Source organism: Glycine soja, chromosome 14 (genome assembly GCF_004193775.1).
Source record: "Glycine soja cultivar W05 chromosome 14, ASM419377v2, whole genome shotgun sequence".
NCBI lineage: Eukaryota > Viridiplantae > Streptophyta > Magnoliopsida > Fabales > Fabaceae > Glycine > Glycine soja.
In genome coordinates, this window is record NC_041015.1 from 8,272,192 (window position 1) to 8,340,120 (window position 67,929).

Genomic DNA, 67,929 nt, shown 5'->3' on the forward strand with positions numbered 1-67,929 from the left:
TAGGTTACGAGATCAAATCTCTCCTATTAGCATTCTAAAAAATACTAAATTAATATTTATTGATAAAAAAAATGAATCATTATACGTAAATATTATTTTCTTTTCCTTTAATCAAATAAAATGTAAAAATAGTGTTTTTTCTTTTATCATCACTTTTGCAAGCAATATATTGAGACAATTATTACGGGGTCCTTCATGTGACTTGCAGACCCTCCTATTATTTTAATATTAGTATAATAAAAGCAAACAATAGTGCTAATAACATTGACTCTCCACAAAAAAATTCCTTTCAGGAAGCCACAAGTATATGTTGAAAGGTAATCCTGATTGAGAAAGATTAGGTTATTATGTTTGGAAAAAAAATTCTTTAAATATTTAACGTAATTACATGTTTAAAACTCAAACTTTAAATCATTTATTGACTAAGAACAACTCTTGTCTCCTACTCAATTTTGATAGAACTATCATCAACTACAAAACTTTCTCTTTGAATATTTAATGTAATTGTAAATTCAAAACTCAAATTCAAGGTCATTAGTTAAATTAAAACAATTTTGTGTAAGTTGATTGATGTGTTTGGGGTAAAAAAAACACCAATCCAATCCTAACCTTTTATGGGCCCAAGCCCAATAATAAAGACTCCCAAATATACAAGTATTTTAAAATAAAGTATATATACATATAAAATATTTTTCCTACTCATTAGTATATACAAATACAAAATATTACATATTAATAGGAGTTTAATTTTTGTGGAAATTAAATTTTGTTACTTTTAATACTTGAATAAATTAAAATTTAGGAATTAAAAGAGTTTTGAAAGAGCTAGTCACCACTAAACAAGATAATTTAAAATAATCTCACATTAAAATTATTTGACTTTTTAAAGCTCTCTTTAACTATGGAATCGTGTGTCATTGCACCTAAATACAATCCTTAAGGTTGACGCTGAAAAACACATTTTAGTATCATTAGTTTTATTCAATTATTTAGTTTAATTCGATATAATGTTTGACATTTAACATAAATATTAATGTATCATTGAAATTACATCGAACATGATAGTATGATAGAATATCATATAGCTGTTTTGTAATATTATATGTTAATTTAACAAATAAATCAAAATTACATAATAGAAACAGTAAGGAACCAAATTTTTGGAAAAATAAAATAGAAGAAGCAGACCAAAATTGTAATTAAGATTGTTTATTTTGGTCTATGTCCATATAATCAAATTGTATCATTATAACTAAACCTAGCTAGACTTTATTAGCTCTGAAACCTTCGCCTTCTTATTTTGGCTGTGTGCCGTGGCTGGCCATTTCATTTGAAAGTACCATGCAGCCACTCCTACTTCTTCAACCTGCAGCAATGGCTTCTTCAGAGTCTGGTTGCGGAAAACCTGATGGTGTGGCTATGTGGTTCATCAATGGTGTCACAACACCTTTCTTTGTTTCCTTGGAACTTTGCTGCATACGAAAGTTGTCTTATTCAGTTGCATCTTCTTAATTTTAAATCTACGGTTCCAAATTTTCTTCTTTTTTATTTTTTTTTTCTCTCCTGTCCCAATTTTGTTCCTTGGAAACCCTTCTCTCTATCGATCTAAACTTCCTTGGAGACCCACCCACATCAACAACACTGCGTCACCGCCGGCGGCGAAACCACCACCGTCACCGCAGGTTGCCACTATTACTAATCACACTCTTTCACCGCAATCACCCACAATCTCCATGAACAACAACAAACCAAACAAATAATAACCATTGTTTACTGTGGTATTCAAATTGGAATTTCTTAAACATAGTGAAAAAGAATCTTCAGTTTTTGAAGTTGAATATCACGCATTTCTCAAGCCCCAATTAGGGACAAAAATTAAAACCCTAAGATGTCTGCACACCAAAATGGTTCACACATTTTTATCCGATTTGTGGCTTTTTGTTTGATGGGTTTTTTGTTCTACTCCAAACTTTTGCAAATTTTAATTTTTTTTCTTTGGTGATCAACTGATGATTATGATAACTAAGTGCGTTTGGAGTTGCGACCCTAAATCACTGGTACGACAACACGTGAAAGGAGGCTCCGGCAGCAAGGTGGGTAGCACTTGACAGAGAAAGCAAAGCTACTGCGTCGCCGTGTGTGTGTGTGTGTGGAGGGGGGGGGCATTGGGTTTCTTTGCGGTAAAAGGCTAGGAGGGAGGTAGATAGAGAAGGTGGAAGCACGACGGATAAGTAGAGGGAAAGAAGAAAAGAGGAGAAAAAAAAAGGAAAAAATTGGAAAAGTAGAATAAAAATGAAAAAAGAAAAAAAGAATAGAAAATGATAGCCATTAATTTTAAAATAAATTAATCTAATGCATTAAAATGAATTTTTTAATTTTGCACATAGGATGTCTTAAAAGAATTATAAAATGACTTTGTCACATTGCTAATAAAGGCCTTTGAAGTTTCACTATTAGCAATGTGATAAATGCATTTTATAATTCATGTAACAATGTGGCAAAGGTTATGAGATATGTTACATTTGTCATATTGTTTTACATTTTATGGTTTAATGTCACTTTTGATTATTATGTTTCCTAATTATTTTGTTTTGGTCTATTAGATTATAAAAGTTTTATTTTAATCCTTTATGTTTTTAAAATGTATTATTTTGATTCCTTTTCTAATTTTCTGTTAAAAATGTTAGTGTTTTATTAACTTTTAAATTTTAAAATGGTTTAACGTCACATTTAATCTATTATATTTCATAATTATTTTGTTTTGATACATTATGTTTTAAAAGTTTCATTTCAATCTTATATGTTTTCAAAATATATCTTCATTTTTGTCTTTTTTTCAATTTTTTTGCTAGAAACTTAATGTTAGTCAATGCTTTGGTACTATCTTTTTATTTAAAAATTATTAAGTAAATGAAAAAAATGGATTTGAAATCATGAGCAACAATCTTCACTCATATTATTATTAGTGTTACTCTCTTCATTCAAAAAAGACTGTTGGAGGAGATGATAATGTTTTCAGTTGTTGTCTTGCCCCCACTTTCATATTTGCCACAACCTACCTATGTTAGTGGAATTTTCGATGGTTTCAACAAAATTATGTATTAATGTTTCATATGTATAGTGTTATATTTTTACCTTTTTAGATCTAGAAGAGATTGGAAGAGATGGTAATAATTTTAGTTGTTTATTTTCTTAAAAAATAAAATAAAAATAGTGACGATTTTTAACTAGTATTACAAAAATTTAATTATTTTAAAAGCTTTAATATCACTTTTGGTCCATTATGTTTGATAATTATTTCAATTTAGTATATTAAGTTTTAAAAGTTTCAATCTAATTTTGTATGTTTTCAAAATATATCATTTTGATCATTTTATAAAATTCAAAAATTAACATAACATTAGCATTTTTTAACAAAATATTAAAAAAATCAAAATAATACATTTTTTAAGAAAAAAAAAGTTTCTGAACTTTGAAATACATGGTTTAGTATTGAATATTATATGGACAAATTCTAGGATGAATTAGCAAATGAATGGTTGACCCGTAAACCAGCAAATAAAGACTGTTTTGAAGTGTGAAGAATGGGCTTTGTCAGATATATGTTTATTAAAAGTTTACGGTGATAGATTTGCTACCGTAAAATGCTCTGTTTTGTCTTACATGATATTGTAAAAAAATAAAATGAAGTTGTCCTTTTTGACCCTTGGGAATAGACATTGTTGTCCCTATTGAGCTTTAGGAATAGTTCGATCACTTTATGACCCTTTTTGAATCAGTTGATTTTTCGTTAATTTTGTTACAGTTGAGGATTTTATATTTAGTAGTCAGTGATACTGAAAATATTAAAATTAAATATGTTTAGTTGAGAATCTGCATCAATCATTCCCTTTCTCTCTGCGTCGTCGTCGAGAAAGTCCACAGCGGAGAAGGTGTTCGGAATTTACTATAATGGATATAACAGCCACAATACATTTTTTTAACAAGTGACACCAACCTCATTTTTATTAACTTTAGTAGGTGGCATAGTTGTCTTTTGATATTAATACAATAAATAAATAATACACCGAAAATATTATTTTAATGAACATCATTCACTTCTTTCAATTTTCCTAACTTCACCATTTGCTAAATTCCTCACGCTAGAAGTCGCCATTGTATGACTATTGTTTAGGTTCACACAATTATCTAATGACCAAAATCAATAACTCTTTATAACGAAATGTTTTTTTTTTAAGGCAAAAAGGGACACTAATAAAAGCAGGAGAAAACATCCCTATCCCTACGAGGTTAACACCCCAAAAACCAAACAACACTTCAAATTGATTCATCTTAGATAAACTATTTGACAATCTCGAGAGTAATTTTATTTATCCATTTAAAGAAAAATAATTATTTTAAACTAAGGGGGAGAAAAAGAAACTTCCTTTTCCGATCCTTTATTAATTTCATGACTTTCATCAACAAATAAGTTAATATAAAAATAAATGTAGATGTAGGGTACACAAAAATAACATTTTACATGCTTTCCTCCGTTGGACAGGGAAATATGCAGACTTGTGAAGACCCACGAACCCCTGGAAAAATTACCTATCGTTAAATTAATCAAATAAGAGATATGTTTAATCTTTATCACCTTTTGGCTCTTAAAATGCATGATTGCATATAGGGATGATAAAATAGGTCGGTGGAGGTGAACTAACCAGTTAATCCACTATTAATTTGATGGGATGGGATGAAAAAACCCAACCTTAGCTGTGGTCCATCCTACCTAATCCGTCAGCCCAGCAAGCCATCGGCGTGGCAGAACGAGGCAAGTTGGTCCACTGATTCACACTACACATGTTTTTTTGAAAAAAAAATACAAATATTAATAGGTGTTTAAAGTTTGGGTTGTCACTTTATATATATTTTTAATTAAATTTATAGTGTTTTAATTAAATTTATAGTGTTGTTCAAAAATAAAAAATACATATTTATTATTGTTTTTATATTATTTTATAAATTCAATTTATCTAATACTTGTAGGAGAATATATATTAAAATTTAATTTAGAATAAACAATTGATATATTTTATGTTTTTTAACTAAATTTGTTTCTCTTAAAAAATTCAAATTTATTTATTTGAATTAATTTTAAATAAAATATTATTTTAAAATTTTGGCGGGTCGATCCGCCAACCCACTCCTAAGCGGGACGGACTAGGAATTTTAACCCACCATTAGAAGGTAGGTCAGCCTACCCAAATCCATTTTTGATGAACTAGTGATGGGACGAGATAAAATAGGCCGATCTTTTCCCACCCCTAATTACATGTTAAATAAAGGATACAAGAGAGAATTAAGAGAGAATTAAATATGTAATTCATAAAAAATTTAAAAATCTTTTTATTATTGTTTAATAAATACAAAACATTGTTTAATTTACTCTATTATAATAAAAACTACCAAATGAAATATAAATAACTAAAATTTATTTCACTTTTATTCATTTAAAATTTTTATTTTAAAACGTATTAAATACATATTATTTTGTCTGTGTGTATAATGACAACAATTTGATCTTAAAATCTCATGCAAATTATTCAAATTCTCTATTACTAGGTCGACACTAAATACATGCTATGAAAAAAAGGTCATATTAAATACATTTTTTTTATCCATGTGTGTGTTTTTATTATGTATGTTTTGCACCTATAATTTAATATACAAAATCTAAGTAAACTTCATAAATGTAATATGATCATGATCTGATATTAAATATGTGAAACAATTGGGATGAAGTCTTTTCAACTTAACTAGTCGATTTGACTTTAAATTCTAATTATATAACTGTATTAAATATTTAAATATTTTTTTTATATTTAGTAATCCTAGTAGCTCGCACAAAAGTATCTTATGTAAAGGATATTTATAATCTCTTACCAAAAAAGAATATCTAAATTGTGATTTCAATCCCTTAATTAAGTGTGTGCTGAAATAAGAAGTGAAAAATAGATTATTTTGATGGTTAATTATAGACATAATGAAATAAGATTATAAATTCGTCTTAAGGTGAACAGTGGTTTTTAAGATAATTTATTTCGTTTGAATTTTCTAAAAAAATATAATAAATTACAAAAAAGAAAGGCGTGGAGCTATTTGTAAATACCTGTTTTATAATTAAGTTTATCAATTGTTTATCCTCAAAAAAGTAATTTTCTTTGTTAAGGTTAATTTTGAATTATAATCTAAATTACCAAATATGTTTAATTTATTTTAGCTTAGATTAATTGTGTGTGATTTTAGTTTCTCATTTTTTTAGTCAATTAAATTCTTTCAGCTTTAAAATTAAGAATTTTAGTCTGTATCAATTTTCCTATCTAAAACAACAAATTCTTATTTTCAATTCAAAATGGTTCAAAAGGCAAATTAAGGATCTGCTTGTGGTGGTTGTGGCACCTTTTTGTCTGTTTTCCTGTCCAATGGGAGCTTGTTCTGTCGTCCAAGCTGAGTTATGGGATCTATATTATGATTTCAAAATTATCATGGATAAAGGGATAACTAGAGAGGTGTTGGTTGTGTCTGATTCAGCTATATACAGTTTCTGAAGGATGGGTGCAATAGGAATCATGCTTGTTATTCCTTGTGCAACAAGGTGGTGGACATGGTGAAAGAAGTTTTTTTATAATAAAAAAATCAATAATAATTAGTATGTTATGTTAGTGAGAAAATTGGAATCAAATAATAAAAGAAGTTTAGCCGTGCAATCATATCCTTAAAGAGACAAACTAGGTGGACAGATGTGGTTTGAATTCTACGAAAGGTGTCCAAGTTTTTTATGATCCTCTTGCATGGACACAAATATCTTTCCTTGTGGATGTTTTCGGTGTTGGTTTCTTTCATGGTTTCTAGTTCGGACTTTTAGTCCCTTGTAGTATATATATATATAAAAAAACTAGCACATAATTAACTAAAAATACTTATAAAAAAATATAAAATCACACATACACCAAACTAAAGAAATAAGCCTAGTTAAACCTTTTTTATTCATTAAATTATAATCCTTAAAATAATCATATCTCTAAAAGTAAGGAGCATTGTCCCCACTACTTTTCAATTATCTTGCTTGGTTATCTCCCTTTCTTCCTTTATCCTGATCCCAAGCTCTGTCTGGAGGCCACTAATTAAGGACCCAATTGAGATTAGGGTCTAGGGGCTCCTCCATAAAATCCTGCTGTATTTGTCTTCTTGACCAAAAGAAAAAGAAAAAAAAAAACACAATTCCATAGAACATTGAAGTTCCCCACGCTTTGTTGATTGACCAATCATTTACCTTGATAGGAAAAGAGAGGTATGGTAATAGGTTCGTCTACGATCCAATATAAGTGCAATTAGTGTAACGTGACCTAACCAATTGCTTAAATGTTTCAAAAACTAAACCATGGAAGAAAAAACAAAAAACCCCAAAAAGTATTTAATATTTGTTTCTATGTAATTAAATGAAATAATAAATATTTTTTTATTTGTGAACTCATTCGCTAGGGCACATTAACAAAACCCATTTTATATTTATAAATTTTATTACGTTTAATAACCTCCAGAATTGAGGACACTTTTTAAGTTTTAGCACTAAACATTAATTTGGGTTGATTCTGTGCCGTTGACAACAGATCATAATGGGCCCATATTTCGTTTATTGAAAAGGCTATGTCCAGCTGCTTTTGTGTTGGGCTATATTTGCTTTATAATCTTAACCCAAAGAAAAATGTATAACGCTCTGATAATAAAATAAAGTAAACAAATCACTGAAAAACGGAAGAAAAAAAAATGAAAGCGCCGTTGCCGGGGATCGAACCCGGGTCACCCGCGTGACAGGCGGGAATACTTACCACTATACTACAACGACTTATTTAGTTGGTGTTATCCTATTTTAATATAAAAAATCTTATATTAATAGTCCAACAAAACCATTTTAATTAGAATAAACACTTCGTAAATTTGCCAATGATTGAATTATTCTAACTATTTCATAGTAGGTTTTGATGGATAAAATCAAGTGTTCATGTCCAATAGAAAATGAAGAGCTAGAATTTTGCACATAAACTGGCAAATGGATGATGAGTTATATATATATGTGCACTGCTAATTGTAAAGTGTTATATAGTACTGCCATGGACATATGATTGTATGTACTTTGATGAACCAATATAATTTCGCATACTTAAGCAAATCATATATGCAATTAATTCTTCCCCTGAGTTGTTATTGGCTTGTAAGTTTTAACGATTCGGGAAAAAAGGACAAAAAAAAAAAGAAAAAAAGAATTGAGGGGACTATGCATATGATACCTTACATGATAGGCACACTCTTCTCATCACTTCCATACCCGTGTGTTCAAGATTTGCTTATTATACATCACTAGCTTTTTTATCGAAAGATATTGTTTGGATTGAGGATTTTCCTCCTCAGCTTTTTGACATTGTTCAAGATGGTCATGTATTGCCTTTGGGCTCTTCTGCTGATTAATATTATACATCTCTACTACTTAAAAAAAATAAAAAAATTTGGTTATTATAATGATGACTGCGGCCACTGATTACACTCAAGTCCATGAACTATAACTCAACTGTATGAGAGAATAAGATGATGCATGTGATGTGGGCATCCCCAAATCAAGAGGGTGGGAAGGTAAAATCAAAGAAAGGGAAATGTTAATAGCATATTCTCTAATACACTTTTTTAAACATAATTTATAGTTTTTAGTATTGGTTGGAATTTATAAAAAAATCATAAATTTATGTAAATTGTACTCTTTATTTAACAAGATTCATTCATGATTTTATAGTATTCAATAATTTTTTTTATTGATAATATTAAAGAATGTGCTAGAATTTGTTAAAATTAATGTGTTGTTAATTTATTTAATTACCACTCCTCATCAAAGGAAACATAAAAGGGACATGCCCTCTAATGCATGTACAAGACAACGTGCAAACAGTTGATAAATGATATAAATTAAAGGAGAGGGCATCCCAATGATACTACTCCTCTTTCCATTAAAATTTACTTGAAGCACATGCAAACTACTTTGGCTTGCTAAAAGACGAAGTTGCTGAATTCTCTTCTTTTCGGCTTGTTAAATTAATCTTAGTACACTGAAACGGCATAGAAGGGGTCGCATGTTATCCTCCACTCACAACCACTTTAGTATTTTGCTAATTGTTCAGGGGAACCAACTTCCAACCAAAGCAAAACACTGTCCCATGATACCTATAGAATGTGCTCGACTATAAAAACTACTCAAGAATATTCCTTTTGTTTTTTTTTTTTATATATTTATTTAGCCTCTACAAGCATTAGTATTAGGACTTCATATTAAACATCGACTAAGGCAAATGTATATTCACTATTACTCGTAACCTTTAACAATTTTTTTTTATCTAACACTTAAAAATATTGTTAAATTTTTTTGACAACATTTAAAAAATATTATTAAAATAAATAAATGTTATTAATATATTTTCACCATATTTTATCAAATATTATATATTGCTCATGTTGCTGAAAAGTTGTTAAAAATCAAATGTGTAATAGCAATTATTTGGATTCTCATTCTTTCTCATGTCTTTACGTAAAAAACTATTGAAGATGAGTGTACACTATATAGTGATATAACGACATCAATCTTTGCAATATATATCTTTACACTAGATCACATCATGCTAGGTATAGTGAAATAGTAGAAAAAGTAATCATATTCTTCAAGAATGTCATAACTACTTGGTATCTATAAGTAAAATCAACAAAAAGAATGAGAGGGATAAAAAAAGCAATCAATGAGTTTTGGTTGCTTGTTATAACAGGAAATTTCGTTGTCCTTTATATTTTCCATCTCCCAATATGCAATTTGACCATTACTATGGTCGCTTGACGTACAGTATTTTATTATGACAACACTAATTGGGCTGAAATTTTATAGATAAATAAATTTAAATTGCATGCTTATTAATAGCTAGAGAGATTGTTATATATATTTGCTAGTGATATTAGTTCAAAAGATACATGTAAAGTTAACTTTGGTCATAGTAATAAGCACTCGATTCAACAAATAACCTAGCAAGTAACTTTCTTTGTATTTATCTATATACAATTTCCCTTTATTTATGTTCATGAAGGGCTTGGATAAGTCATATCTATGGAAGCTGATCTATGACTCACAAACCTTTTTTATTTAATTATGACAAATTCATTGTGAAATGCGACAACGATGAGACTTCTGGATTTTTAATTATGTTAACTGTTAAGTGTCTACGTTCAAAGAGATTTGCAGTCTTTGATTAACAACGTGGGTGCATTAGGGTGGGAGTGAAAAAGAACAAATTTATAGCCACAACCATAGAGTTATGTGGACTTATGTGGCCATGATTTTCCATGTACTAAACACTAATTAGTCCACCTTGACGACACTAATTAAATTTTTGTCTTTTCTTTTCTTTTCTACAATATTCATGGAGGAACAACCTTTTTCACCTTCCATGCATGTGCGTGTCCAAAATGACTTCGGCGCAGTAGTGGCAGTGGTGACCGGTAACTTTCTAATCCAATTCGTTGCATATGCGTTTTTGGTTGATCCTTCGTCATTAAGCTAAAGCCAATCTTCATGAGGACCCCATTATTTTACCATAACCAAATATAAAAAATATATATAAAAAAAGAGCTCTTACATCCTCCAATGAATCCCCACCACTAAAGTTTGCATGGAATTGAACAGTTGATGATTTTACTAAAAGAAAGACACCCATCCATACGAACATCTGAAAGTCTGAAAAACCCACTTTATTTTTTTTTCCAACAAATGTGTTTCGAATCTCTTAAAATTTGGCATACAATTAGTTTTAATTCTTATATTTTAAAATTTGTTATTTTAGTTTTCATTTATCTAAAATACAGTGGATCGGAATTAGTTTCTAAATACTATATAATCATCGCATCATACATGTTGTCAACTGACTAGTCATTAGTCATGTAAACAAATTAATAACACTAACAAAATTATAACAGGGGACAAATTTCACTTATTTTTAAAATATAAATAATAATTTTTTAAGTGAAGTTGACGTATTAGGTCCAGTTTTATCAATTTTTTTTTGTTATTAGGCGATATATAAATTTGTCCATAAATTTTTACTGACCTTAACGATTTTCTCTGACCTTATAAGAGAGAGTACCTTCTCTTATTATAATATTTTTTTAAAAATAATAGTAATTTTTAAAGTGTAAAAATTCAAACACCTAAAAGTTAAAAACATACGTTACCCTACTTTTTTTTTTCTTTGGACAAATGCGCGTATAGCTTTCCAATTTCTTTTGTTGTGGTAGGCCCCACATGTTGTGTTTTGCAACTTTTTTCACACCTTAAATACCCGTCCCCTACACTTACGTTCTTCCCTTTTCCCCTCCTTTCCTCCCTCCGGTTCATTTTTTGGAACACACCCGGTTCAATTTCCTCCTTATTTTTCTTGTTGCAACAACAATGTTCTTCCACGAAGAAGCCGAAGCGGTTCAGTCCTCATACTTTCCGGTTCTCGAAACCATGTTCACTCCAAGCGAAATAGAGGAGCTGTTTTCCCTCGTTAACGAACCGGCCAGCCCGGGGTCGGGGTCTGGATCCGGTTCGCAGGGTTCGAACCGGGCGGTCCGGTCCTCGCACGAGAGAAAGCTTAGGCGAATGCAGTCGAACCGGGAGTCGGCCAGGCGGTCCCGCTGGAGAAAGAAGCGGCATTTGGAGAACCTCATGAACCAACTGAACCGGTTGAGAATGGAAAACCAGAAATATAGAAACCGGTTATTCTTAACCATGCACCAGAATCTTCTACTCTCCCTGGAGAATGAACGTCTTAGATCCGAATCCATGACCCTTATGGCTAGACTCTCGGATCTCTATCAAATTTTAGGCACCATGATTTCACAGTAGTAGTGTCACATAGTGTCAAATTTTAACTAAAAGTAACAACAACAAAAAGAGACTATGTGTATATGAATTGAGTACGTACCACGTCGTTTAGCTTACTGTATAATAAATTAAGCTCGTGATTATGTACTTACTAGAACCATTAAAATTTGGATATGGTTACATGTGTTAAAGTTAGAAGTAGCTACAAGCTAGTTAGAAGCTAGTTCTTATTGATTTCAAGCTTTTTATTATTTTTTTTCTAAGATTATTTTCTCTTTTATTATGAAAAGAGGAAATGTGCATGGGGTGTTTTCGTGAAACCCCACGTTGTTGGAGAACGTTAGAGAAATTTAGGGGGTGTCTACTTTTTGGTGTAGTTGCTACTTTAATTTGTCTTATATATGGTAGCTTTTGTAATTAAATTATAAGAGGTTACTAGTGAGTGATGGAGCTATAAATTAATAAGAGCTGGCGAGCATTGTGTAGTGACAATTGTTTGAGTATCCATTATCGGAATCTTCATGAAATATATTGTTTGTGCCAATCAGAATTTCATGTAAATAGGCTAGTTATGGGCCAAGGAAGGAATTAATGCTATATAACGTTGTTGTTTCTTCTTTTTGTGTCTTTTGGATTTGGATAATCGTCAACTAAATTGAAACTGTTGATTTGACTATGAGTTGATGTGGACAAAGATATTTGATTGATCATGCCTTCTGCCCTGCCCCTCTCTTTAAAGAAAATAAAATACTAAAATAAACAAAGCTGCCCCAACACCCCCCAAAAAAAGTGATTAAAGAAGGAAAAGAAAAGTGGGGCCAAATTTTGGGTAATGAGGTCATAGAGGACCCCACACATGTGAACAACTCTGTTAATCATAAGAAATGGAATTACTACTTTACCTTCTTTTTTAAAATAAATAAATGAGATAATCTAAGAAAAAAATACTTTCAAATTAGTGTTACGTATATAAGGGTCTTTGCTGCATTCAGACTATTCATCCACTAAAAAGCAAAAACATTCAGACTATTCAATACATGTGATTAAATGTGGAGATTACTACACAATATAGAAGTTCCAAGTATTTTTTTGGTTATACAGTATAAAACTAAATGCGTGACATATCTATAATGAGAAGAATGATTTATTGTTAGAGTATATGAATAATAGTATTAAAAACTCATTTAACAACTTATCAATATAACTTATATAATATATAACTATTTAAAAATCATATTAACCACTTATCAATCTAACTCATGTCTTCATTCACTGTATGATTGCTTCTTCAGTTTGGACTGAATGCTATAGGTGGTTGTCTCTTGATTTTGCCTTGGTTGTCCCAGATTCGATTGTGGGTCACTTCTGGCTTCCCTCGGATCTAGGCAGATCGTATGCAGAGAGCCAAATTTGGAAAATCATTTGGTGTGATGTTATCTTTAGGATTTTAAGCAAAATAAATAAAATAATAATACATATATTTATTTATTTATTTTAAATATTTAATTAATATTTTTTATTATTATTTGTTTCTTATCACATCATAGATTATATCATTTTTTTTTTCAATTCTCTCTAAATGTAGGATAACATCACGAGTGTTGATTAAAATATTTTTCAAAAAATGAAGTGTATCTTCACTCAACATTCAGCTGATCCGAAGTCTATGGTGCAGGACATTAACTTTTTGGTTTGGTCTTGGGTTAGTGCATTGTCCTCGAGCTTTGGTGTTTCGTACGTGCAGTGGTGTAGCAACACTACAGCCTGCTTGGTCTAGTCTCGTAAGGAAGGGACGGCGGGTAGGTGGGAATTTTCCATCTTGTTTGAACTTAAGGGTTAACTTATATTTATATCTCTTTATAATATTAGTTAACCTGATTGCTAGGAGCCTTTATGTAACTTCGGGTATATATATATATATAAAATCAAATTCACAATTATTACACTATTTTATAACTTTCAATTAGATAATATTTTTTAAAAAATTTAGTGTTGGATTGAAAGTCCTTTTCACATGGATCTTATATACAAAATTTTATATTATTTTAAAATCATTAATTATCTCGTTCATATAAATTAAAATTAATATAATATAAACATTTTAAAATATATTAAAATATGGATCTTTGATTATCTTTTTGTTATTGTTCAATTTTGATAAAATTTAATATTGGCGAACTTATAATATATATATATATATAATTTAATGGTATAATCAATAAAGATTATATTTTATATCAAGTTATAAAAATAGTATAATACTTATCAAAATTATAAAGATAATCATCCAATGTTGAGATTGTTAAAATTAATATTCTAATCGTTTAATAAAAACTCTAATCACATGTTTAGTGTTTTCTACTCTATGATATTGTTATCATTAGATATTAGAGACTTACCGTATTAATCATAAAAAATATAATTAATTATATATATAATAATTACTATTCTATAACATATATTAATTATATTATATATATACATACGGGCACACACATATATATATATGGGTATATATCTATCTTGTATTTACTCCCAATAATATTGGTAATTATTTGTCCTGCTTGTGGATATTTACGAGTATCCATGGGGTCTAATCTCCTTTTTCATCCCTAATTGAAAATGATTGTCATCTCCCGGGATCATTATCTCTGTATAAGGAAAATCATGATAAGTATATATAGAAGTTGGAGATTGAACTTCTTAACAGAGTTTTAAATTATTAGTTGACTTTTTTTTAACCAATTATTCGAGTTTGTTAAATCTTTGATTAAACTAGTCCTTCCGTTAAATTTTAAAGTAACGTCGTTAGTGAAGTCAATTTTAGTGCCACGTGGACTATCCAATGTGACACTAAAGGATGACGTGGCATGACATGTGGACATGTCTCTCAAAAGATGTCACGTCATTTGGTGATAACAAAACGAGTAAATGGGCAATTTAGTCCCTAATTTTGTATCCTTGTTGCATATTAGTCCCTAACTTAATGAAAAATTCAAAATAGTCCATATCTTTTGCATAAGTATTACAAAATAGTCCTTCCATTAAATTTTAAAGTAATGCTGTTACTGAGGTCAATTTTAGTGTCACATCATTTGATGATGATAAAATGAGTGGTTTCTTCAAATTTGATGGTTCTGAACCAATTGAGGCATATATACGAAAAAAAACCCACACACACTTGCACAAATAAAAAGAACCAAAAATCCACAACAACAACCTTATCTCTGTAGCCGTCAACACCAATGGGCGAGGTCTGCATAACCATTCTCTTTTCCTCTTTTTTTTTCTTCAATTACCATCAATGTATCATTCCGGGTTCTGATTTTTTTTATGTGTTTTGAATAGGAAGAGAAAAAACCAGAGAAAAACAAAGTGGAGGAGAAAAAAATAAATGAAGAAGAAAAGAAAGAAGAAGAAAAAAAACTAGAAGAATCAAAAGATGACAAGGAATCCAAGGAGGAATCTGCGTCGCCAGAAATCGTGCAAGGCACAACCTTTGCAATGCATTGACACTTTAAGCACGATTTCTGGCATCTTTTAAGTTAGGGACTATTTTGCAACACTTATGCAAAAAATAGGGACTATTTTGAATTTTTCATTAAGTTAGGGACTATTTTGAATTTTTCATTAAATTAGAGACTAATATGCAACAGGGGAACAAAGTCAGGGACTAAATTGCCTATTTACTCGTTTTGTTATCATCAAATGACATGACATCTGTTAGGAGGCACGTCCACGTGTCATGCCACGTCATCCTTTAGTGTCACATTGGATAGTCCACGTGACACTAAAATTGATCTCACTAACGATGTTACTTTACCATTTAACGAAAGGACTATTTTGTAACATTTATGCAAAAATATGGACTATTTTGAATTTAATATTAAGTTAGAGATTATTTTGAATTTAATATTAAGTTAGGAACTAATATGTAAAATGGGTACAATCTTAGGGACTAAATTGTCTATTCACTCTATAGAAGTTGGAGATTGAACTTCTTAACAGAGTTTTAAATTATTAGTTGACTTTTTTTTAACCAATTATTCGAGTTTGATTTGTAAAATATTTGATTAAACTAGTTTATTTATTGTACTAAAAAAATAGTTTTTCTTTTTTTTAATCCTTCGGTATATCAAGATAAAGTGATTTTGACTAATTCAGAGTTACATCGGAAGGTAAGTAAAGCCTATTCAAGAATTATTTTCGTCAAGGAATAAATTCAGATAATACCTAAACGATTTAACCTTAATTTCAACACATAAATCACTTATGCCTAATCACTTAGTTTAAAAAAAAAGAAGACAAATTTCAGTTTTAAAAATTCAAATTTATTTAATTTAATGACAAAATTAAGTTTAAGATTATATTTGATTATTTAAATGAGACAAATTTCAATTTTACAAACTCAACATTAATCATCGAGGGGTGGTGTAGTTAAGTTGGTGGAGTAGAGACTAAGCAAGTTGTTACAAACTCATGATATGTGTCTTAAGTTCTTATAAATGAAAAAAAAAAATCAACATTAATTCTTCTTGAATATCTTGTGTGTATGTGCGCCTCACTAACATCATATCATGTTTAGCATATATTTCTATTTATAGATTATTATCTAATATTAAAATATTTATCAAATGTGAAATTAGTAAAGATAAAAACTAATTACAAAAGAAAAAATATTTAAACTATAAATAAATTAAACAAACCAAGCTAAAGCTTTATTTAATTTTTAAATAAGTCAAATTTAAACTTTTAATTATACTCATTTATATAAATGAGTTAAACTTAAGTAATTCATTCTTTGACAAGCCAAACAATTTACCGTGCTTAACTTGACTAGTTTATGCCCGCACTTGATAATAAGGGATTAATTAGGAGTATGGATATTTTTTATTGCTCTGTTTTTTTTTTCATTTCTTTTAAACCTCTTTTGTAGATCTTTTTCCTTTTCATTTGTTTTTATCTTTTTCTATTTCTTTTTTTTAATTGCAAGTTGTAGTTGCAAGAAAGAAACATGAGTTATAACTAGGTTGACACCCACTTCCACAAAAGAAGGAGAATACAAAAAATCAGAGACTAATTATGAATCAGAAATAGAACCAATAGGTGATGCTTGATTACAATTGAGTCTGTTATTATATGTTTGATCTCATTTCTGTAGTTTTTGATGTTAGAAATGATTTTTCTTTTTCCTTGGACAATTAGTTTTGATGTATTAGGGATATTCCTATTTATAAAAGCTTTCATATTCGTATTTATCATAATTGTTGGTTTAGTTTATGCATGCCGAAAAGGGCATTAGAATGGTTTTAATTTCTGACTATTTAGACAATTAGAAAAAAAATATTGAATCAATTATAAATTTTATTGAGTTTTTCTTACTTGATCACACGATCAAAAATTCAGTTATTTCAATTACATAAATGATCCTTCAAATTGATCAAACTTATCTAATTTATAGGCACTTTTTTATGGTACTGGTTGTTACTTCATTGAATTTACTTCATTAAGAGGATCATGATTCGATTTTAATCATTATGAACTGGATTAGTTTCATGATAAGATCTTTCTATTTAGCACACCTTAGATGACATGGCCTTAAAGTTAAGGGCGAGGTTCAAATGAAGAAAAACTTATTTGGTGGATACCTATAAAATGCTTATGGGTCAACCTTTTAAATTGTTGTTGAATCCACCGCATGCAAGAAAGAAAAAAAAAACATTTTTACAAAATATCATTAAAGAAAAAAAGGGAATAAAAAAAAAACATAGGAAAATTGTACCAATACCCATAAGCAAAGAGAAATCAACAAAATCTATAGTTAGGATGACCTAACCTATGGTGCATATAATCAGCTACACAAAAAAAGGAAATGAAATCCCATCAAATCTTTCTACATTTTTTTTTCATCATTGCAGTTTACATTTATCTTCAATTTTTTTCTTGTTATTTATGGCTTCTGGATTTTATTCAAGGAGAATACATATCTACAAGCCTTCGTGTAGAAACACAATATTATAAAGAATATTAATGCTAACGTAATTAATAATTATATTTCTTTTACTAATTGTATGTTCCAATTGATAATATTCATACACTTTACTTCCAAAATAATTTATATCCATTCACGTACAGTAAATAATTTTTCCAATAAAAATACTTTTATATTATATATTTCATTAAATTTATTATTATATATAAAAAATGAAAAAAAATATTTTATATTTTAATTATTTATAATTTAATTTAACTAGTTTAATACACAGTGCAATCCGTTTAAATTATAAAAACTTAGACCAATACCAGCTTAACCAAAACTCCAAAAGTCCGTTGAGTCGTTGACACATTAACATCCATCTTATAATGGTGCATGCACGTATGGGGTATAAGGAATCTAGAGAACCAAAAGTTACATTTGTTTCATGTTTTCTTAAATTTAATAAGAAAAGAAAAAGAAATTTCTCATAAAAAAGAAGGTCAGATACATCAATTGTAGCAGAAAATAATTAAATAAATGAACAAAAATTCTCACATCAATTTTCTCCACGCTGCACTTTCATCAAGATACATCCCTATCCTTCTAAAGCATGAAGCTTATCATGCGTCATGCTGGCTTTTCAAAAAACATACACAAGATTTTCATGTTAAAGAGATTTTATTAGCCACTATGAAAATAATTTTTTTTTAAAAGGGAGAGATTTTAGTAGCCATGTGACAGTCACAATATTTTGAAGAAGATAAATGATCATTTACGAACTCATTCTAAGAAAAAATGTACACAAAAGGTCATGATGTCGATATTTTTGCTAAAATTTTAGTTTTCTTTTATTATTATTTTTTATCAAACAAAGATCAATTTTATTAAAATAAAAAAATATGTATATAAATAGTACTTTAACTCTTACATACTTAATAGAGAAACTCAGTCATTTAATCCTCATATATACAAATTAACTTGCGTCATACAAAGTATAAGACTTACCAATTGGAAAACACTCTACTAACATCATTTATTAAAGTTGAGAAGACATAAACTTTATGATATCTTTTAATCCTTTCTCATAACCTTTCATTCTTTCTTAGTATTTGTCCAATAACAAATTAATCAAATTGGTGAATTTTTAGTAAAAAATTTCATATATAACAATAATATTCTATCCACAATAATTTTGAGGATCATAATTCAGAAAAATCTTCAAATATTTTAATTAAAATATATTTATCTACGATTAAAGAGGATTACAAAATTTTACTTTCTCACCTTTATTATATCTTCGAAGTTACCTTATTATAAAGATATATAGTAATTTCCTTGGTCTACAAGGAGGTGTATGACACATTCTAATCCCTCTTATTTTCACACTTGCAATATTCTTTTTGCTAATTTAGGCGTTTCATAGGTACACCTTTCATCTATGTTAAGAAAAGAGACTACAAGAGAGAATTGGGATATCTGAGTATCTGAGCATCTTGACATGCCAAGAATCACATAACAACATTAATGTAGTTTGTGTGAAAAAGGCCAATTTTGTTTCAATAAACATGCTTAACACAACAACAACTGTATAGCAACTAATTGGAGTCAACTACCCTACAAAATAAAGAATAAGAGTGTGTCAAAATCTTAAAAAGGAAAAGAATTATGATGGAGTACATTACTGTGACTGTTAATAGCTAGCAATGCAAACATTTCAATGGATTTGTATGGAAATTTTTCCCACTCGACAATAGTATTATGTCCTCTTTGTTGCTTGAGGTCAAGCTCCCGTGTATTAGTGGATCACCATAACAGATGTACTATAGTGTGTTTGGATGGAACAATTTAATAGGGAAATTCATTTTTTTAAGGAATTTAAAATGATTCATGATAAAAATAGCTTGTTTTGATAGAGTATTTGAAAGGAGATTTAATTTTTGGTATTTTTATGAATTATTTTGATTGACTAAAACAATGAGATTTCAAATTCTCTCAAAAAATATATAATTTGAAAAAAAAAATTGGAAATGCTCACTCTAATTCACGTTCATGCAAGTAACTCTTTCTCGCTCAACACTCACAACTATGGGTGACTAAAGTTTTTACGGCTAATATCGACATAAGTTATTTTTCACTAACGTTGGCCGGTGTTTTTTCGGTCAGAATTTTTTTGTATGATGTCAACCAAAGTTATTTTTTGCAAATATCAGCTAAGATTTTTTTTAGATGATGTTGGTTAGGGTTATTTTCTCATTGACGTTAGTTATGGGAAATTTTTGCTAACGTTGGCTAAGGATTTTTTTTTGTCGTTGTCATCCAGGTTTTTTCAGTTGATGTTGACCAATGATTTTTTTGGCTGACGTTGGTTAGATTTTTTTTACTGACATCGGTCATGACTAACTTTTGAGTAGACACCTGTTAGGATTTTTCAGCCAACTTCAGCTAGGTTTTTCCAGCCAACATCAGCCCAAGCTATTTTTTAACCAATATCAGCTAGGGTTATTTTTTAGCCGATGTTAGTTATGGTGTTTTGGTTGATGTCAACTAGATTTTCTTAGCCGACATTAGTTAGGATTTTTTTGCGAACATCAACTAGGGTTTTTTGGTTGATGTTGCTAGGGATTTTTCTCCTAACACCAACTAGGTATTTCTGATCGACATTGGGCATGTCTATTTTTAGTCGACATCGACTAGGTTCTTACAGTCGACATCTACTAGAGTTTTTTCGATCGATATCGGTTAGAGCTATTTTTTAGCCAACATCTGCCAAGGCTAATTTATAGTCGATGTTGGGTAGGGTTTTTTGTCCGACATTGGTCAGGACTATTTTTTAGCCAACTTTGACTAGGGATTTTGCAGCCAATGTTGACCAATGATGTTTCTCAGCCGACATCGGGTAGGTTCTATTGGTCAGCATCGACCAAGCTATTTTTTAATCGATATTGGGTATATTTTTTTGTCAACGCCTGCTAGGATTTTTTAGGCCAACGTTGGCTAAAAATAGCCTTGATCAATGTCGTTCGAAAAAACTCTAGCTGGTGTCGGCCAAACAAACCCTAGCCAACGTTGGTAAAAAAATTTAGCCAACATCGGCTGAAAAATAGACTCAATCAACGTTAGCAAAAAAATAACCCCGATTGATGTCAGCTGACAAATATTCCCGACATACTTTGACAAAAAAACCCTATTTGATATCGACCGAAAAATAGCCTTAGTTGATGTCGGTTTAAAAACATCACTGATTGTGGTCAGACAAAACAACCCTAGTTAAAATTATCAATATTTTGTATTTATAAATTATTAAAAATTGAAAATATTTTTTAATTAATATTTCAAAATTAGATTGTATTTATTTTCTATAAAATTTAATATTAAAATTTCATCTATTTAAAATATAAAATTGAAATTTTGCATATGGAGAAAATTGAATTGTCCTATCCAAACAAAGAATTTAAAATGGAAAAGATTTGAATTGATTTATTCAAACAAAATATTTAAAAAATAAAAGAAATTAAAATCAAAGCAATTTAAATTTTAAACATTTTAAATTTCTTAAAATTTTGAAATTCCCGATCGAAAAACAAGGGAAAGGAGTTTGAAGTTCAAATAATAGCTAACGGAATGACAAAAACAAGAGAAGTAGCATAAATATAAATCTATCCTTTATTAAGGGTTAACTATATATTTTTTACAAATAAACAAATATGTGTCCATATGGATCCGTACAGTTTATGAATTATATAAAACTATAGAATATTTAATGTCTTGTGGATTAAGTATGAAGCTACACGTGTTTCATCATTAAAATGCTAGGCTTATTCGTATGATATGGAAGCCAAATACGTATATACCTCGAAGGTTCAGTGGTCAAGGAGGGCTTAGCTAGGCATATAGGATTTGTTTCATCCGTGACAAAAAGCATCCCACTTTTGTTGTTTGGTATACCGTTCTTTCAGGAGGTCGAAAATACTTTTTAAATAAAGTTAGAAGCATTTCGGGAATATTATAAATGTTACATTGAAAATTTATAAATATGCTTTAAAGTTTACTATATATTTAACATGCAGTAATAAATTATATAATCCTTTACATCCACATATACATTTATGAAAAATATCTATTGAAAAAAACTTTACCAGCTAATCAGCAAACTTTGCTAGCTAATCAGCAACCACGTTCATTTCTCAAGAGATGGTAAACACCTTAGCCTCCCACTCCCTCGTAAGCAATTCTCTAATCTCCAATATTTGATCCCTATAAGCACGCATGCATGTGGGTGTTCCTTGTACCAGTGTCCGTAATAAGTTTCAGTGGCGGAAGCACAAAATATGGAAGATGCATGTGGTTAGATGTTAATTTGAGTGAATCATAATAATTTGGTGGCTCCTCTTCAACTTAATTAACAAGCCTTGTCATGAAAAGTACAACTAACTTATTCTGAGAGGGAATGTACTTTAAGTTATTATGTACGAGTTATTATAAATTTTTGATGTATTATAAATTTTTTGATATTTGAGTTTGACTCACATGAAAAAATATAGGTTGTGTGTTGATGACTATTAATGGTTAATGTCATCTGAAAATAAATTTAATCTTATATAAATACAATTTTTTTTTTAAAATAATGTTTCCATCATTTGAAGAAACTTATTCAAGATGCATGAGAGCAATATTTTTTTGTGTGAATGCAGATGAGAGCAATATCAATCTATATGAAAATCGGATTTTAAACCTTTTTAGAGCAAATTACAGTAATATTTTTGAGATTTTGTGTAATTACATAAATATCTTGTATTTTATAAACTATTATATTTACCTTTCTCATAGGAGATGTTAGTGTAAAATTAAAGGGGATGCTAAGATAGAAAGGTAATATTTTTAAACATATAAGAGTTTTAATGTTTTCAAACTTAAAGAAGAGTTAATGTAAAAAAAAAAGAAGAAGATAAAGTTATGTGTAATTTGATAAAAGTTGATGTAGCATTGTTGTGATTTGATCAATCTTTTATAGTATTAAAAATGCTATAAAGACATATCCACCCATTCAAATAAATAAATAAAATACAGCTAAAACGGGTGACTTTTTTTATAGAGAAAATTACTTTATGAGTAATTATAGTAAAGTTAATTTCGTTAATAAATTTATATATATATATATATATATATATATATATAATTTAATTATTTAATATTTAGATATAAATTCAACAATTATGTATGTTAAATTTTAAATAAATCTAATATCTATAATTACGTAATCTAATAGTCAAAATTTATTTTTAAAGTACACCAATATGATACACTTAATTAAATATCGAATTGTTTTAATTTTTATTAAAAAAATGTAGACTTTACTTATCAATACAAACTTTTAATTTAACTGGGGAATTCATAAAATTTAATATCTACAAAGAGTTATTGATGAAAATAACTTTTCTATATTCCTTGAATAATATCTCTCTTTCTCTCTTTTCATCTGTCTCTGTATACTAACATCACATATATTATTATTACTAGATCAAAATTAAATTAGTAAAGATAATTTTAATTTTTGATATATATATATATATATATATATATATATTAATAAACAGTAACTTCCAATAAAAAATATTAATAAATAATAACTTTTTAGAATAATATTATATTTTTTCGATAACTATAATAATATTATATTTTTGTTTCCTAATATCAATAATTTATGGACAAGCACATTGAAGTCAAGTAAAGTCCGCCTAGCTAGCAAAGTCGCAATCACTTTTTGATGATTGGTTGTTTTTTATCCAAATGCAAAGAATCGATTTGGAATTCAGATTTGTAGCCCCATGAAATCCACAAAGAATCAGTCTCGAGAAGTTAAAAGAATTAAGGAAAACACCTTAAGAAAGACTCATATATATATATATATATATATATATATATATATATATATATATATATATATATATATATATATATATATATATATATATATATATAGATAACGATATCTTTGGGCGAGGGTTTACAAATATTATTATCTTAGTATTGACTATCTTTTTTTTTCATTTTATGTTTCGTGGTTGCCTTCTATTTTTTTTTCCTTTATTTCTTCATATGCTAGTTCTAAGAACTTACCAGAAATCGTTGTGCATCACTCTCTTTAGTTCTAGAAATGCAGATTAGACACATGGATAATAATATCACTTTCTTGAGTTCTAGAAAAAGGATAAGCAACACCACAATATCTGATATCAAACCATGGTTGTGCATTATTTATTTGCGGTGTAAGTCTTCCTTCTTTTCAATGGATAAGAGAATATTATTTACTATATACTCCGTATACATACATACATTACTGTTTGTTTAGCAGTTTGTGCATTAATTGTTCATGTGTCTACAGTTCAGACTCTAGTGACAGTGTGGTACAGAAAATATATCCTTATTACCATATTTTTATAATTCAATTTAATTAAAGAAAATTCAAGTTTTAATACTATAAACGACATCTCAACCCTCACCCAAATTAATTCACGCAAAGAAAAAAAAAAAAGCTCTCGATATTCCATTTAAAAAACAAAATCCTCATATTCTATATATCAATGAAGACAACTGAGATGATTTGACGTGTTATATTGTAACTAAATACATATCATTTAAATGTTAGTCAGTTTAAATGTTTGGTCTTTAAGAGCATGGTTCTTATTCTCTTTTTCTCACAATAAGATTAATATCTTATAAGATCTCTTATTGGAACTTATCTAATAAGACCTTTTTAAGTATCAGGTGCTTGCTTAAAAAAAGTATCATGTTCTTATATAAGCACATGTACTAAAAGTTTCTTATTTCTTTTTCTTTTTTTTTAAAAAAAACATGAGATGTATTTTTCTAAATAATATTATTAATAATAAAAGTTATTATCAATTAATGTTAATGGAATGTAAGATTGTGTAGTTATGTCTAGGACTCATTTAATAAAAAACAATTAATATGTTACTGAATTTTTTTATTGATTTAAATCACATGTATTTTTTTTATTAAAGGTAACTTAGTAGAATCGTATATTGTAAAAGATAAAATTACTCCTTCAAGTAGCAACTACATACTTAGGACTCAAATTTAATATCGTTAGTTAAGTTGGAATACCTTTACATCAATTAATTCATGTGTTCAATGATTATATTGTTAGTTTGAAAAAAGAGTTAATTAAATTATAAAAATAAAAATGAGTAATGTAAATAAAAATAAAAAGAGAAATATTAAAATGGAAATGACCCAAGGACAATTTGGGTCAAGTTTGTTGGTGTATCTAGCTCTAGTGTTTAGAAATGAAAATCAATATAGTTTTTTTTAAAGAACAATTTAATATAGTTATTAAGTGATAAATTAACATAACTATTTTTTCCCTTTAAAAGTATTCTTTTTTAGAGACAATTCTTTTTAAGACATGATTGAACACTAAATATGAATAATTTTTTGTTAAAATATATTTTTTGTCATCACAAAATTATATTGTGTGATTTTTTGGTTTGAAGTTAAGTTTGGATGAATTTGATGGCAAATTTTTTTTACAAGGACTACAAATGAACTTTGGATATTTTATAAGGACGAAAAACATATTTTAACTTCTTTTTTTATAGAATTCAAACCTAGTTTAACATGTATAAATAAATCAATTTCTTCTATTAGATCTAACCTTCGTTAATAGTAACATGTCATTAAGTCTTTATATTTATGATTTTACCAACTAAAATAATAATCATGATCATTTAATATATTAGAAAATAAGATAATCATTATCTATTAGTTTTGGGACTAAATTAGTATTTATATGATTAGGAAAATTAAATTAAAGGTTATAATCTATAACTACATTCATATTATTCAAACTCTTAGCTATTAAGATAATCCTTCTTGTTAAAATCATTGATTTTGAGAAGTAAAATCGTTGATTTAAACATGAAGAAATTCTAAAGGAAAAAAAATAAAAAGAAAGAGAAAGCAAAATTGAAAAACAAAATTAGGAGTGATAATGGATAATAGATGATATTACTTCAAAGACAAATTGTGTCAAGCGGTCTAATTCAATTTGATTGAGTAGGTTGAACATAACATTAATGCAAAAAGATCCTACAACAACGGTTCTAAACCACTTTCAAAGACGATTTTGAATCGTCTTTAAAACCAACGTCGTCCAAAGACTTTCGACGATCGTTCTATAAAAAACTATCTTAGAAAATGATACTCTTCTAAAATGATTTTTTAACGAGGAATATACACTTTTTAAGACAATTTTTTAAATAACCGTCTTAGAATATTTTATTTTTAAAAAATAAAAATAAAAGAAATATACTTAACAAAAACAGAAAAAAAAAAACAAGCAAACAAATTAAATTTGTATTTATCTCAAGTCCTAAAATAATAATCTACTTAATGAATGGAGTAGATTCTAAGGATCCCTACTTAATCAGGAGAGCACTAATATGCTTGGAATCAAACAAAATAATTTGTATTTACATGATACAGAGTCTCAAATAATAATAATAATTATTATTATTTTAATTAAATTGCCCCCTCAAATCTAAATGCTAGTTATCTTATCTACATTCAGATGCATTATGGGATTTCACTAACCACCAAGTAAAAATTTCTTCCTAGAAAGAAAAGACAGCAAATGAATCTAAGCAAAACTAACAGGATTTTGAGTTATACGTAAACATGAAAGTGCACATGCCAATAGTTATCACCTTCTAAATTTCCATTTAGTTGCTGCTGCAGGAACTTCAACTAGCGGCAATGCTTCCTATTTCCAGCCACGTAGAGCATCAAATGCATTAAAATGAATGTTGGTGCAACTGCTCGAGTGTTTTAGAATTAAAGTGCTTTCCCCAAAAACCATTTGTGGTAAATAAGATGCATCGAGATTTTGTTCCCACCTGCAGGGCACACACATTCATCATTAAAACAAAATTCTCAAATTTCTCATCCAACAAATCAATGGCCAACTTAATAAAAATGTTTTGTTAAACTCTCGACAATTCAAATTAGAGGAGCTACAACAACCTTTTATGCAGGGGAATATCTTGATTCAAGATTATGCCAAAAATGAAGCCACAAGATGTAGAAGGTAGAACAAAATTAAAAGCAAAAGGACTACATTTAACAAACCTCTAAAACTCCATCTCTAATTGAAGAATTACACCAAAAAGTACCTATGTAATTATATCTAAGTTTTCTCTTTATTTTTATTTTCACGTAATTACTTTTATGCTCTACACCAGTCCTAATAGCTATATGTTAACGGTTGAAGTAATTAAGAGAATAATAAAAGTAATCAAAAGATGTAAGTTATATAGTTTATTTAGAAACAACATAAAAATAACTTCAATTAGTAAAAAAAACAGACACACAGACAAACAAAGAAATAGGCGAAAATTTGATCATCTTACCTTTCACCACCAACTATACAACACAAGTTCCAGTAGGTGTAGTTTCATCTTCATAATAGTGAACTTAATGGATGAATAAATAAGTTAGATTTCTAAACACACAGAAGCACATGACAATGAAAGGAGAAGATATATCATAAGATTAAACCTACATTTACACCAGCAAGCTTTGAGTTCTTCTTCATCTCTTCCCCAAACTTATCCTTTCCTATGCCACCCATGTAACTTGTTGCACCAGGAACTTGGAGCATCCACTACAAGAAGCGAAAGTAAAGGGTAAATTGATTTGATCAAAGCTACTATAGATTCAGAGTATTACTAAGTACTAACAAGGTAGATACATACTTGAGCAACCTTGATTGAATTATGAGTGGCACCTTCCAGCACACAAACAAAAAAAAAATTGTAGAAGCTGTCATTATGAAATATGCACTTCCACTGTTCATTTTATAAAGTTTGCTTATGATATTTAAATATTAAAGCAATTATATAAAATCCAATACTCCGGATCTAATGCAATACCTCCAACAATGTTCTCCACATTATAATTTTTAGCCAATTCTTGATACCTGAAACAATTGTGCTGATCACATAATTAAAGAACGAATAAGAAAGATCTAAAATCTTATCAAAATAGGAGACCGAATATCCCTTTCATTATTGCAATGAGTTGTTACTTTACAAGCATCCAAAAATATACATGCTGACACTAGGTATCTAGTGAAAGAAATACCTAGAACCTAAGAATTTCTTCAACAATTAATGTATAGTTAGTAGGGCTGGTGTAGAGCATAAAAGCAATTAAGTGAGAATAAAAATAAGGAGAAAAGTTAGATACAATTACATATGTACTTTTTGGTGCAATTCTTTAATTAGAGTTGGAGTTTCACCTCAATAATGAGCGTAAATCTTTAATGCAGACCTTTATTATGCATATTACCAAGTTAAAACTCCAATTCTAAATACCAAAAAGCACCTAAGAAACTATATAATTGTATCCAAGTTTTGTCCCAAAAATAAACCCATGAAGACCAAAAAAAGCACATCAAAACTTGCAAGTTTATGAAACTCAATACATTTCCTGAAGAAGTGAAGAACATAGTAAAAAAACCAGTGTAAAAGAATTAAAACCGTAGTGCTTGAAGCGAAATAAAACTCGATGATCCAATGATAAACAACAAACCTTCATAAATTCTACAAATCAATCTCAACTATACAAAATGACATCGTTGAGTATCAGCAAAACGGAAAAGTAAACAATGAGCGAAAGTATCTTAAATAGGCTTGTGCTTGTCCTCCGCAAGAATCTCATTATTCGAGGTGATATCATATCTGTCACAACACACAAAAATCATTCAGAAGCAAACAAAACTAGATAAGCATCAAAGAGATTTATCATTTTTTTGTCTACAAATATTTCCTTACTATCCATAAGGAAATTGATGACTGACACCAATCACCTAGATGTGATGAAATGACATAAAGAATAGTACTTTGAACTTAAAAAAATATGGCTCATTTCAATGAACATGTAGAACATGGTTCAACTTCTATCATTATTATTTTTTTAAGTTAGCTTTTAGTAAATAAATAAAAACTTCCCAAAATCTCTATCCCAAGAGTACCAACAATGAAAAAAAAAACTATAGCATATATTTTTGTCTACTTACAGAATATCTCAAGAGAGCCTCTAATAAAGTATCAGAATTCTCTTCACCTATAAACATATGCAACTGGTGCACCCTAGACTGAGAGATCAAAGGCACGTTACCCTGAGAGAAATTAACAATACACTTGGGAAATGTGCTTTTGATCAAACCGGAGTTAGTGGATTATGGAGGCGAATAGACTCACTTGGCACGAAGATCCTTGGTCAGGCCACGAGGAAGGTTGTTGTCATTGCCCTTCGCTTTCTTGCAATTGGTTCAGCGAAAGCCAAGAAGTTCCGCATAGGGTTCGTCCTTTGAGGGAATGGGATCGAAGTAGAGTTGACCGGAGCGATTCTGAAGATGGTAGAGCTATGACCGGACCTATATCGACTAGTTACCTGTATACCCATACCCATGTATGCTAGAATCACTCTACTTATATAATTTTTTGATAGACAATTTACTTAAAGTTAATAAATCAATAAAAAATATTAATTAAAAAATCACTACAAATAAAATAAAAATTAAATCTTAAATATAAAATTATTATTGAGTGGGTAAAAATGACCAATGACATTAAATGAAATTATTTCTTTTATAATAATTATTGATTATGAAGGATGAAAAAAAGAAAAGAGGATATTCAACTACCCCGCTCCTTGTTGGCCCACGTGTGTGAACTATGAAGGCCCAGAATTCAAATTCAGCGGTTGGGCCGCGATCCGCGAGGGCATTTCCGTCAATTTGAAAAATTCAAATGAAGTAAAAGAGAAAAGGGTCGTAGCAGAGCCCGCTCTATCCATCAGGAAGGCAAAAATGGAGAAGATCTGCGTCGCCGTTCGTCTTCGCCCTCAGGTTTCCCAAGACTCTTCCTCTTCCTCTGTCGGAACCTTCTGGAAGGTCGAAGATAACCGCATCTCTCTTCACAAGATCCATGGCACTCCACTCTCCGCTTCTTCTTACGCTTTCGGTGCATCATCAATTTCTCTAGCCTCTTTATTTTAAAAATTAGTCTTCGATTTTCCATCGTTAATTGATTTCTCTCTCTTTCAGATCACATATTCGACGAAAGAAGCAGCAATGGTAGTGTCTACGAGCTCCTCGCCAAGGATATCATTCACGCCGCGCTCAACGGCTTCAACGGTATCCGACTTCAATTCTCATTCGTTTTCTCGCATCTATGAATTGTTGTTATTTTTATTGTTTTAGTTTTAATAATCAATTAAACACTCTGTCTTAGCTTGGCTCAAGTGGTAACTAACTAAACAATGCTGAATATTCTGATTTTATGGTATGCTTTTGCGGCGTATGTTTTGAGTGTCAGAAAATTAAGGTTAAACTGTTAATTTGGTCCTTCTTTATTTCAAGTTTTTGTCTTTATAGGAGAAAATTATCATTTTTAGTTTTTTATTTTATTTTTTATAGAAGGATACTTAGATCATTTCATTCATTATAAGATCAGCAATACAAGATGGAATACGATGTAAAGACATGAGAGCAAACTTATAAGTTTCTACACATGATTAACTGACCTCTCACCACGGAGTTATTAAAACTAGATAATGACAGTTTTAGTTTCTACACATGCATAAAAATTTAAGTTTTAGTCTGTGTTCACTGAAATTTTGTTCTACGTTGTAAAACCACTATAAAAGTGTGCTAATAAATTGTTACAAAAAACTGTAGGGACTAAATCTTATTGTTTTCTTGTACAAGGACTAAAACTTAAAATAAGGACAATTATAGGGATCAAGTGAATATTTTAACCTAAAATTAATTTTGAAGTGAATTGATTTACGTTTAGATGTTTTTATTCTAAAAGTAAAAACTCATTTCCAAATTTTCTATTCAATTGTTTCAGCTCAAAAATCCATTTCCCAACGGATTAAATGTGAGAATATTTATTTAAATTACTGGTATTTCAACGTGATTTTGGATGATCTTATGTGAATCCAAACTTGCACTCAGTGTTGGAATTTATTATTTGTAATTTCTCAATATAAATGCTGATTTGTTGTGATTATGTCATATGCTATGCTTAGGAACTGCATTTGCGTATGGGCAGACCAGTAGTGGCAAGACTTTCACCATGAATGGCTCTGAAACTGACGCAGGAGTGATTCCTCGCGCAGTTAGAGACATATTTGCAACAATTGAGATGGTAGGTGTATCGCTGTGGTACGAGGTTGTTTTATTTTATGAGTTTGTGGTTATCTATGAAGCGCAGACCTGACATGGACACCGGACACACACGTACACTATGACATGGCTAGTGTCTAAAATATAGGATACGGTGACACTACATACACCCACAAACAAGTGTCAAGCAAGTAATTTTTAGATTAGATATCTAATAAGAAGTGTTCGACACATTAACACTTTGAACAAAAGAGGTGTCCATGCTTCATAGGTGGTTATTCATGTAATGTTGATGTTTGGTTTTGGTGCCTCAGATGTCTGATCGGGAGTTTCTCATACGAGTTTCATACATGGAGATCTACAACGAAGAAATTAATGACCTTCTTGTTGTTGAAAACCAGAAATTGCAAATTCATGAGAGTTTGGAGGTTGCCTAGCTGCTATATGAATTCCTTTTTTTTATATTTGATGTGCGTGTATACTGTATACAATACATGTAAAGTATTAATGGGCTAATTTTTATTTTTGCCAGCGTGGGGTATTTGTTGCAGGGCTGAAAGAGGAAATAGTAAATAATGCTGAACAAGTGCTGAATCTCATTAAAGCAGGGGAAGGTTTGTGTTTTTACTGATACATTCTTTAAATTTTCTTTGAAATCTGAACGTACATGCATGCTATATTTAAGTTGAAAATTGTTCTTTTATCAATTTACAGTTAACAGACACTTTGGTGAGACTAATATGAATGTAAGGAGTAGCAGATCGCACACAATATTTAGAATGGTATCCCCTAAACTTTTTAATTTGCGATATATATGTTTCTCAGAATACCTTTACTCATAAAATTACTCCTTAATCATATGCTATAATCACATATGCAGGTGATTGAAAGCAAAGGAAAGGATTCCAATTCTTCCAATGATTGTTCAATTAACGATGTTGTTCGAGTTTCAGTATTGGTATGTATACTTTTATTACACCTTCATTAAGTATAAGAAATTTTTAGAAGTAATTTGCATGCTTATTGTTGAGTTTGTGGAATTAGAATTTAGTAGATCTAGCTGGTTCCGAAAGGATTGCTAAGACTGGAGCTGATGGAGTACGTTTAAAAGAAGGAAAATATATTAACAAGAGCTTGATGGTTTTGGGAAACGTTATTAACAAACTAAGTGAGGGTTCAAAGCAAAGGTATATTTTCCTCGCTGCATTATGTGCAGTATTTTCAGTTTCATGGCTCTAGAACTTAGAAGGTAATGTTCCACCCTTTTTGTTTTAACTTTTATGGCAGGGGGCATATCCCGTATCGTGATAGTAAATTAACTCGTATACTCCAACCTGCTCTTGGTGGTAATGCCAAAACGTCCATTATTTGCACCATAGCACCAGAAGAGGTAGAGGCTGTGATTTCGGTTTTGTGTTGCTCTTTTCATCTTTGGAGATTGCTAATATTTTGATACCAATATTCGTCAATCCATTCAGATTCACATTGAAGAAACAAGGGGAACTCTTCAGTTTGCTAGTAGAGCCAAGCGCATCACAAATTGCGTTCAAGTGAATGAGGTCCGAGTATTTTTTATTTTTTGTGAACTTCAAGTTTACTATGTTGTTACCCTATTTAATTTTATCTTCTCCCCCTACATGTTTCATATTGCTTGGAAAATATGAACTTAGTGTAGGTTTTGTAGATGCATGTGTAGTCCCGCTTAGGTTCCATTAATTGCAAAATGTTTACACTTCACAATGATCAGTTTCCACCATGCAGATCTTACAGAGCATGCAAATTATTCTTTAAGATAAAAAAAGTTAGTTTGAAGAAATTTTAAAACAATTTATACGTACTGGTAAGACTTGCCCATCAGGATATTAGCAGACTAAAGTGTTCTGTTGCCAGATGATTCACTTGAGTGAATATTCTATGTAACTAACCATCGGAGGAAAAAATATTGGACTTTGAATGTTTAAAATGAGAATCATATTACGGAGCTTACACAGGGCAAAAGGAATTTAAATTTAATGAAGGAACAAGAAGTTGGGTGAAGCCTGAACTTCTCTCAACATTTTTCTTGTTTTTCTCAGGGAATAGTTAACATAGGTTTTTCACAATAATAAACCTTCATTTCCTTCCAACCTAGCTATATGCGCAGGGTTTGCTTCCATTTGCATGCTGGTACTTGTTTCTAGTCCATATTTGGCCAAGCCCGTGTCTTGACAGTTGGAATTTTACAGATATTGACGGAAGCAGCCTTGTTAAAACGGCAACAATTAGAGATAGAGGAGCTACGTAAGAAGCTTCAGGTAATCATCTCCTGATGATAATTTGTACATTCAAAAAAGAAAATCTTACATTATAAAAATTTCTATTTAGGGATCCCATGCTGAGGTGCTCGAGCAAGAGATTCTTAAACTCAGGAATGATTTGCTCAAGGTAGGCCTTACCTTTCAAGTTTCTATACACTGTGCAGAGATAGAGCCATTAAAATTCATTCTAAAGCATTCAAATTAACTCTATTTTTTTTTGTGTGTTAATTAATTATCTGTTCAATGTTCATATTCCACTGTACAGTATGAAATGGAGCGTGGGAAGCTTGAAATGGAACTGCAAGAGGAGAGGAAATCACGTGATCAATGGATTAGGGAGCAACGGATGAAAATTGAAAATTCTTGCACTACTAAATCTTTCTCAGATTGTAGGACAAACGACAGTCAGGTACACCTCATTTACCTGAAATTATCGTTACATCCTTATGTTAATATGAATTTGCATGGAATTTTTTGTTCCACTGAACAATTCACAGTTTTCCTTTTTATGCTGGTCAACATGATTTACTTTTCCAATTCTTCCTTATATTTTTTGACCATTTTCTCCACTAGGGACCAGGATTTTTTAGACGCGGATTTATGGAAGAGTACAGTGACATTAGTAGTAGTATATCTCAAGGAGATATTTTCAAATCTCCTAAGGTAGATCCCAGTGCTTTTGTAGCCAGGCGATCAAAGTATTCAACATTGCCAGATCACAGCCCCCTTCCAGATGCTTTCGGTAATGTGGCTGATGAAGATATGTGGGTGAAAATGAACAACGGTTATGTTGCAGATCTTGATTCCCTTCAAACTACTCCTCCCACCAACCGAAAAGTTCAGCCATTCCCGACAAGTGATGCAACTGCTGTGAGTTCATATTTATTAATCTTTTTACAAAAGGAACTTTCTTTTATGTCTTGCTCTTGCGTTTTTTTTTTTTTGCTTCCATCCACTTCTCCCCCCAAAGGGACAAAGTTAAGATTAAAGGAAGAGTAGTGCTATGCATAGGTTTGTCCTCCACAAACGAAGATACAAGACAGGAGAGAGATCATTTGGTTTGTGGATTTTGCAACATTTCCTCTATTGTTGAACTATTCTTGTTAATTTCACTATTATTGCGAAATGGTATCCAACCATTATAGACTCACCTTATCATGATCACGTATTAAAGGTTTTAAATGAAAACTGGAATTTTTGTGTAAACCTTTTTCGTAGTTCAAGTGTTCACTAATTTTAATAACAACAGTTTATGCCCGTGGATTTTAAGTAATTCATATTTATATCCTTATTTTTCTAATTAAGAAGTATATGCTGCGTTTTTTGTTGTTGTTACTTATTTTCATTTGACTTATGTTTGTCAGGGTTGTACAAGTGAAATTGAGAAGTATGAACGAGAGGTTCTAGATCTGAGGAAACAACTGGAACTAGCTAAAGAAAGAATAAATGAACTCGCGGTCAGTGTCTGATACATATCCTATCTCAATCACATTTGTGAAACTGAAATGATGTTATGTATTACTAGCATTTGCTGTTTGAGCTCTTTTTCTAACCTGTTTCTGTATTATGCTTGGTTCTGTGTTAATGTATGTGAATCCAGCAAAATCATTCAGAAGAAGTGCCATCAAGCAAGCAATTATTAGTTGAGACACCAAAACATCAACAAGAAACACGACTAACTCATGAATTACCTCTGAGGTTATCTGAATCTGTGGGAAACTTCAAAGATAGCTTTGAGGAGGCTTTGTCAGTAATGCAGGTTGAATGAGTGCACCATATATTAGTTTCTTTCAAACTTTATTTGCCTTGATCATTTCAAGAATCTAAAATAATTTTCTCATGCGTTCTAAACAGAGATTTGCATCGGATGGCACATTATCAACTGCGAAGATACTTTCAACCATGAGTGAAATTGGAGATCATCTATTTGCAACTTTGGAAGGTCATTTTGCAGTGAATACGGGTGGTGAAAGGTCTTCCACTGGGAACGGTACTCTAATCAATGAACAACAAAAAGTGTTTTGTGAGAGGATTGATAACATAATTACATCACTGGAGTTATCCGAAAGCTCAATAACAGAAGGACAGGAGTGGAAACATAAGTGCAGCTGTGAACCCAAGGTAGTTGTCTGCTCACAAATATCAAGATATAAATCATCAATCATACTTTTATTCTTTGTCTTATTTTTAGGGCTTATGTCTTTTGTCAGAACTCCATTGCCTTAGTACAATAGTAACTGAAGCCTTAACTTGCACTTGTAAGATAGAAATGATTAAGAAATTATAGATATAGTAGCATTACACGTGATTGTCCTCTTTATAAAAAGATAGAAATTCTTGATGACTCATTTCTTCCTTGAGGAATATGCGTGTAACATAAGAATTGTAAGAAATAAAATGTTATTTATGGAGATTCTTCTCATTGTCTCCTTGTTTGCAAATAGTACATATACACACCCTTCAAATTTATAATTGTATGTTATTTTCCTTATAATAACCTTCAAATTATGGCAATGGTGTCTGGCTTCCTTTTTAAAAAAATTATTAGAGAGATTAAAAGCTAATTCTGAAAAAACTAGAAAGATTACAAGAGTTCATTCCCTGTATGTTACATGTAGGTCTCTATAAGAGTCGACTTGCTTCATGCTTGTCCTATTCATATGAATTGTCAGTACCTCCAAAGTGAACTTTACTGATTGTGGGTAAAGCTGAGGAATTTCTATTGGGTAGGAATAAACAGTCAGGAAAATCACTTTGTAGAGTTACAGATTTGTTTTGATTTCTCTTTAGCTTTTTATAGAATCAGATGCCATTGAATAGAATAAAATGCTGAATAGTTGAGATTAAAACTCATGCTGAAGGAAGCCGCTTGTAGATTGAAAGTCTATAAGGTGTTTTGCACTAGTTTATGCCAAGATCTATGCATTCAGTTTTCTAAAGGGCATCATAGGTGAAAATATAGAACTGCATTATAGCATAAAGTTTGAGACAAAGCATAGTAGGCTGTTCTTGATTATTCTAAACTAAATTTTTTTGACAAAGGGCTCTGATTTGGGAGGTGAAACTGCAAAGGAGGATTTAAATGAAAGATATGAAAACCTAGAAAGGGAGTTACTACTGTTGAAGGTCGAAAGAGACTCTTTGCTGCAGAAGTTCTCTGAATCATCAGAGAAACTATCAATGGTTTCCAGCCAAAAGGAAAATGCTTTGAAAGATTTAAATACTGAAGTGAACAGAAGGAAAAATCTAGAAGGGGAAGTTAAGCAGATTGCTGCAGCTTTTGCTAATCGTCAGAAATCACTCATTTCTTTCCATAGTGATCTTAAAACCAAAATTGAGAATTGGAGAGCCCAGACTCCAATCTTGGTACCCAAATCTTTTGGGTTTCAGGACTAGATATGTTGTATATCTTGAATGTTTGAGTCTTCAGTAGCTCATGTATTAAATTAAATTTATTATACAATTATTTTATTCTAGGCAAAACTCAATTGCTCAGGATACAAGTTTGTACTTATTTCACTATTTAGCAAGGACTGATCATAGCACACCTACAAAAAAGATTTTCATTTCTCTTCTGCAACTGCTAGTGATGTCGATGGCAAACTTTGTGTCTAGTTGTGCGCACACCCTAATACCTATTTTTCCTTTGAAAAATAAATCTTAAAAATATGAATGCTGAATAATACCATAACTTATGGATAAGATGAAGAGTAAATAGCTTCGTAAAAGTTATACCTGCTTTTTTTTAATGTTAGTTTTTATGTTAAAATGTTAGGGGAAGAGATTCAAAATCATGATTTTTTCCTTTTATCTTTCTCCTTTTAACTACCCAGTTAACCTTGTAATTCCAAGTTATGCATTGTTGAGGGTGAATTTTTAATTAAGGTTTCGACTTCTAAGTTCAAGGTTGAAGCGATGATTTTCACTTTTGATTCTAACAAATATATCTAAAGTAAAAAAACTAGATGTGGATTCTTTTTAGTCAAATCAATAATATTGTTTAATTTTCAAATTGAAGACATAAATTAAAAGTTAATTTTTCAATTCAATATAATTGATTAAGATTATAATTAGTAAATAAGATTTATTATTCAATTTGTTAACATTGAATTCGGTAGTAATTTTAATCAGATTTATCCAACGGTCATGTCCTCGAAATTCGGTAGTGATTTTAATGTTATCAATTCAACTTTAAGTAACATGACCTTTAGAGAAATCAAAATCTAACCAATTTGAAAGCAATACCTTCAACACTAAATAAATTTAAAAAATTAGACAATACCACTTTTTTTTATTAATTGACACAGCATAAATTTTTTTACAATAACAACCTATAGAATTAAACTATAACATTAAACGGTTCTGCAAAGATGTGATGAAAATTGTCTAATTTTTCATGACTCTAATCGTTAACGAGACAAGGTAGATATGGGTGGATATGCTTTCATGTTTCCATATGTTTTCGAATAAAGTCGAGTCAGAAAAACCCACATCAAAATGTGTAAGCTTTCTCCTCGTTACGTACACTTGCCCCTGACCAAGCACAAAGTCACAGACAAGGGTTAGATTATGGTAAAAAGGAGAAGATTTTGGATTAGATTTGGATTTGCAAGTGGATTATATATGGTACAAAATTAGTGGTTGTATCCATCTCCAAAGTTGATACCATTTATTCCAAACCAACAGCAGTTGATAATTTGATATTATTTATTATTTTATTGCTTCAATAAAATAAAATAATTATTACATTGCTTTTTAGTCAAGGTTCCACTTCTAAGCAAACCAAATGCATTCGTACTTCTTCAACTTTTTCCTTAAACAAGAACTATACTCAAACAGTTAAGCTATTGAGACTTGAGAGTACTTGTTTCTATTTTTCATATTCCACTATGATAGGCTTCCTCTTCCAGGACCACCCTAACTTTGTTTGACCGGAAATAGAGAGGGGATGAAAAATAATGGAATAAGAGGAAAATATGAAGGGAATGTTTGGTAGGGATAAAATAAAAGGGAGATAAAAAAATATTAGAGGAAAATATAAGAAATGGCTTATATATTTGGTAGAATATAAATAGGTGATGTCTCATACCTTTTTATGTGAGGTGAATTGGATATTATAGTATTCATATTTGTACATATTTCTATTAAATTTTATGGGTAAATTCTCTGCTCTGTTCTGAATTCATTTTCACCAAACGAGTATTTATCTTACTTGTTGAGGATATTTTTTATGTGTACGCCATGGAGTTGGGTGACCATGATTTATTTTTTTTATCCGTGATGAAATGGAATTTGAGAAATAATGACTTGAAACAATTAATCAGGCCATAAGTTCAAATCGATCTACTTTAAATTCCGTTTGAAAAAATGTCAAAAAATAATGATATAAACTCATACATCAATTTTTTTTTATTCATTTTAGTCAAACACTTTAGATGAAACTAACTTATTAAACATGCTTTATGGTTTATAGTTCATTTACAAACAAGAGACATCTATGACAAGTAATATGTGATGCTTGTTTGTTTAAGCAAGAGTATTGCTTAGAAGGTGTTTAAGATATATAATTGTATTTTCAAAATAATTTCTTTTAGAAACACTATGATTGTAAATGTTATTTTGAGTAAATTTAAAAATATATTTAATTAATGCTTAGTATTTTTATGAATGTAATCAAACTTTATTTACCTTTCTTAAACAAAAAATTAAAACCATGTGAAAATGAATGTTATAGAAGGAAATATGAGTGAAAGTAAATGATTGATAGCCTGGTTGGTTCCCTTCTAAATTCATGGTGGTGAGACCAAACTAATCAATTCCTACAGAATTGATTTTTTTTCTTTTTATTTAAATAAATTATACAGTAAATAAAATATTAAAAAAAGCAAACGTTCTCTTAATAAGAGTTGATTTTATGCTTAAAAAGTTATTTTATCGTTTAAGTATTATATACGAAAATTTCCACTGAAAGAATTACTGAATTAGCCTCACTGGTAGAGAATACATATAGTCCCAAGTTAGGAAAAATAAAAGCCAAATATATGCTTCATTACATTAGTTATCTAAAATTTTGATAACCAAAATAATCTTTTAAATTTTTAACATGTGACTATATAAGTCTTTTAGATTATTACTAAATTAGCCTTTTAAATATATTTTTCAAATCACTACTTTAAACTTTTATAAGGATGTATTTTTTTTTTGGGTTACATTATGAGGATGGATATAGTAATATTTTAGATATTTAAAAACTTAATTTAGTATAAAACTTTTAAACACTAAGATAATAACATTTTAAGTCGTTAAAGAACTTCTACTAAACATGATAATGTCTTTTTCCAAGTTCACTTTTTCAAACAATGGTAAACAAGCTGCTAGTTTTTTATTTAAGAAGGAAGATGCTAAATCCAACCAATCACTTTTGCAAAAACAGAAAAGAGTGGTGTGCATATTTGCTGTGGACCATGTTACTTAATTGTCTAACGTTAGAGTGAAAATAAAATTTCAACAACCCTAACTGTACAAATTGACCAACAGCTAAACTAACATGCACATCGTTCGTATGACAATGAATGATTAGAAAACACTTTGTGACATGTAAAATTATCGAAGTTACTTTATGTCTTCTAACAACTTTATTTTAATCACACAATTAAGAAAAAACTTTAAGCAACATATTCAAGAACTTATGCACTATTAACACTATTTTATATTGATTAGTGAGTTAACTTTAATCTCTCCTTAATATTATTATTACTTTAAAAAATCATAATTTTCATCTGCAAGTTTATAATTTTTGTTGTAGATATAGATATATAAATTTTCAAACAAAAATTGTAACTTTGTTAGGAATCAAAATGGACCCCATCACTAATCCATGATGTATAAATTGTGGTTAGCACATTATTTTATTAATAGTTTAATACTCAATTATTATATTTCTTCGTAAAAATATAGTGTAAAAATCATTTCCATTGTAAATATTCTAAACGACTTATATAGCGTTGGCCTTATCTCAATTGTAGAAAAAAAAAATGAGATCGATACATATATCCATTGTAACTTCAAAATGACTGCCATACTTATATAGCTTCAGACCAATATTAGATACTTTTATGCTGAATCCTATAACTTTTTTATTTTCATTATAAAATTTGCGTGCCAACATAGATAAATTAGCACAAATTATAAACTAATTAAAAACATTAATTATGATTATAATAATTATCTATGACAAAAGGCACCGTCTAAGTATAAGAAAAATAAATCCCACAATAATAAGACCTGCGATGTTGTATGGAAAAATATGTTGGACAATAAAAAAAACCAATGAAATAGTAAATTCAATGTAATAGAAATAAGAATGTATTATTAGAATATTAAAATATTAGATAAGAAATTATTAAGGATGAGTGAATTAGAAGAAGAAATAAAAAAGTTGTGATAAGCACTTGTTATAGAAAAAATGGTAAAACCTTTATGAATTTGGTTAGGTGGGGATAAGACCGGTGAAAGTTTCAACTAAATTTTTCTAGAAAGTTTCAATTAAGAGGGTAGATCATACTCCTATGCTGGAGGCAAATAAGGAAAAAAAAATCACAAGCCAAACCATTAAGAATGATTTTTTTAGCTAAATACTTTGTTTGAATATAATTAACAATAAATCAAACTCGTAAAGAGTATATTATTCATGTACGGACAATGTAAATGATTTTTAAATGATCATCCAATTAAAAGATAATCACATATAATCATATATGATAAATTTATTTATTTATAATAATTACTTTAAAGTTATACTCTAATAAACTAATTGTATAAAAAATTTTATATCGCCGTATAGAAATTAAACTCTAAACTTAATTCATCTTATACAACATGCAACATGCAGTAATTGATTGTTTGTAAATAATACAAACTTTCGACGCGTTGGTGACTATATTTTAATTCAAGATATGCGTGTGTTTTGTTACTCGTAGAATTTGTATCCTATCTATCTGTGTGGTACCAGAGCCTCAGAACTCAAAAACTGCCAAAGCTTCCTTACATGGCTGCTCTAAAATATATGCACTGTCTATCCTCGTTTTAACTGCAACGTCTTCTACACTCCTTACTTAGTACTTACCAATCCATAACAATTTCATACCCTTCAGCATAGTCACCTGAAATGGCTTCAGCAACACCCAAACCACAAAAAAGACTAGCAGAATTTCTCGATGAGGAGCAAGAACCTTTCCTCCTAGGGGTTTACCTTTCAGAAAGTGAGTATTCAAAAGGGTGGAGTTTGGATGGAGATTCAAGCAACACAGAGAAATCAACCAAATCTGGCTTAAACAAAAGGAAAAAGGGTCAACTCCCATTTTGCCAAGTTCTAAAAGCTATATATAACAAGCTTGGTTTCCACAATGAAAGCAAAAATAGTCTAACCAAATTTCATGACCAAAGAACCAAACATGAAGAAGGTGCTCCTGAACCTAGCCAGGTCAATGATATTGTTCAGTTTTCATCAGATAGATTCTCTACTATGTTCAATTCATGCCAAGATATTGATGAAGAGGTTCCCTCCATATTATCACATAAAGACCAGCACTTGTTTTATTCTCACACTTTATGCAACATGGGACCCCAGAGGTACGAACTCAAATTCTTAAATATTTTATTACCCTCAATTTTTTTTTTACCTTATAGAGAAAATTATTAATTAGTTTTGTTGCTCTTACTAACTGTAGAAGGAAGCGGCGGAGATTCATAGAAGGTGGCCATGAATTACTGAGGAAGATTCCTGTACGAAGAGCTCCAAATGGTAAGTTTTCTTCAACACATGTTCAACATGGTTGGGAAATTATTGTATGGTCCGGACCACCATGTCTCCATGATTTCAGCTAATTTTCCCATGACATGTAACCAAATTTTATTAACTCTTTCTCGTAAATTGAAAAATGAGTCTACTTGTCACGTGGAGATTAACCAGAATCATGGACACGTAATGGTCTCACATCATATAATAACATGATTTTCTAAGGATGTAGTATGAGTGAGATTCTTCTGCTGATGGAACAGTGAGTGAGGAAGTTAGGAGAATGCAACAGAGAATACGAAGTGGTGGTGTTATTCTACCAAAGAAAATCAGAGAGGACTCACTGTTATCAGCAGCAATCTGGAGTAGTTTACTTGATCAGTCAATAAATAAAGGGAATTGTTGTACTAGGGAGTTGGGAGTGCTTTTTCCTGGGACTAGTGATGTTTCCCAGATATTGAAATCCAAAAGGGTGTTGCATAGGATAAAGAAGATGCTGTTTGATTGTGTGAAAGATATTGCCATAACCCTTCCAACACAAGACGACAGAAAGAAAGGTAACAGAAAATTCATGGGGCCTCTACAGATTGGAAAGGTCCTTCCTCAGAGAACAAAAAAATGGGGCCAACAAGTTGGCTATGGAGAAAACCTCACCTACTTACTCACTTTGGATTACTTGAACTCAATCATGGAATGGAGAAGGTTCGAACCGCACGTGAAGGGCATCAGCGTTGAGATCACTGATGCAATTTTGGATAGCATCCACAATGAGATTGTGTTAGAAATGATAGGAACTTTCACACGAAATAGATAAAATTCATCTTAATGTCTTGCAAGTTGCAACCTTACTCAATTTGAATCCTGAAAGATCCAAAGCCCCTCATTTTGAATTTGGATTTTATTTATAGCTTGGCTATTTTCTATTTATTTATTTTTAGTTGGATTAGTAACATCATTATGCATAAGCTCAAGGCCACCTTTATAGCTGAAAAGTCTTTCAACCTCTTTTCACGGCAATAGATGAATAATGATCCTTTCTCTCTCAATTATCGAATACTAGCAGTTATAAAAAAAAATTAATCTATGATATTAACATGCGCTAAAACGTCTGCGTTAAATGTCTACCATGATGAACTATAGATTTTAATTCTTCCGGTCAAAAGATTTCAGCTGCTCAAGCTCGTAAAAAAAAACACAATCTTCCGGTAATAATGTTGTCAGAATAAATATATTTATACGATCTCTAATGATTCAGCATTTATTCACAAATCATCTGCAGACATTGAGCATACAAACGAAAGTTTATGATACACAGTTTAAATTTGGATTTGCAGTACTCAGCACTCTTGGTATAAAATTAAGCGGTCATAAAAATTGTCAGAACTATAACGAGAACCAAAAGATTTCTTTACATTTGAGGGCAAAATTCATAGATGTGCCCAGAGGCCAGAGAATTAACAATTAAATGTACTTAAATAAAGTCAGTATTCTCCAAAAGATGCAGGTGAAGTTCTTTATCTCATAACTGCAAAAAGGTTAGGAAAGAACAACTAGTTCTCAGCATCATCCCCGAGCTCCCCGTCTTCAAGTTCCTCATGCCCCCCAGTTTTCCTGGAACCATCCCAGTGGTCCCTCTTGTGTCTTCTATGCCGGTTTTCATTGTCTGATTCAGGAGAGTTTGCATGCTGCAAGATTATAGTCCCACATATTTCAGATGCCTATTCTGAAGCATAAAAGAATATAACTAAGACTTAAACTAAATAAAAATGGGAAATTTTCATTCATACCTTCCGAGACTTCTTGCGTTCACTGCCATGCCTTCGTGATTTTTTAGATTCTTCCTTCTCTTCCTTTTCAGAATCCACATCATCTATACTGCTCTGATGCCTTTTCCGATGTTTCCTTTCTTTATCCTTTTCTTTTTTCTTCTCCTCTTTGTAACCATGGCTGTCAGCCATGTCTTGATTATCACTATCTGTTTCATCCTTCTTATTACGTTCCTTAGACTTATCTTTTTCACGTTCTCTATCCTTTTCTTTTTTTTCCTTCTCCTTCCGTTTCTCTTCTCTTTCTTTCTCCTTTTTAGCCTGCAAACAATTATTTACAATTTTAAATGTTATTCCTAACGCAACACTGAACTACAAATAATAACGAATGTCAATGCAGTTCTCCACTAAGTTCAATTTGTTATAAGCGGAAAGGAAACAAAAATTTCACAAAAAGAAATTCACATGATTCTCTAAAACTGCAATCTTCTAAGCTTCTGATAAGTAGAAAATTGGTACAGAAAAACCAAGGGCAACCCAAGTACACAGGTGTAAAGAAATAAAGAATATAGTTGAAGATCAATGGTTAAATGGCATCTTTGTCTGGCCTAAAAGCCAATAGTTATAATGATAAACATAAAGAACAGAACTCAAACAATAAATCAGAATATATTTAATCTCATCTATTCATAAAGTGAAACAGTGAAACCACTATCTGTAGGGAAACTTTTATAAACATATCTACTAATTAAAACATGTAGCAGAAACTTCATGAAGCTTAAATTTGTCTAGTTCCAAAAGCAACCTGAAGATATTTTCAGGGAAATGAACCTAATGCAAGCTAGTAGCCATTATTGTTTGGGTCATGTACCGTTAGAACCAGGGGTGGGAATAGGCCAGACCTGCCTACAGGAGCCTACGACCTGGCCTACATAAAGTCTGGCCTGAACTGGTCTATTTAATTAAAAGGTTAGACTCAGACTTTTTTAAAAGCCTATTAAATTAAATAGACCAGGCTTAGACTTATTAAAAAGTCTGATAGGCCGGCCTATATATATATATTATTTTTTGGGTACCAATATATAATATTATTTTTTGGATACAATTAATTTTTTTTTAAAACTATCAGACTTTGATTACACATTACTGCTCCATAACTTCTATTCCTATAATCAAGGACTTTAATTACAATTTAGGTGTGAGTCATGTGCCCTTTTATATTTCTCATTATTCTGATTGACTTTTTTTTTTTTTTTTAACTTTCCTATTACGTTCCTACTCCATAAAATATTAAATATTTATTGTGAAGAAAGCTATCAGGCCAGGCCGAGCCAAAATAAAAGTCTTTGATAGGCTATAGGCCGGACTCAGGCCTCAAAGATTCATCGTAGGCTAGGCTCAAGCCTTTCAAAGCCTGGCCTGGCCTAGCCTATTCCCACCCCTAGTTAGAACCCAACCTAGTAAGGCAGGAACTGGAAAAGTGTACAGACATAGGAATATCTTAGATTATGTGTCAGTCAACTATGAAAACAGTTCTGTAAACTAATTGTAAGGGCTGTTAGCTTTTGCTAACAGCACCTATCTTAGAGTTTGTTAGATTCTGTTAGTTAGTTACAATCTGTTACAATAACAGAACAGAGGTCTATATATACCTCTTTTGTAACCTTCTGTAATTAACTTGGATAATCAATAAAACCCGCCTTTTTGTTCAACAAGTTTTCTCTTTCTTCTCTCTCTCAGTTTATTCAACATGGTATCTAGAGCCATTTTTTCAAATTCCTAGTTCCTTCGCAAGGTCCAGTGTTCTGTGTTCATGGCTTCCACTCCTTCCAGTTCAGTTCCTCAATCATTTCCCAATTTTGTGGCTGAAAAACTTGATGATTCCAACTATCTTCACTGGCGTCAACACGTTAAACCGATTATTAAGTCACACAGATTGCAACGTTTCGTGGTTAATCCGATTATTCCTCCTCGTTATCTCACGGAGGATGATCGTGTTGCTGATCGTATCAACCCTGATTATGAAGCCTGGGAGGTCCAAGATGAAATGCTCCTGGTATGGCTGCAATTAACTCTTTATAAATTAGTATTGTCGCGTGTTCTTGGTTCAGATCATTCCTATCAGGTTTGGGATAAAATTCATGAGCATTTTAGCCTTCACACGAAAACTCGAGCATGACAGCTCCACACTGCCATGAGAGCAGTTACTCTTGAACGGCAAAACAATTGAAGAGTACTTGAGAAAAATCAAAGGGTTTGTGGATGAACTTGCTGGTGTTGGTGTTCCTGTTCGTCACGAGGAATATGTTGACGCGCTACTTGAAGGACAGCCTCGGATTATGCGTCAGTGGTTTCTGTTATCGAAAACAAAAAGCAAACTCTGTCCATCGCAGAGATTGAAGCGTTACTCTACGAACATGAAACTCGACTCATGCGCTACAACAAAGAAGCACAAGTGTTGAACTCTGCTTCGATAAACTACACGCAAGGCTGTTTGTATCCAAATGCTTATAAAACTGGTGATTCTGGTGGTTCTTGCAGTGCATTTGGTCGAGTTCTCTTTTCTCCCTAAAAGCCTCTCCCTATTCACTAGACTTCTTTAAAACCATCTCCTAAAAGAGGACATGTTATTCAATATCTCACCTAAAATCAAAAATGCAAAAAATATAAGAGCCATTTCAATGACTAAACCAGATCATTACACAGTGCAAAGGCTTAGGAAACCAGATTGTCTCAGAAAAAACATCAAAACATGTATAGATGTTACTGTTATGAAACCAAAAACTGACAAATAAAATTATGAACCTTTTCCTCTTCACGCTTGCGATCCTTCTCTTTAGCTTTTTCCTTCAAGTATGTGATGTATTCCTCAAAAATTTCTCTACTATAGCTTTCGTCTCCAATTGACCTATAGGGCAGTACAGGATGGAAAAACATTCAAGCAAAAATTCTTCCATCATGGACACACTGCATGGAACAATTGCTCTAGGTAAATAAAACAAAAAATAATAAATATACCTGTACTCTTGAGTCTCCTCAAAAAGTGACTTGCAATCCTCCCATTTTGAGGAAGTTGTAATATCCTACAAAAATAAAAAATATGATGCTTAATATCAATTTATTTAGCCATACAATGTGAAAGATATATCAATACTGATAGAATCTTAGTTTACCTTGAATGTATATAACAGGTTAGTAAAGTCATCAGCAAGGCGTTGGCGCTTCTTGGCTTCTTTCTCCTCCTTCTCCTTAGCTCTCTCTAACAACTCTTCGAATATAAGCTACAAAAGAGAAGCAAAATACCGAAGTCTGATAATCCATGTTGCAAAGGCATAAACAACATTAAATAGGTCATCCGGTTAACAACTATTAAATAGAGATTTGATCCAACATGCACAAGTGACTCAATATTATTGAAGTTAATCAATATCATAAGGAGACAAATATAACAATTGTTAAAATGAGAAAATGAATCTTAAATTGAAGTTACAAACTCAACAGTGATATCTACAGATCTTATATTTTACAATAGATTTAATTCTCTCATAATCTCAATAAAATGCAAAAAAGCCTGGTGTAATTATATTCAAAATGAACAAAAAACAAGTTGAAGCTTATGTTACAGACAGTTATTTGAATAACTACTCCCATACATTACATAATTTATATTTTAAGAGCAAGAAATGAAATCAAATGAAACATTACAACTGAAATAAAGACATGGCTAATGAATTAAAGTCATTACCTTCAAATTGATCTCAGATATTGTTTGGCATGCAGCTCCTTCCAAGACAGCGACCTTAAACTCCTCAAATACTGATGTAGTCACTACAGTGATCTGCTTGGATGAGACGGGAGGCTTGGGTAAGCAGAGTTTGTCATCAAACACACTAGATAAAATGCAATGAAGATCTTTGTGATGCCTACCTTGCCTGACTTAACTGTATCTTTTATGAGCGTCTTGTCTTCATGATACTGTCAAAAAAAAAAAATCATGTTAAAAATTGATAATTCAGCAACAATCTCCACCAAAAAAAAGGGAACCACTATAATACTCCAGGATGATATTACTCAAAATAGATATCAAAATACTAAAATTTAGTACTTCATTACCTAAAATAAGGTAATCAAAGAAATATTCAATCATGACATTAAATTTAAAATATTAAAGCAATCTTATTTTCTTGGAGTTATTTTAAATCAATTGAACTCAACAAAAATATAACTCGACAGAAATTACTTTTTTCCAATCGCCATGCCCAAATCCTTGGAAAAAATCAACTAAACTAGTAGGAGGTAGTCAAAAGAGGGTTTCACCACGGATAGAGATGTTGCCTAGTGAAAGATTTCTTCGAATAACAGTAATCCAGCAGCCCAATAACATTAGACCACAACAATATCCATCTAGTTCCCAACAGCAATACACATCTATAACAAACTCATCATCAACATTTGAAAGAAATTACTAGAAAGAAATTTGATCACCTGTTTTTCAAGATCCTCAGCAACATCCTCAAACAAATCTTTTGGAGTGGAACCAGAGGTATTTGACGCAACAGCTTGATATTGAGGTAAATCCCTAACCTACAAAGTAGAAAACACAACTTATTTCTCTTTCCATATTATTCCTGCTTTCATTGTAACCAATCCAAAGTTTTATTACCTTCAAGCAATATTCTCGCCATTGAGTTTTAGCAGTAAGAATTCCAGCAGAAACATGTTCTCCAAGCAACTTGCGAAATGCATCACGGTTTTTCCTTTCACCCCGACGAATTCGATCCTATATCATAGTCATAAGTGCAAATACACACAACAATATTGACTAAGTCATAACCAATAATCATACACTTTGGTTCTACCTTCTGTATTCTTTTTTGTTCCTCTTCTTCTTTCTCCAAGTCCCGAATATAGTCCTGCCAAAGTCAATCTCAGCTCATAGATCCATCATAAATGACCAACTAAAAGAAAATATACCTGGAAAACTAGCAAGCGGTCAATTTTTTCAAGTCGCAAGTATCTATCATCATCCTCTAACCGATCTTGGATTTTTCGCCAAGGGCTATTCACCTAAAATGAAATGCAAATAGTTAGGGAAAAGTTTCAAGGACAGCAACCATAATGACTTAAATGCACTTCATTTTTTTTTAAAAAAAATTACCTTCACATAGTCACAGGACTCCAGAAATTTTCTATATTCTGCTATATTCTGGCGGTGTTCCTCTGCAGCATTTTCCTTTTCCTAAATTTTGCACAGAAAGGATAACAGTAAGAATGTCATGAAATAAAATTTGACATACATCTATTACAAATTTTAGCTGCTCAAGATGAGTTAACGTGTCACCGACTCATTATATTTTATTCTAAATTCTCCCCACTGCCAGGTGCCAATTGCCTGCTGTGCATTCTTTGGAACGAATAGAACACAATATTTCAGATTAAGCAAACCATGAATCAGCATTATAAGCATACACCCTAGACTTCCGGGAATAGATGGATATCCACCCCAGATTTAAAAACAATCAACAGTGGAAGGCTCATCAACCCTCCCCTAAAATCTGTTCATAGTTCCAAATAGCAAGTTTAAACTAGAAAGAGGTAATATGATTCTTCTCCTTGCACTTAATTCAAACTTTGCTTATCAAAAAAACAAAAAGTTCACACTCTGACCACATAAATTAGAGGGGAAGACAAATTTCAAACAGAAGTTAGAGCTACAAACAACTTTCCAACACCCAACTCCAGAAAGAATGGTGTCAATCAAGCATTTCAGCATGCAATTTGGACTCCAAAACATTAAGGAAATTACATTCAGTATATCAGAGAGCATCTGCTTTTTTGCCATTTTGTTTAAGTTCTAATTTTATTTAGCCAATGGGCTTGGACTTCAGTGTATGAATGTCACTTATCAATGGTGTTTAAACTACTCTAGCTTTGTGAATGAGGCTTATATAATTTGAGGATGGAAATCTAGTTGAGCCAACAATGTTCAGTCATCGACTCGTTGTTCGCTTGATATAGTAGAAACACTTTTGGACATTTAATCATAGCTTTAAATAAACAAGTGCACTATTTGTTTGTAATGTTATCAAAGAAAAGTTTCCAACATATAACCACTTTTCAATAGTCAACAATGTACTTGATTTCAGATCAAAATAGCTATTATTTTCCCCATCTATAGCCACAATAATCTAGCATTTTAGTAATTGACAAAATTAAGATCCCTGTATTTCTAGCTGACAGTTATTCCACCAGATCTATCGAGCTATTGAGAGTGGTTGTATTAAAGATGTCAACAAAGGTGACAATAGTGAAAGTTTCATTTATAGTAATTAATAAAACTCTATTGATAAATCCCTACCACTATGTAAGGGGTGTATTACGATGAGATTTAGGAGAAGCAGGGGGAAATCATATAATAGAAGCCCTGGGCAGTGAGGACTAGTGAGGAAGGGAAAGAATAGGGCTTTGGATTGCAACAACCTAACTTACAGAGAAAGGGAAATGGAAAGCAAGGGAGAGTACAATATGCAGGAAGGCATTAAAGAGGAGGGAAAGGGATTCGAGTTTAGAGATTGAGGTATACAGAAATTAAACAAGGTTTTAGAAAGGACGGGATAGTCACCTCAAATAGTCTAGCTCTATTTATGAGATGTAACTACAATCCCTCTGTATCTTGAATCTATGTTCACTAGTGTAGAATGAATGAGTGAACAGAAAATAATAGTGATATTTCAGTTCTGATTATTAGTTTCTACCATCCATGTTTCCCTTCATTTTATTGCTAGTTTCTTCTCACATGAATTACATTAAGTAGTTCAACTTCAACCATAATGTTAATTACAATAATGATATATTTAATAAATTTAGTGTCCTGCAATGTAACAACCAGAAAAATAAAGCAACCACAATATTGCACACAAAGTCAGTTCCTGAGAAAAGGCAGTCAAATATCAGCCCACCTGCACTGAAAAGTCTACGAACAAATTACAAAAACCACAAGTCCCTTAAATTGCATTTTCTTACAAAAAATAATGGATCTAGAATAAGATGGAGAGATGCAAGCTGGAATGCTGGACTAAGTTAAGCATTTCAATATATATTTTACTCAAGCCAATTATACAATTCAACTCCTTCCCTTGATTGTATGAAGACATACACAAACCAAAATGTAAAATGCTACAATGTTACTAACATCCACTTACCTGCCACTAGGCTCACTACCCACCAAATAAAAACAAGATTCTTCCCAAAATTTACATGTAAAGAAAATCCACAAATCTAAACAAAAGGTTTATGAAGCTTTCTGGGGCACAGGATATACACTTAAATGGTATGTCATGATTGCAAAGGTTCATTAGCAAGCAGAATGTAACAAATTATCACCTTCCTCTCAAGTTCCACCATGTAGCTTTCAAATAAATCTTCTCGGTCCCTTGGTCTTTCAACAGCATTGAATCGTTCATCATTTTCAAACATACTAATAGCTTTGCTGATTACAGTAAACAATTAATTATAAATTTTAAGATGGATTATTTCAACTAAGGAGACCAACTAAAACAAATTGTTAACCAAACAAGAAGAGACATACCTCCACCTCATGGATGATGTAAGTTCCTTGCACTCCTGAAAAGATAATGTGAATAAAGACTTAACTAATAAAAGCACAAATTAATCAGGTATTCTAATTAACATACCTCCAACATCTTTGTGAATTCTTCACGGGCTCTTTTCTGCTTCATGCGCCTCTCTTCAGCCTCCAGCTTCTTCCTTTGGCCCAAATACTGAATGAAAGATTAAATTGATTCAATGTTACAAAGTCACACAGGATCATTAGAAAATGATACCCAATTAGAATTAGTTGATGCAAACATCAGTATCCACTTTAAGGTAAGCATACAATTTGCTCTGTGAGGCCTGTTTCTCACCTCATTAAAAGCCTGTTTTCGCTCACCAAGAGTTTTTAGTGCATTATATCTTTTGTCATTGATAATTTCTCTCATTGCCTGAATAACAATTAAAAAATAATAGTTAGCATTTCCAGCACACACACACACACACCACCAAAAAAACAGTAGAAAAAATTGAAGTTACATCATCTACCTGTTCCCATGTCCAATCAGACTGAACACTCACAGATTCCAAAAGCGCTTTAAATGCATTTTTTGCTTCCTAAAAGAGCAATTTAATGTGGCATTATATATAATGATACAAAAGGAAAAGAAACCTTCAAAGTGTTTTAATAAAGGAGAATTTCTATGACATGAATTCTTACCAGTTTATTTGCATATACCAAGGTTTCATCGTCATTGGTTTTCTCTTCAGGTGGAGTCACATTATTTTTTCCAACCACAGGCAATGGTCTTTTGGCTTCCTGAAAGAGTTGAAAGAAAAAATATGTAAATTAAATAAAGATTCATAATTGGATAACAAATTAATGAGTGTCTTTTTGGAGTTTCTATTCTCAATTGTGACTAGTGTTGTTAAATAGCAGCCATGGCGGAAAACAGATAGGCCGCCATATTATGGCAGTGGCATAGCAGGTTTCACATGGCGGGCCATGGCAGCTGCCTCACCTATGGCGACCATGGCTGTTGTGGTGTCTCGCAGAAAAAGGAGGAGAAATAAGTAAAAACAGAAGAAAAAAAGGTCGGGTCATGTGACCCGACCCAAACCCATGCCATGAAAACCCTTCAATTATTTTCATTTTCACTCGTGCTTCATTAAAGTCTATTAATCAAGCCTGTGAATGACCTTCCATTCCACCCCTCTAACACTTTCGAGGTTCAACAACTTCTCATCTTCGTCGCTGCAAAGACTGTTTTTAGTTTTTAAAACAAAGAAAACAGGCATGCACACCAAGCCTGTGCCTCACCACATGCAGCACCACTCTAGATGACACACATCCTCGAGCTAGGACCACAAAATAGGAGAATGAGAAAACGTCTGTCAGGTGTTTTTGCTTTTTAAAAAAACACTTGTTTTGGAAATATTTTCAATTAGATGAGGAATTGATAGCTGAGCAGCATAAAATTATTTTAGGAAACAATTTTAAAACAAACAAAAAATTGAGAAGGAAATCAAGCCAGCACTGAATACCATACAACTCTCAAGAGTCTAAGAATCTGTACAAGCAAATTAATGATAAAAAAGCTATCAATTATCAATTATAAAAATTACCTCGATATCTTGAAGAGAAGATCCATTTGCAGAAGCAAAATCTTGAGATGCTTGATTTTCAACACTGCAGGTAAATTTTCAATACACAAGTCAGTATTGAAAACTACGAGAGCAAAAAAAACCAATGAACGTGCAGAACATAGTTTTATACACGGGTGGCATTTTGGGTTGTTGAGGTGAATTCTCAGCTAGTCCAGAGCTTCCGGCAACTATTGTAGGTGCAGCACTCGTAGTTACCACAGTGCTTGGTTCTACCCCTGTGGTGCTTGGGGTAGCCATAGAATGGGAAACAGAGGTCCCAGATAATCCAGAAACCAACCGTTGAGAATCAGTTGCTGCAATTGGTGTGACAGAAGACGGGCTGGAAGCAAGCCCATTTGATGTCAAGGAAGTGTTCAAGCTAGCTGCATTAGCTGCTGTTGGTGTTGGTGTTTCTGTGGAGGAGACTACAGCATTGCATGTATCACTTGTTTCTGACTGCATTCCCTGGTTTGCAGCATTCTGTGCCTGCTCACGAGCCAACTGAATGGAAATATTGCAATTTGGGGTAAGAACACAAATGCTGATATGAAGAAAATTAAAAACAAATACAAATATAATCATTAATAACAAACCTTAAGTTCCTCTGGTATTGACCATGTTGATTGCTGAGTAACCTTGTTATAATAATACCTGCAAGAAGTCATACAGCCAAAACATAAAACATTACATGAATTATTACAAATTAATGACACAAAAAGGGTATATAGAAAAGGGTGCAATATATAATAGGAAAGAAAACGCACTTTCTTCCTTCGGAAGAAGTGAATTCCTTCCAAACAGTTGATGCATCAGCTCTCTGTCACATCCAGCAGAATTAGTGGGATTTGAAAATTCTAAAAGTATACCACCCAATAAAGATCATCATCATATCAAGGTTATACTAATAAACCACATGCTGCTGCAAGAAACTATAGGTAAGGAAGAACCAAATAAAGGAAAGAAGAAAACATCCCTGAAGATTTAATTGTTATATGATAATATTGCCACAGCTAACACAAATTACAAGAAATTATACAATAAAGAAGAATTTGTATGCTCCTATACATAAATATGTAACCATACCCCACTGCAATGTATAAGCCACCACAAGATTGTAAAAGGGGAAGGGGGTAAAGAAACAGAGAGATTAAGAGAGAAAAGGAAAGCAAGATAATATATATATATATATATATATATATATATATATATATATATATAGACACACACAATCACACCACCATATATCTTGTGTGTGTGTGTGTGAGAGTGTGCACGCGCACAAAAACAGCAAAGAAACTTACAAAAGAGACAATTGATATCACACATACACACCCCATAAGGACCATCCTACAAAATTGCTGAAGGAAGGGGATGTGAAGGGTGTTGCCGGCCAACCATCAATTAATGGTATTGCAGAACCACAACTATACACCAATCTCACATTTTATGTTTTAAAAAAAAAATAAGATTGTAAATAGCAAACTGTTGCCTGCCTTGAGAAAGTGCTACCCTGCCTTCACATTGACCATATAGAGCAGTTGTTAAAATTTCTCCTGACTTGCCATGATATCTACAAATCAGTGGAAGCACATGCACATAAAAGGACATTCGTGCCATAAACCTTCTATGATCATTGAAAACATTGTAGAAATGATCAACATCCATATAAGATACCAGTTTGATTGACTGCATTACGCTTTCCAAGAATGTCCAACAGATAATAAAAAGAAGCATTCACATGAACAGCAACAAATTATCAAAACAACTCACCTCTATAGGAGACATCAATTCTAAAGGTTTCTCCCAACTAGATTGCCTTGTCCTCTTGTTGTAATAATATCTGGTTAATTTGAGAAAACAAGAACTTTGATTATGATTCTAAAAAATGTGAATTATAAAAGCACAAAATAATTAGATTATTTTCACAAATAGTTAATAACAAATATATAAGATATTTAGTGCTTGCTGGCAAAGCTGAGTTAACCAATACCTTCTCCCATCAGCAGAAGTGTGCTCTTGCCAATCAGATAAGGATTGCTGGTTAGTAGCATTGATTACCTAAAATTTATCAGAGTAAACCACTGAGAATTGTAATAATATAAGCTCAAAATTGTCAGAAATCATAATATAACAGAAGAATATATTATTATTTATTAACAGAAAAAATGTAATTCATTGAATCACATTTAACGTAAGGCATTATCAAAAACTTCATGAGCTACTGAGATTCAATTAGCTACTCTCAAGGAATCTGCTTCAAATGATATCATAACAAAAAAAGTCACAATTCTTTTACAATAACATCCCATGACGGATACCCAGGCTCAGACACAGCAGAAAATGAAAGGCAAGCAGAGAATGCAAGTTCAGACAGACCACCCATTTGGAGAGTTTACTCCAGGCATGGGAAAAGAGAGCAATAACTGCCATGAGACAGTTACTGTTAGGAGTATGGCAGTTATTTATTATGAATCATTTTCAGAATGCAGAGTGCAATAACTGCCATGAGGCTGTTATTATTAGGAGTATGGAAATTATTTGGACAGTAACTTTCATAATGTAGAGTGCAACAACTGCTATGAGGCACTTATTGTTAAGAGAATATGGCAGCTTTTAGGGTGTTTTGTACAGTATAGAAGTTAGGAAATAGGGAGGCAGATATTAATGCATGTAATATTTTGATGTTTCAGGCAGAAAGTCTCCAGTATGACATGCTGTAGCCTGTAGGAGCTTTATGCTCTGGAATCTGGATGAGCCTTTACTAAATAAAATCAGTGTTGTAATTGTGGAATTCTACCATACCACCAAATTTATGCAACATAACTTAATATATTTCCTCATGTGTCTAATTAAAAGATTAATTACAAATAGGCAAATAGCATCTAATCCATCCGCTGTTATATTTGGACAATCAAGACTCTAGAGGAATGAAATAAGGAACACATTAGCAGATTTGCTTAACCTCCATAAAATCAAGGAACGTACAGAAACAATGCACTGAATAAAATATCTCTAACGCTTTTTTTTTCTTTAAAAGTGAGATACACAACGTAGGCAAGCGGAGAGCAGTCAACAATTTGGAACATGCGCGACACTTTTAGTTGGTGTGGGGCTGGAGCGGCAGGTGCGAGTGCCACCACATTTTGGAGCAAAATTGCAGTGGCCGCATGCGTAAGCAGCCTCGATTTCAATTTCTGGGTTATATCTTGTCCACACCTAAGCAAATCGAATTCGCCCCTGTTTTAACATTTCGTTTTCTTTCTCTTTTTTTCAGAGAACCTTTTTCGGTTTTTTTTTATTTTAATTTTTGCCCCTGTATTAATTCTGGTTGACATCCTTTCCATTTTCCCATTTAAGCCTTTTACCAAATTACCCCTATTAAGACTTTTGTTTTCCTACTTTAAGTTCCCCTGTTTTACGTGAACGTTCAGTAACATTTAAGCTTTTTACCAAATTGCCCCTATTAAGTCCTTTGTCTTCCCACAACAACTTCCCCTTTTTTACGTGAACATTCAGCACTTATCTGTTCCCCTTTTTAGCTTCCCACTTCTCAGTTTTTAACCATTCTTCTCAGCTCTTTTTGCAATTATATTCTCAATCTCTGAGACCTCTTATTTTTTACTATTTAATTGTGTATTTTTATATTTTTCAGCATTTATATGTGTAAGATATAAAATTATAAATTTTGTATATTGTTTTCTAGAATTTGCAATAGCAGCCATCCCACTATAGCGTTTTTGGGGGTGGCCACTCCACACCACTATCTAGGATTGACTGCTTAGCACACATCTATAGGGAGAAAACATAATATAATAATAACACTATGACAAGAGAATTAGCATCTTATTGGAAAGTATTGATGCCATTATCATACAAATAACAATTAAAATACAAAAAACAAAAAACAAAACATAAGAAAAGAGAACTCCACCATAGGAATTCCAAACAAGCTCTATTTACAGCCTGTATAAACAAAAGTATTTGAACTTTGAAGTGGAAATTTATAAATAATTAACATAAAATCAGTAATATGCATTAAAAAATAAGTATGGATAGAACACTTACCGCATCAGTCGATGTAGCACCAGATGATTGCACCCCAGCCGGCTGCACAGATGTAACAGCCACAGCACTCTGAGATGCAGAGGATGGCCAAGGTTGACCAGAAGGAGGAGCAAACATTTGAGGTGGATGCTGGTATTGAGCCAATGCATTTGCATTATCTTGCTGCTGACCATAAGATAGTGTGAACTGAAAATGTGTACAATGATGTTAGAGTGTAGAAGGTACTAAACAAGTCAAGAGAAATCTAGTAATCAACTACAACAGCAAAGCTCAAAAAACTAAGGCAGCTCATACATATGAAGAATGAGGAGCTGCTACTGAAACAGCCAAGCCAGGCATATGATTGCTTAAAGGGGGAACATTTTGCTGTGAATGTGGTGGAATGGATGTCAGTGGCCGGTTTGTCTGAATATATTGCATAGGTATAGCTTGTGATGAAGGAGCAGGATGACCAGGCTGCATTGGTCTCTGAGTCAACTGCTGCATTGGTTGAGAATACTGCAATTGCTGACCTTGAATGACAGGCATCCCCGCATTTGAAGAAGGAATAGCATGTCCTGCAGGCCCAAATTGTTGTGAATTCATTGGAACAAATGGTTGCCCTTGCTGAGCTTGAGTGACTGGCCGAAACTGCAGATGAAAGGTCATACGATATATTCTAATTCAACAGCAAGAAATTGTAGTTAATAACATGAAGAAGTAAAAAATCATTTGAATAAATGAGGATAACCAAAACAGAGGACCCAACAACCACACACACACAGACACATGGAGAGAGAGTTACACAGGAAAAAAAAACGAAAATTAAAAAGCATCATGTTCAGTGGAAAACCAGGACAGAGTTAATTAACTCAAAAAGGAAGCAAAAGAAGCCAAATATTAAGACACTGAATATCACCATTTAATATTCTCATAATCAAAGCAGGTATGTGTATGTTACTATACACAATCAAAGCAAGTTACTAGACAAATATTGCCTTGTAACAAGATTCTTGGTTAGTATTGAGAAAGAAATAAGTTACCTGCATGCTGGAGGGTTGAGAATTATTGGCCATTTAACACAAACAGTTCCTGAAAATTATAAATGGATGCATCAGTCAGTGGCACAAAAAAACAATTGCATCTTGATGACTTATTACATTGCTAAATTATAATGTATTTGTAATTCATGGTAAAAAAAAAAAAAGTTTGTACACAAAATGAATATTTTGAGACAGCATAGCATTTTACAGAGTTATACCTTCGCTTCCTAGTTCCATAAAGAGCAGATGGTCATTAGGGTAAAAAAATAATATATGTATACACATACTGAAAATTGTTCATAGTTGCTAGCATTCTAAGTATTTACTATATCAATAAAAGAGAAAAGAAAAAAGGATGACTGAAGGCAGCCATTACAGAAAACAGAATTAGTTATTCATATTTTTGGGCTCATTTTACCCTTCAACCTCTACTCATGCACTATAACTGCACACTCTCCAGTATCAGTTTCCGTTGTGTAATAGTGCTATGCTATAAACTAATTGCTCTCATTCTCCTTATCTTACAAAAAAAAAACTAAAAAATGTGGACCGACATTTGCGGAATATAAGGTAGGTTGAATGGTTAAGGGAGAAGGGAAGAGAAGAAAAGTCGCAAGTTTGATCCCCTCTACTAACAAAACTAACATTCTAACAAACTAACATTTGCCACAGAATAAAAAAGTACGACATCTTACTGCATGTAATAATAATGACAACAGCAAACAAAATAACAAGTGCACAACCACTGTTAAAGTATATCGACGGGAACGTTGCAGCATGCAAAAGCATATCAAATTCCCATCAACTGACCCTGGAATTTTATAAAAACAAACCTCAATTTTTTTTAGGGTCCCTAACTAACCACTTCGCACAGCTTAATCACGCTGGGCAATTTGTTTTGTATCTTCAATCTATCAAATCCTAATCGAAAACAGCGAACAGATATAATTCATTTAAAGGGAAAGGAGAGAGAGAGGGAGAGAGAGAGAATTAGAAATACATCACATAAGTTCTTCAATTCCTGGATTTTCCAATTCCACGAGAAACTTAACCTAAGCAAGCCGTTGCAAACCTAAATACATTAATTTCACCTAATGAATCAATTTTGCGGGCAATTAGAGAATTCACGATAAATTGGGATGAACAACTTACTGTGGCGCGGAGAGGAAGCAGAGGTGGAAGAAGTTATTGGTCGCTGAATTGACAGAAATTTCGTTGGTTGTGATTTCTAATCGAAACCCAGCGTGATAGGGTTTAAGAGGGCTTGCAGCAGCACATGACACAAAACAAACCCGGAAAAGAACCACGGCATAGAGTAAAACAAATTGGGAAAGACGAATGCCATGATAATTAATTTTATTCTTTAATGTGTCATTTGGTCTCTAAAGAGTGTAAAAAATATTATAGATATATTATGCCTTAACTGTTAACTTTAATTAGTTCATACAGTTAATAAAATAGCCTATATGTTACTCATGGTCGAGTGGATTGTTATTGACATAACTGTGAATGGGAGTGAATTATCAGTTTAGGAACATATTTATCTTAATATATTTTTTATTTCTTTTCTTCTTCCCATCGGTTGACAAATACGTATCTAAAAGATGAAAATATAAAATTTAATCTTGAAAATATAAAAAAATACAACAAATATATCCAAACGTTAATAATAGATTATGACTAATTATTATTATTATTATTATGTATTTGTAATTTATTGTTCCTATTCATTTAGTACTTATGTAATATATTTTTTAAATTATTTTTTAATATATATATATATATATATATATATATATATTATTTTAATTTTTTTGTCAAACCTTAATATTTGTTGTTAAAAAAACTTTGTTATATCTTATAATTTTATCAAATTTCTACTAAATTTCTCACTTTTAATCTTTCAAATTATTTCATATCTCAATTCCAACTTAAAGTACCCTTATATTTAGATTGAAACTAATATGTCCAGAGTTTTGAGTAAAAAAAAAAACACAATCGGACACAGGACCCTATTTATTTATTTATTTTTTTAAAAAAAATTAATCAACCATTTAAAAAAAAAAGTCTCACAAGATTTAAACCGGATAAAGTTAAAGTAGAATTATAAGTTTTTTTCCTTAATCAATAAAATATAGGTTTTCTTTCGTAAATATTTTCTCTCTCCTACTTTTTTTCAATCTACACTACTTTAGAATTTAATTTCCAATATACACTACTTGCAACTTTCTCTCTCCTTTTTGTTTTTTTTTTATTAAAAATATTATAAAATATAAATATTATATTATATAATTTTTTAATTGGTTTTAAAATTAATTATTTAATAAATTAAATTTTATAATTTTTTATTTTTTAAGGAAAAAATATACAAATAAAGAAAAATAAAAAAAATTAGATAAAATTATAGTACAATTTTTTAGTTACTTTGTATGTACTTTTGTAGTTAAATTTATGTGCTATTGATATTTTTTTTATTATGCTCATTAATTAAAAAAAATAGTAAAATTAGTTAGTAGTATTAAAATAAACTAAAAAACATAGTAGAAAAATAATTGATACATCTATGTTATACAATAGACATAAAATTTCAAAGAGTAATAAATGCTATATTGAAAATATCTTTAAAAATATTTATTGAAAATATCTTTAAAAATATTTATTTAGCAGTTAGTTTTTACTTAAGTGATAAGAATTGATATTTTTATTATTTATCACTTGCAGATATGAAAAGAAAAGATTAAAATATCCAAAAGATACTGATAACGGTTAAATATGAGCTATTTTTATAATAAAAATATATTGAAAATATCTTTAAAGATATTTAATTAGTAATTATTTTTTGCTGCCACCTGAATTATTGTGACAAGGATATGAACGAGATCAGTGGGGTCCTAACCTAAGTAGAAAGAGGGCAGCAAAGGGTCGTCCCGTCTCAACTCGCATTCATACTAGAAACAATTATCTTAACATATCTTCATCTCAAGTTTTTGTTTAGCCAAGTGTAATTGTTCAAGTATTTTATTGATAATGCAATATAATGTTCTTCTATAAATAAATTCTTAAACAAAAAGTCTTTTCGTTTTTAATTAAATCTAATGACATAAACAAACTAATTATATTTAGTAATATAATTATATTAGAAAATTCATATTTTAAATAAAAATATTCACCTAAAAAATACGTTTAAGTAAATTAAATAATAAAACAAAAATAATTATATTTAATAATATCATTTTCTTTAAAAAAATTAAAAAAAATTAAAAATTTAATTTAATAAATAAGTAATTTTAAAACCAATTAAAAAATGATATAATATAATATTTATATTTTATAATATTTTAAATTAGAAAAAACAAGAAGGAGAGAGAAAGTCCCAAGTAGTGTATATTGGGAATTAAATTGCAAAGTAATATAGATTGAGAAAAAGTAGGAGAGAGAATGTGTATTTACGAAAAAAAAAACCATAAAACGTATATATATATATACCTCAAATATCCTTATGTGATTCCACTCGAGAAACACTTATTATACATAATATGAATGAAATGAAAATTGTTATTAACAAATAAAGAAATCAAATAAATTTTTAAAAAAAATCAATAATGCTCAAACTAATACAGAGGTTAACTTCAAAACAAAAAATAAAATAAAATTAATACAATGGTTTATTCTTTGTCTTTGGAACGTAGAGTTGTATCTCTCACTAATTTAGGGGCTGCAGCAACCTTCCATTCCATTTTGACATACTATGACATAATGAGTAATAAAGATTAATAATTAATTGAAGAAACAAAAAATTTCAAGAAATAAAAGACTTTCATTTTTTTAAATGGTAACTCAATTTTTTTATATCATAAAACTAAAGAAATTTATTTTATTTTGGAAAATAAGTAGTTATATTGATTAATTAAAAAACTGATTAACAATTTGATAGATGGATAAAATAGATAGATAATCAAAGTATAAAAGTTTAAATCTCAAGTTGTATTTTACTATTTTCTTAATCCTTTTTTTTCATAACTTCTCTCCTATACAATTCATTATTAACATTTGTATATATTTATCGCATTTTTTATACTTTCGGGAACTAAATTTTGTATTTTCATATTTCAGGGACACATTTGTCAACAGAATGGGAAGACAAAAAGTCAACAAAATATTATGACAAATATACCTCTATGCTGACAATCATTTCAGTGACAAATTTGTCTCTTTGTGCCATGTAGGCTATTTTATTAACGGTGATGAACGGAAGTTAACGATCGGATATATTTGTCGTACTTTTTACACTTTCAGGAAATAAATTTTGTATTTTCATATTTCAGGGACACATTTGTCAATGAATTACACATTGAGAGACAAAAGTGACTATTTACCCAATAATTACTAATTAATTAATTAATATTTAATTATTTGCATTCGATGTCATTGCTTCTATTTGATTTGGATTTGAATCCCAGTCTCGTGAGTGAGGATACTTGGGCCAGTGGGTTCTACTATTCACACCTACGTTTTACTATTTAGATCAAATTTCCATGAAAAGACCAAAATAATCGTTTTCCTCATCAATACTAATATTAAATCTGTTCAGCCACTATTTCAACAAACACGTGTCAGCATTGCATGTATTTGAGCCACTACACTTTCTCTCTCTTTGCCTGTTGGTTTTTCTGCGGGAATTGTTGAGTAGCCGTAACTTTTTTGCTTTGCTTGTTGTGCAAAGCACGAGACCCATTGGTCTAGTTTAGACCTAAACACTCTCAAAACAAACACTCCACTCTTACTTTTCTTCCTCTCTGTTAGGGTTTACCGTGTTCAAAAAGGTTTAAATGGATTGAATTGCATGATAACGGATTTGGAAAAATACTTAACTCGAATTCAACTGAACTGGACCAGAAAATAGTTCATCCAAACTAAACTCGTTATTTTAGTTTGACGAATTATTTTCTCAAATTCAAATTGAACTAAATTTTGATTTGAATCAATTTTTTCACTATCATTATAAGTAGAAGAAATTCTACTCCTTTTATAAAAATAGTTCAGTTTTTCTAGTTCAATTGAACTCAAAGTAAATTAGTTTAGCTCTTTATAAAATTAGTCCAAATCAATTTGATTCAATTCTTAACATTTCATATTGGTTCTTTTTTTTAAACACCTCATAAACCTTGTGTCTGTCATTGTTGAATGCAGAGCTAACCAAGTAAACTTGTAGGAAAAGCTTAGAAAGAAAAAGGGAAGCAAAGAATGGAGTTCTATGTATTGAAAGATTAAATCTCAAAGTTACATCTTGATTTGTACAACTGGTTATATATACACATATACAACAACTAACTCTCAACTAACTATTAGTTTCAACCAACTAAACTAACTTCTAACTAACTAACAACTAAACTAACTTAACTTCCAACTAACTAACTAATACTAAGAGCCCCCCTCAAACTAGGAGTGGATATAAGACATTCCTAGTTTGGAATGCAGAAATTTAAAAGCACCAAGCATTGGAGCTTTAGTGTAAACATCAACTAATTCATTTGTAGAAGGAATGAGAAGCAACTTCACAAGACCCCTTAACACCTTCTCTCAAACTATGTGGCAATCAATCTCAATATGTTTTATTCTTTCATGAAATATTGGATTCGAAGCTATGTGAAAAGCAGATTTGTTGTCACAATACAGAGTGGCAGGTTTTTGAAAGTCTACTCTAAATTCTACTAGCAGATAGGTAAGCCATTGTATTTCACAAATGGCGCTGGCTAGTGCCCTGTATTCAGCTTCTGATGAGCTTCTAGATACAATGGCTTGTTTCTTGGATTTCCATGAAATCAATGAGTCACCAATGTACATAGCATAACCAATGATAGACCTTCTCATGTCAATGCAACCAGCCCAGTCAGAATCACTAAACTCCTTTAAATGTATTTTACTTGCAATAGAAAGGAAAATCCCTGCTCCTGGGGATCCCTTGATATACCTAAGAATTTGAACAACAGCTTGTTGATGAGCTGAGGTGGGAGTAGCAACAAATTGGCTTAGATGTTGCAACACATAAGTGATATCTGGCCTTGTATTGGTCAAGTAGATCAACCTTCCAATTAACCTTCTAAAAGAGGAAGCATCTTCCAATGAAAGAGGAGTCCTTGATTGTTGGTGCAGCTTAGTAGCATAATCTGATGGAGCAGATACTGGTTTAGATCCAAGCATACCAGCATCACTAAGAATGTCTAAGGCATACTTCCTTTGACAAAGATTGATACCAGTAGGTTTTCTAGCTACTTCAAAACCTAAGAAGTATCTCAAGTCACCTAAATCTTTTATCTTAAAAGCATTGTTGAACAACTGTGTAATAGCTTGTATTTCAATCAAATCATTTTCTGACAAAACAATATCATCCACATAAACTAACAAAGCAGTGACAGTATTGAATCCATGCTTGAGAAACAAAGAATGATCTGAAGCACACTGCTTGTACCCATGAGAGTTCAAAAAGGAAGAGAACCTGGTATACCACTGCTTGCTGGCTTGTTTCAGTCCATATAGGGACCTTTGCAACTTACAAACTTTCTCAGGCTTGGTTACTTACATACCTTGAGGAAGCATCATGTACACCTCTTCATTTAAATCACCATGCAAGAAAGCATTATTCATATCTAATTGCTTGAGATACCATTTATTGATAGCAGCTAAGGCCAATAGAAGTCTCACTGTGGTTAGCTTGGCAACTGGAGAAAAGGTGTCTAGGTAATCTTGCCCTTCCACTTGAGTGTAGCCCTTGGCCACTAACTTAGCCTTATGTCTCTCCATTGACCCATCTGATATGTGCTTGATTTTATACACCCACTTACAACCAATAACATTCTTATGTTGAGGCATATCAGTTAAAATCTAAGTATCATTAAGTTCTAAAGCCTTAATCTTTGCATTCATTGCCTCTACCCATACAAGATCCTCAGAAGCTTCATTATATGACTGAGGTTCAAGACTTTGTGTAATGGATAAAACAATATTGTGATAAGAAGGAGAAAATTTTCTATATGAAAGAACAAAATTAAGAGGATAAAGACAAGTACCTGCAAAATAACTAGCTACAGTTGAATATGGGTATGAAACATGGAAGTCCTTATACTTACTTGGTTTGTGTGTCTGTCTCAGAGATATTCTGGTTGTATTAAAGGACTGCTCTAAAGTTAAGGGATCAAAATCAGCATTATTTGGTACGGGCATGATATGATCAACTGGTAATTCTAATGAGACACCATTAGGTTGATTGATGGCATGAGAAGAAGGAATAGGAAGGATAGTAACAACATCAGGTTTGTCTTGACCAATGGAAGGAAAACAATCCTCATAGAAGATCACATTCCTAGAGACAGATATGGCCTTGGTTTTAAGAGCAAACATAATGAATCCTTTGGTGTTTGGTTTAAAACCCAAAAATACAAAAGTAGCAGTCCTAGGATCTAGTTTCTTTCTATTAGTTGTTAGAGTACTAGAAAAACATAAACACCCAAATACTCTTAAAGACTCAATATCATAGATTTTTCCATGTGACTTTTTCATAGGGAGTATGATTATTAAGAAAGGGAGAGGGCATGCAATTGATAAGAATAGTAGAGTGAATCAATGTATATGACCATAATACAATTAGGAGATTTGATTGAAATAACAAAGATCGAGTCACATTGAGCAAATGTTGACGTTTTCTTTCAACAATGCTGTTTTGTTGGGGTGTTTCAACACAAATAGTTTGATGCACAATACCAGTATCATCATAAAATTGTCTCATGATAAAATTTTCTCCATTATCTGACTTAATCACTTTTACTTTTGTCTCAAACTGCCTTTCAACATTGGCAACAAAATTCTTTAGATGAGATTGTGTCTCAACTTTTGACTGCATGAGAAAAACCCAAACAAACCTTGAGTAATCATCTATTATAGTAAGGAAATACTTGTAACCATTTAATGAAGTTACATTGCAAGGACCCCAGATATCAACATGTATAAGAGCAAAAGCACAAAAAGAATGTGATTCACTAATAGGAAATGATAATCTTTTCTGCTTTGAATAATGACAGGTTTCACACACAAATTGCTTATCTGATTTAAGAATAGGATAAAATTGTTTTAATAACTACAATCTTTCTAAAGATGGATGACCAAGTCTACAGTGCCATAGATATATAGGTATTCTATTACATGAAAAGGCAGAAAAATTGGAAATGCTAGAACTAGCAAAATCAGACTTGTACTTATACTTGATAGGAATCATCTTGAGTTTGTAGAGTCCTTCCACCATCTCAACTGTATCAATCTTCTACTGGTTCATATCCTGGATAAAACATTTATCATTCATAAATGATAGTTTGTAGGGTAAAGAGGAAACCAATTTAGATACTGAAATCAAATTATATTGAAAGCTAGGAATGTATAAAACTTCCTCCAAGTATAAAAATTGAGTAATCTGGATTCTGCCTGCAAGGGTTGCAGTAACTGTATGGCCATTAAGAAGCCTAACCATTATAGGTTTTATTTTCTTGCATAAAGAAAACAAATGTGGGAAGGCTGTGACATGATCTGTGGCTCCATATGTTGGGTTACAAATGTGAGGTGAAGTCCTACATCGGATAGAAGTGGAAAGGTTGAGCACTATATAAGTGAGAAGAAGACCCATAAACCTGAGCCTTAAGGTTTTGGGTTAGAGTGTGGTGTCAGGTCTCCTTATGTGGTAGCTCGTGATCCACAGGTGTACCCCTTGAATCTTCCCAACAATTGGTATCAGAGCCAATGGTTCGACTTGGTGACTGGCTCAGACGAGTAAGATGGCGGTGCAGGGTGCCCCGCAGATGGAGCAGCGGTGCAAGTATCGCAGGTGGCCAGAATGGCTATACTCGTGGATGATAAAAAAATTCCGCTAGAGGGGGAGACTACCATGTGGAAGAGACTCACACTTGAGGGGGAGATGTGTTGGGTTACAAGTGTGAGGTGAAGTCCCACATCGGGTAGAAGTGGAAAGGTTGAGCACCATATAAGTGAGGAGAAAACCCATAAACCTAAGCCTTAAGGTTTTGGGTTAGAGTGTGGTGTCAGGTCTCATTATGTGGTGGCTCATGGTCCATAAGTGTACCCCTTGATTCTCCCCATCACCAGAATCAAGGATCCACTCATCTTGGCTAGTCTTGTTAACACTACAAGTAACAAATAATATACTACCTTTGTTAGTAACTGTACCAATCTGATTTATTTGTGAATTGCTTCGAGTATCTTGACTTTAAGTCCTTCCAAATGTCTCTAGCATTATCCATCCTCAAGATACTCTGCCTTGTCGAGGGTGAAACTGAGTGGACAAGCCAAGAAACCACCATATTGTTGCATCTCCTCCAAGCAGTAAACTTGCAAGAAAAGCTTAGAAAGAAAAAGGGAAGCAATGAATGGAGTTCTATGTATTGAAAGATTAATTCTCAAAGTTACATCTTGATTTGTACAAATGATTATATATACACATATACAACAACTAACTTCCAACTAACTATTAGTTTCAACCAACTAAACTAACTTCTAACTAACTAACAACTAAACTAACTTAACTTCCAACTAACTAACTAACACTAAGAACGCCTCTACTCTTCATCGCACCCCCTCCCTTTAACTGAAAAACT

The 67,929-nt window shown here is 31.5% G+C and overlaps 4 protein-coding genes, 1 long non-coding RNA gene and 1 other non-coding gene across 12 annotated transcripts; 3 read left to right on the forward strand and 3 right to left on the reverse strand.

The window, feature by feature from the left end:
* Positions 1-7,816: 7,816 nt before the first annotated feature.
* Positions 7,817-7,888, reverse strand: TRNAD-GUC. The gene has a single exon. It is a non-coding gene; the product is annotated as a tRNA-Asp (tRNA).
* Positions 7,889-11,430: 3,542 nt separating this feature from the next.
* Positions 11,431-12,427, forward strand: LOC114384462 (bZIP transcription factor 2-like). Its single transcript, XM_028344130.1, has one exon. The coding sequence runs from the start codon at positions 11,516-11,518 to the stop codon at positions 11,954-11,956; it is 441 nt and encodes a 146-aa protein (XP_028199931.1). The 5' UTR covers positions 11,431-11,515; the 3' UTR covers positions 11,957-12,427.
* Positions 12,428-26,354: 13,927 nt separating this feature from the next.
* LOC114384395 lies at positions 26,355-29,408 on the reverse strand. Of its 7 annotated transcripts, XR_003660673.1 has the most exons (7): positions 29,112-29,408; positions 28,524-28,672; positions 27,863-27,909; positions 27,686-27,717; positions 27,493-27,594; positions 27,341-27,403; positions 26,355-26,827 (listed from the first exon to the last, which is right to left on the reverse strand). It is a non-coding gene; the product is annotated as an uncharacterized LOC114384395 (long non-coding RNA). The 7 variants fall into 7 exon arrangements; XR_003660671.1 differs by having other exon boundaries at positions 27,686-28,672; positions 29,011-29,112; positions 29,195-29,408; XR_003660670.1 differs by having other exon boundaries at positions 27,686-27,909.
* A 360-nt stretch (positions 29,409-29,768) lies between these two features.
* LOC114383479 (kinesin-like protein KIN-7N) lies at positions 29,769-37,005 on the forward strand. The gene is made up of 18 exons (XM_028343161.1): positions 29,769-29,959; positions 30,043-30,132; positions 31,032-31,150; positions 31,443-31,556; positions 31,661-31,742; positions 31,843-31,910; positions 32,009-32,086; positions 32,173-32,315; positions 32,416-32,518; positions 32,607-32,687; positions 33,354-33,422; positions 33,493-33,552; positions 33,691-33,834; positions 33,999-34,295; positions 34,790-34,882; positions 35,026-35,184; positions 35,280-35,546; positions 36,468-37,005. The coding sequence occupies exons 1-18, from the start codon at positions 29,806-29,808 to the stop codon at positions 36,819-36,821; spliced, it is 2,475 nt and encodes an 824-aa protein (XP_028198962.1). The 5' UTR covers positions 29,769-29,805; the 3' UTR covers positions 36,822-37,005.
* A 4,387-nt stretch (positions 37,006-41,392) lies between these two features.
* On the forward strand, positions 41,393-43,273 carry LOC114385199. Its single transcript, XM_028345219.1, has 3 exons — positions 41,393-42,056; positions 42,155-42,228; positions 42,486-43,273. Exons 1-3 carry the CDS (start codon positions 41,593-41,595, stop codon positions 43,034-43,036), a joined length of 1,089 nt encoding a protein of 362 aa, XP_028201020.1. The 5' UTR covers positions 41,393-41,592; the 3' UTR covers positions 43,037-43,273.
* Positions 43,274-43,434: 161 nt separating this feature from the next.
* Positions 43,435-59,498, reverse strand: LOC114385198 (pre-mRNA-processing protein 40A-like). Its single transcript, XM_028345218.1, has 28 exons — positions 59,426-59,498; positions 58,274-58,322; positions 57,546-57,909; positions 57,252-57,437; positions 55,177-55,244; positions 54,957-55,026; positions 53,951-54,003; positions 53,780-53,837; positions 53,317-53,687; positions 53,166-53,229; positions 52,261-52,359; positions 52,089-52,157; positions 51,914-51,991; positions 51,683-51,769; positions 51,577-51,611; positions 51,372-51,477; positions 49,147-49,227; positions 48,963-49,055; positions 48,848-48,901; positions 48,652-48,768; positions 48,474-48,572; positions 47,916-47,963; positions 47,734-47,826; positions 47,162-47,269; positions 47,007-47,071; positions 46,794-46,896; positions 44,010-44,309; positions 43,435-43,907 (listed from the first exon to the last, which is right to left on the reverse strand). The coding sequence occupies exons 3-28, from the start codon at positions 57,897-57,899 to the stop codon at positions 43,773-43,775; spliced, it is 2,994 nt and encodes a 997-aa protein (XP_028201019.1). The 5' UTR covers positions 57,900-57,909; positions 58,274-58,322; positions 59,426-59,498; the 3' UTR covers positions 43,435-43,772.
* Between the last annotated feature and the right edge of the window lie 8,431 nt (positions 59,499-67,929).

Coding starts and splice junctions, on each gene's coding strand:
- LOC114385199 (XM_028345219.1), top strand. CDS start 41,593: ATGGCTTCAGCAACACCCAAACCACAAAAAAGACTAGCAGAATTTCTC. Junction 42,057..42,154: donor TGCAACATGGGACCCCAGAG/GTACGAACTCAA, acceptor TACTAACTGTAG/AAGGAAGCGGCGGAGATTCA. Junction 42,229..42,485: donor TGTACGAAGAGCTCCAAATG/GTAAGTTTTCTT, acceptor CTGATGGAACAG/TGAGTGAGGAAGTTAGGAGA.
- LOC114385198 (XM_028345218.1), bottom strand. CDS start 57,899: ATGACCTTTCATCTGCAGTTTCGGCCAGTCACTCAAGCTCAGCAAGGG. Junction 55,027..55,176: donor ACTTCTGCTGATGGGAGAAG/GTATTGGTTAAC, acceptor CAAATTAACCAG/ATATTATTACAACAAGAGGA. Junction 49,056..49,146: donor AGTCCTGTGACTATGTGAAG/GTAATTTTTTTT, acceptor ATTTCATTTTAG/GTGAATAGCCCTTGGCGAAA.
- LOC114383479 (XM_028343161.1), top strand. CDS start 29,806: ATGGAGAAGATCTGCGTCGCCGTTCGTCTTCGCCCTCAGGTTTCCCAA. Junction 29,960..30,042: donor CGCTTCTTCTTACGCTTTCG/GTGCATCATCAA, acceptor TCTCTCTTTCAG/ATCACATATTCGACGAAAGA. Junction 33,423..33,492: donor AGCTACGTAAGAAGCTTCAG/GTAATCATCTCC, acceptor ATTTCTATTTAG/GGATCCCATGCTGAGGTGCT.
- LOC114384462 (XM_028344130.1), top strand. CDS start 11,516: ATGTTCTTCCACGAAGAAGCCGAAGCGGTTCAGTCCTCATACTTTCCG.